Below are 72,089 nucleotides of genomic sequence, written 5' to 3' on the forward strand. Positions count from 1 at the left end.
CACTACTCTCAAACATGAGTTCTATGCATGCATAAAAAAGTGGAGGCATTGCAGTGACATGCCAGGTGTAACGCCTCGAGGTTTCTCCGTTTTTCTTTTTTTTTGCGTATTGTATGGTCCTCTTGTGACGGAGTGTATAAGCATGGTATGATGTATCTACCACTCCCAGTTTTATGGATCTGAGGATGGCAACACATATTGCCGCAACTAGTAGTCCTGTATTTGTGTTAATATAGCAATTTTTTTAAATTTTTTTACAATTTACGACTTCAGATCAAACTTATAGATCGTCTCCTACGTTGAATGATAGCGTCAGGTACTCTTAATAAATTTTGTTAATTCTGATTCTTCTTTGTTTCTTTCTCTATTTTGTTTTGTTAGGATGGTTTTATGAATTATTTGTGACGACCTATCGAAAAATTAAAGCCTTTTGTCTCAAACTTTAATTTCTACAATCCAATAATAGAAACGATTTCTCTTCAAGCCATTCATTCCAGCGCTTAATTAATAGACTAATGATTAAGCAGTGCGCTTCGTTCAAATATTTCACTGGGTGAAGTGTAGGGTCTTTCAAAAAGATTTATTACTTCCACACGAATAAAGACAGAATCTTGACGGGATTTTTTGTTCATGATTGTTAAGATGATATTCTTCCGAAATGATACCACAATCCTCAAAGGTTCATTTGGCAGCCACTACCCTCCATGTTTTTTGGAAAATACGAAGGAATGTTATCTATTGTTTTCTGCGTTGTTTAATCTCAAGTCTTCCCAACTCAGATTCTGACAAATAACGGATCCCCTATGCCTTACAAATTTACTCTCGTTTCTTCCTCCGTTAAGTCATTATACTCCTCAGTATACTTTACCCCCACCCCCCTGTTTCCTCTTTCCCGTTTGCGTTTCACAGTGGAACTGCGTATACGTTTCTAAAGTTGGCTTGTTTGCTTTTAATTTCCCGGAAGTGATTTTCTCTTTTCTGTATATGCTGACTCCTTAACTTCCGACAAAAATATCTCTTTCGCCATCTTAAGAATTTTCCAGCTACCATTTCGCTTTAGCTTGAGCCGTGTGCTCATCATTAGCTACCCCTTCTTAATACAGCTATTGTGCACGGCGCTGTGAATCTCTGTAGCGAAGTCTGTCTGGTGGCGGTTTTTCTGGAACCGAGTCGGCCAGTTCCTCTTGTCCCACCGACTAGTGCGGAAGTGCTGGTCACCCGAAATCACTTGGCATGCTGTGGACGAGTTCACTTTGCGATTAACCGTTGAAGGAGTGGCATGTACGTATTTAGGGCTGATCGGTTGTGTCGCTGGAAGTGGGAGAGTACACTTACAAACTCAGTGCGACGAGGAATTGGGATTTAGGGGTCAATTTCTGATTGCGAACTGCCTTGGGTTCTATGAATCACGCAAAGTGGGCCACCTTGCTTGGCGCTTGCCTCTGTGTTAGGAACCGAATAGCGGGCATCCTTGCGAAGGCGGTTAATGTGTGCATGAAGCGTTTTTGTGGAGAACTGTATCGTCACGACCTTAGAAATAGGGTTGGTTTGATAGAGTGATTTCCACTATTGCGTGAGTTTGTGGTTTCCGGTATGTACTTTTGTGATTGCATGCAAGTCAATGTGTTCGTGAGTGCGTCCTTCAGGAGCAACGCGTCATCACGTTTTGGAAAATAGTTTCTCTGATGGTGCTATTTCCAGTTACGTGAGAATGTGCTTCAGATATGTTCTTTATGCTCGCATGTAGGTCGACGTGCACTTGAGTGTGGGTTCTGGAGCTCAGCGATTTCACAGCTTGGGAAATACATTTGTTTAATCATGTTGTTTCCGCAAATACGTGACTTGTGTTTCGGATATGTACTTCTAGTGCCGCATGCGGTCCGTCTGTAAATTTAGTGGGTAGAGTCCAATTAAAATTCCTTGGTAATTTACGTCTGTCACTCGCCACGACAGTGTTGCCATATCCGCTGCCGGCTACCACTCTTTTATAGGTGACAGACCAACATGGCGAGGCACTCCACAAACGCTGATAATGTGAAACGCGGAGCAATGTTGAAGTGGCCGCCGCGTGGTATGACGGAAACAGGAGGAGTCCAATCGACAGCTGATTTTAAGTGACTAATCACTGAACAGTGGCGGACAAATGGTTTTATAGTCCTGAATTTAAACTTTCTCCTAACCTCACCGTACCTCGTGATGTGCCAAGTATCCGAGAAAACGACGATCATCAATCTGCAGCAGAACTACAATCATGACCGCTCTATCAAGGCGTTTAAGGCCAGCCTCTACGAGTAAACTCATGACAGAAAAAATTCATAAAATGTTTTCTTGAATAGCCATCTTCCGCAGCAAAATTTAAATTTTAGCAGTAAAAGCAAACTGTAATATCTCACTGTGACTTGTTACCTGTCACTGTCCTCACACTGGCTACACGGTATTCTGCACAACCAGTCGATAAGCAGTACTGTTTGGCACTTGGCTGCAGATTGTAGGTACGCAGGCAGATCCGAAATAGAAAAAGAGTAATATGGAGAAAAATAACAGCAAACAAAAAAGCGAATACAATGATGAAAATGAAGCGGCGAAGTCGCGTCTGGCCGGCCGGTGTGGCCGAGCGGCTCTAGGCGCTTCAGCCTGGAATCGCACGACCGCTACGGTCGCAGGTTTGAATCCTACCTCGGGCATGGATGTGTGTGATGTCGTTAGGTTAGTTAGGTTTAAGTAGTTCTAAGTTCTAGGGGACTAATGACCTCAGATGTTAAGTCCCATAGTGCTCAGAACCATTTGAACCAAGTCGCGTCTTATGCAGGAGGATCCAGAGGGGTTTGGTTTGTGCTGTGTGCGAAACGCGTGTATTTCGTTAGCATTGTTGTGTGTGTGTGTGTTTGTTTTGTCTTTGGTGTGGTTATCGTGTATGATCACATACCAAATAAAAGGGCTGCACCGAGGGTACTGGATCTAACTGCATCAAGAAAGAAAGCTTGAGAAGGAATTGGAATTGAATAAATTATTATGGGTGTTTTGCAACGGCAAACTGTTCGGGCATGATGTTCAGGGCTCTGACTGGAGGGACCAGCTACATCGGATGAAGTGCCACCTATCAAGTAATGTTAATCGGACTAGAGTTGCGTTTGTCGGTTAGCGTGCATTCCGTTGTTGGTTGTCGACATTTTACTATGGATATTGGCTTCAGACAGACTGCATTCTTTTGCTGCGCTCGCTGTGAATTTTCTGGACGCCATCGATCTATGAAGTATCCTGCACACTTTACAAAGGGAATGTCATGATAGTGTTGGCTGTTTGCTGTCTGAAAAACTAGCGACGTAGCGAGTGTTGCCACACCATCGTTAGCTACGAGGAAACAGCTGTTCATGGCTGTTGGGCCCCTCTCTTGTCCGGCGAGTAACATTGTGACGTCTAAGGAACGTTATGTTGTGGATTCTGTTTTGTATATATTGCGTTGTTGCCACTATTTGTTGTATTTAATTTCATTTTAGGTTAGAAATTTAAAGAAATTGATTTCACATCAGTGGTGGAAAGATTTATTATTATCGTGGTCTGGACGCTACTAATTGGTTTGTTGGAGCAGTATAATCCTTGGGAGAAAGCTTGCCAATCTGTTTGGATTGGTTCTTAAGGGCGGCAAATATTAGTCAATGCGGTCTACTCACCATGTTAGTCTTCCTGGATCGTAAGGAATAGGAGCTGTAGTGCAAAGGGTTTATCAGTCGCGAACAACGTTAGTAAGCCGACCACTGTATAATTCCGACTGACGTTATGCCCTAAGAATTATCTGACACGAGCTTAATTCTGAGTGGGAAGACAGGGGCTAACCATCACACGCAACGAAAATAACATTACTACTGCAGGCTAGTTCTGCCTGAGAATGGACGGGCTAGTCTCCAATACTCTAAGTAGAAACTTACAACTAATGCCTAGTGCCGTCTGCTCAGCGATACTTAAGAGGAAGACCTTATACACGGCCAACCGACTTGTCCTGTATTTGGCACGTCGCTTGCATACAATCCAAAATGATAGAGTTCAAAATGGTTCAAATGGCTCTGAGCACTATGGGACTTAATATCTGAGGTCATCAGTCCCCTAGAACTTAGAACTACTTAAACCTAACTAACCTAACGACATAACACACATCCATGCGCGAGGCAGGATTCGAACCTGCGACCGTAGCGGTCGCGCGCTTCCAGACTGAAGCGCCTAGCACCGCTTGGCCACACAGGCCGGCAATGATAGAGTGTAACATACTTTGGTCTAAATTGCCTCCCCCTTCCCCGTTTTCGACAAAGCGATACCTAAAATTCATGACCGTAAATAGACTCAGAATTGACAGAATCGATAGACGATTGAAAACTAAGCATTTTTTTTCATCATATACTGCGTACACAAACGCGTATTTTCCTGGAAATCGAGGAAGAAAACTTCTACAACAAAAGCTTATGCACCGGTGTGGTAAGTGGCGTTCAGAATAAGCGGCGCTGACGTAGCGACCAAGGCACCAGAGAACCCGTGTTCGACTCCCACATGGATTCTGCAACTTTTTCTTGGTATTTTTTTTGTTTCGAAATTGTTAGTAATAGGAGAGTTCATAAGGTAAGTACATCAACGATAAACAACATCAAGATAGGAAAATAAAGTTCTCAAACGACTTGCATTAGTAACGAATTAAAATGTAATCATGGTCGCTTTACAGTGGCACTTTGACTCTCTCTGTTACACGTCCTCAGTTTATTTCGAACAAGTAGACAGACTGTACTTGTATAAACATTGGAAGCAAATGCAAACGCAGCACCAGGAATATCTGAGGACTGCAATCTTTACATAGTTACATCGTTCCTTCCACATATTCAGCGGAAACAGTCTCCTTCTATATTTAAAAACAAGTCCTTCTCGAGAATTAATTTTGATGCATATGACTCATACGATACCTTTGCCTGAAAAATCAGTGCAGAAAATTGATAACGAATGGTCCTGTGAACTTTTATTGCATCCGTGGTCTTGTGCGTTTCCCAATTGGTTTGTGTAAGCAGACTGCAAACTTTTAAGGCTCATAGTTCTTAACTTGGCGATAAAATAAACATCACATGGCTGGACAGAGGTTTCCTGTTTGGCAGTATTACGTCTGTAGCGCAAGTCGGTTGACCCACTATCTACAAAAATGCCGCCAAACATGCCAGTATTAATTTGTCGTTTCCAGAAAACCAGTGTCAGACAAAACTTGTTATCAGCAACGTTTTGGCTTTCAATATTCTCAGGATATGTTTCTACATTTAATTTGTCAAGTTCCTGGATTTGGAGGAAGTTACATAAACTTTTTTAACGAGTCGACTGTACGATTAACCTCTTCTATACCGGAGGACGAAATCACTCATTAGTTTCTTATAAGCACGTGGAAACTTCGGCCAATCTTCCAGAAGCTGTGATGGAATATTGCTCCCATTCCGTTGTTGTACTTATACTGCAAACTGCAACAAGAATTTATTTTTCTCCCTTGTGCAATAACGTGCACAGAATGCTCGTCTTCGAAGCAGTTTTGCTCGGAATACTTTTCATAAACCGAAGAATAAAATTTTATTTACTAATCTAGGTCGTATGAGAAACTTGTCTACTTAGTTATTATACCTTATTGATTTAATTACTTTATTAACCTTCTATTAAGCTCCTACCACCAGTTTCGGTGCTTAAAAAATACAAATGAAATAATAAATTGCTGAATACATCTGAGAAGTGAACACGGCTTCTTCGCTCCTTAGTCACTGTGCCAACGCTGCTTCCGTTGAACAACGTGTACATAACGGATACATTAGCGACTATCGCAAAAGTTTCTGTTCTAGGACAGTCTGACTTTGTTGACCCCATATATGATGATGAAAAATGCCCCGTTTTCAATTATCTATCAATTCTGATAATTTCGACTCGATTACGTGTCATGAACTTTACGGGTGGGTTCCTCAAAAGGGCGGGGTGCTCAGCGAAAATATCTTAGTCGTTCATTTCAGGTTATACACAGGTTCCCTACCAAATTCGGACAAAACCGGTTGTCCATGTCTGAGGCCTTCCCCTTGTGCGTCTAAATTTAGTTAGGAACTAAACCAAATCTGCTATACATAAGGGTTAGTAGCGACACAGCGTGGCAAGGTTTTGTGGGTCTGGGCTGAAGTTACCAGAACTTTAATTGTTGGGGGCATAGTGAAACTGTTGCGTTCGAACTAATCAATGTTATTTTTAATGTTGACCAGTTGTCACTTGTTCTTGTCCAGTGTTGAAAAGTGTTGGTTACCCGTATTAGTTCTCTTGTGTTGCGTTTGCATCGTGTGCCCATCGACAACATTTTGAAGGATACACATTGAAGGGCACTGTCCATTAAAGTTTGAGCTGAGTTATTAGGGGCAGTTGTTTCAAAGTTCTAAGGAAGTTGGTTATTTTGGCTATGTTGTTAAGTCTTAAGGAGAGGTTTCACTTCATGGAGGATTTGATCTGTGGGACTATTTAATATTTATATTTTGCCATCTGCCGAAGTTGAGCCTTGCTGTAAGGAATGTGCCAATTGGGAGGGCCATGTTATTTATATATTTTTCTGCTACAGAGTAAACTATTTACCGTGTCTGCTTGCTTCCCACCTCTGCGGTGGCTCCGTCGCATACCCCCAGCGATCGGGAAGCGGGAAGCAGGCAGCAGGCGTTCCGAAGACACGTACGGGCGTACTTGCTATCAACATTAAAAATAAAAGGGATATTCAGCTCAACCGTCATTTTCTTTCTGTCATCAATCTTCTTACTATTTTGATACAGCCCGCCACGAATTCATCTTCTACGCCAACATCTTCATCTCAGAGTAGCACTTACAATCTGTGTTCTCAGTTACTTGCTGGATGTATTACAATCTCTGTTTTCCTCTACAGTTTTGCCCTCTCTTGCTGTAGTACCATGGAAGTCATACAGTGATGTTTTAACAGACATCGTCCTGTCCCTTCTCCTTGTCAGTGTTTTTCACATACTCCTTTGCCCTCCGATTCGGTGCAGAACCTCCTCATTCCTTACCCTATCAGCCAACCAAATGTGCAACATTCGTCTTAACACCACATCTCATATTCTCTTCTATTCCGGTTTCCCACACTCCATGTTTCACTACCATACAATGCTGTACCACAGACGCACATTCTCAGAAATTTCTTCCTCAAATTACCGTCTATATTTGATACTAGTGGACTTCTCTTGGCCAGGAATGCCGTTTTTGCCAGTGCTAATCTCCTTTTGATGTCCTCCTTGGCCCGTCCATCACTGGTTAATTTGCTGTCTAGGTAGCAGAAGTCCATAACTTCATCTACTTCATGCCCATCAATGCTGATGTTAAGTTTCTCGCTACTTCTCATTACTTTCGTCTTTCTTCGGTTTACTCTCAATCCATATTCTGTACTAATTAGACTGTTCATTACACTCAACAGCTCACATAATTCTTTATCACTTTCACTCAGGATAGCAATGTCACCAATGAAACGTATCATTGATATTCTTTCACCTTGAATCTACATTTCACTCCTGAACCTTTCTTCTATTTCCATAATTGCTTCTTCGATGGACAGATTGAACGGTAGGGGCGAAAGACTACTTTCCAGCCTGACGCCCTTTTCAATCCGATCACTTCGATCTTGGACGTCCACGCTTATTATTCCCTCTTCGCTATGCCGGCCGCGGTGGCCGTGCGGTTCTCGGCGCTGCAGTCCGGAACCGCAGGACTGCTACGGTCACAGGTTAGAATCCTGCCTCGGGCATGGATGTGTGTGATGTCATTAGGTTAGGTAGGTTTCAGTAGTTCTAAGTTCTAGGGGACTGATGACCTCAGATGTTAAGTCCCATAGTGCTCAGAGCTATTTGAACCATTTTTTTTCTCCGTATAGCTTATCCCCAGTTTTTCTCAGGATTTCGAACATCTTGCACCATTTTACATTTTCTGGCTTCCCTACCATATTGAAGCCTCTGACCTTCCACGCTCCGACACGTAGAACGTTATCCTTCCGTGGCTTATGCAATCTTTTTCTCATGGTCACCTCCCGTGGAGATCCGAGTGGGAGACTATTCCGGAATCTTTCGCCAATGGAGAGATCATCATGACACTCCTTCAGCTACAGGTCTCATGTCCTGTGGATACAAGTTATGTATCTTTAATGCAGTGGTTTCCATTGCCCTATGCATCCTCATGCCGTTGATCATTGTTGATTCTTCCGCCTTTAGGGGCATTTTCCTACCCCAAGGATAAAGGTGCCCTGAACCTCTATACGCTCCTAGGCCCTCTTTGACAAGGGCGTTGGCAGTATGAGAATGACTTCTTATGGCGGAAGTCTTCGGCGGCCTTTGCTGATTATTAATCAAAATTTAGGCGGTGTCGGGTTTTGAACCTAGGGCCGAGGACGTCTTGACTATTAATGAAAGACGCTACCCCCCCCCCCCCTTTTTTTTTTCAACCGCTGCAGGAGCAGGACGACGGGTAGGGTAAGGGTCGACATCCGAGGCCTGGCCATCCCGTCGCCATACCGAAACAACGTGTTCTAGGATCGAAGAATCAGGGAGAGGATTTAGAGCGTTTGTCTATGTTGTTTTATTTATTTATTTATATTTTATTTATTTCTTTTATTTTGTGTTTTCGAATTAAGTTCGTTTCATTATAAAAAAGATCGTACAACTGCCGTAACCAAGCGTCCGCGTCGTCTTCTCGTCTGTTGGAAGGGGTTTCCCCCCCTATTCCGTCCGTAGTGGATCAATATGCTCCAGGATTCGTCTTCAGTTTCAGCATCTCATACTCGTACTCGGAACGCCCCAGTGAGCCGGAAGGTCCGCAAATAATGAACCTAAATAATTAGCGAAGTGGGTCCTGTACTTCTAGTGGCGGCTGAAGCCTGCATGTATCGACGTCAGTAGGTACCAGAAGTCGAGTGTGCCTTTGTGAGCACCACGAAATATGTAGTAAAGGACCATGCCTTTTAGCCAGTTAACGGCGTTCGTCCTGGTCGATGGAAAGTATACGCTGTCGGGGCGCAATATATCATCAGGGGAGACAGACTCCGGCAATCGCCGCAAGAGTAACGCCAGCATGCGCTTCGTCAGTAACCAGCAGTCGTTGGTCGCGGCACAAGTCAGGCGGTGTGCATCCGAGTCAACGACTGAGCATGTCGGACACAAGGGGTCGTCCGTCAGATGAATGGAATGTAGCCTCTGACGAGTAACGAACTTCCCGTTTCCCGTTCACAGCCACGTACCACAATGAACGCACCGTCGTAGGTAGAAAAGGCGTGTGTACCGCTCGCCACACTGTGTTCCTGCCAACTTCGTGATATCTGTGTGCGACCGTGTTGACAGGCTGCTGCTGTTGATATAGTCTTTCGTGCTGGGCATCCGTGCCTTCGGAGGGTCTGAACTTAAGTAGCTGAGGTCGAAAAGAAATCTCTGATTTGGGTGAGTGCCGGTGAAATGTGTCCTACAGAAACCCGGGGATGCAGAGAGTGTGGTGCCGTGAGACTGGCGTGAGCAGAGGTCCACGTGCGACGCATAGTGTTGAGATAAAACGATCGCGCACGGTCAGAGACATTAATTAAACCGATACCGCCCGCTCGCTGCGGCAGTGTCAGGGTGGCATATCGGACTTCAAAAACAAGACCGGCGCTCACGAAATGCCCATATGCTGCCTGAAATGTCGGCCATAGTAACCGTCAAGGGAAGGACATGCACAACGTAGTTCAGTTTGGAGACAAGATAGGTGTTGACATAACGTGTTCGTAGGGCCTGCTAGTGTGGCCGAGCGGTTCTAAGCGCTTCAGTCAGGAACCGCGCGACCGCTATGGTCGCAGGTTCGAATCCTGCCTCGGGCATGGATGTGTGTGATATTCTTAGGTTAGTTAGGTTTAAGTAGTTCTAAGTTATATGGGACTGATGACCTCAGATGTTAAGTCCCATTGTGCTCAGAGCCATTTGAACCACTTTGTTCGTAGGAGCATGTCCATTCGACGCAATTTGTTGTACTGTATCAGAGCACGTGTCTGGTGTATTAGCCGCCGGTACGTATCCGCCGCACGGATGTGGTCACCTTCCAGTTGCTCTGCTCTGATGCGAAGTAGACGAGCTTTTACGGACATCTGGCGTTCGAGACTGCGGTTGCGTCGCCGCTCACGTAACGCTATATAGTAAAATTCCGATGTCGTGCTTTGTCAGTTCGATCTGTCACGCCCGTAGGCCATCAGGGTCTTTCGGAACGCAGGTTTGACGCATTCCAGCCACCACAGCAACGTGGAAGCTTACATGGGCAGGCGCCTGGAATGACGACCCCACGTATTAGTAACTGCTGGCCGACACGCTTCCTCGCGAAGCAGGATGGCGTTCAGCGTCCATGGGCCTCTGCTCCATCCTGCGAGTTTTCGGGGTAAGGTGATAGTGCAGATATACGCGAGATGATCCGTGAAGCCCGTCGGCCAGAGTTCTGCACAACGGGTCGCTGTGCGGACACCACGCGAGACGTATATCCGATCCAGACGACTGGCAGAGTGGCCGGTAAAATGCGTATATCCATGATGTAAGAGCCACCTGTCGTGGAGCGCTAGGTCACGCGCCAGTACTTGTAGAGCCAGGCATGGGACTAATGCGGTATCTGGTCCTCGGGCAGCAGAATGCTGTTAAAATCGCCGCCCACTATGTAATGGTCAATATTGCGAAAGTTGGGCAAAGTCCTCCGAATAGAAGACGTGCCTGTCACCGCAGTGTGAAGTACCGGAGGGAGCACAGACTTTAACGAGGCGGACAGGGCCAAACGTGAGAGCGATTCCACGCGCGTTCGGCGAGTATGTTAATTCCGCCGCTTCCATGCCATCTCGGAGAGAGATGGCCGCTCCTCCTGCGCCATCACCAGATGGCAGGCTGTAGGTGGTGTACCCATATCGGTCTAAACGCAGCTCGGGATGGACCTCCTGGAGAAGGGCAATGTATGTCTGCCACTCTGATCATGTCGTGTAACATGCGGCGGGTCTTGACAGTAGAGTGGACACCATTGACATTGACTGTTCCCACACGGTATGACTGAGATATATCAAGTGGTCAAGGCAATGCACGGGTCCAAGCCTACGGTGAGATCGTACATCACACATCCATCTGGCCGCATGACGTGCATTGCTGTGCTGTGTGATCCCCTGACTGGCAGGGCCGTCCAGGGTCAATGTCAGCCATGGGCTCCGAAAGAGTTAACGATGTGTGCTGTTCATCATCTGCCTCCATGTCGTCCGCCCAAGCACCAAGAGAGGAATGGGAGGCCAGTGGTGGCTGGCCACTTCCACAAAACCCAAATTTTGGAAGTCGACCCGATGCACCTCGTTTTCAGGGCCACTTGGTGTAGGAGAGTGTTCCTTATGTTCATGCTTCTTCTGGTGTATGACGCCGCTGTAAACCGTTGCAAATACAGATGTGGCAAAGGAGTCGATGTCTTCCATCAGGCTGACATCTCTGTCCCGCTCTTCAATTGACAATCGTCCCTTCTTGTGTCGCTTGCGTTAACTTTTGCTTGCGAGTCCGAGACTTGGTCATACACTGGAGGGCGGGGCTCGGCAAGGTCTCGGTCATCCGGAATCTCTGTGTCCGAGCCCGACAGTGACGGCGGCTGGGTGCCCCCAACGCTGCGATGAGCAGAGGCTGCAAGAAACTCTACACCGTTTGGCTGCTGTGGCGTCGTCGTCGTCGGTGCCAACTCTCCAACGGAGCTTGCAGCGGCTTGAGGTGGTGTCAGGTTGTGATCATCTGTCAAATCATGTCGTGCCACCTCCACATACGTTAGCGGGATAATGATCATCGTGGATCGTTGGTGAAGTTCATAGCGGGGTACCTGAACGAGGCGGCGCTGCAGACACTAACATGGTCCTCCTAGCCGCAGCCCGAGCAGATCCTCGGTTGGCCGTCATATATAACAATTACGCGGCAGCTGCCAAGGGAAACAAAAGATGGAATGAGTTCCTTAAGTTCTATAACAAATTTGCGTACCCCGTTATGGGCAGTGAGCCGTGCACGGCTCGTGTTCATGCCATTTATTGTTTGTCATCTTTCATTACGGTACTGCCGCCTCGTTTTCTTATTCCATTTACTGAGGTCACTAACTTCCTGCCTTACTTGCCGTGAGCGGCAGCAGCAGCGCGTATCGTTAAGTGCACTGTCGTACCATCTCTGCTGGAACGATCGATAGTATTTCCGGGTCGTCGTGTGTCTGGCAGTCAGCTCGTGACGGACCAGCAGTGCACTCGCGTCGCAGCAGCAGTTAAGTCGGGGGACGGAGAGCCGGTGAGGCGCCGATAGCCAATGCTCGCCGAACGCTGGCGACGCAAATGAAGGATCCAACGGAGGGAGATGGGAGTGGGACGACCGTTGGTGGGTCGTTCCGTTGTTCGTCTCATCGGCCGACGTATACTTAGTCATTGCACCGTCTCCGGATATGGGAAGTCGGTCAGTTGGTGTGGAGCAGCAAGGAATTCTCCGAGGGACGTAGTTTGGCTGGGTGTCGGAATGTGTGGGGCTGTTCCCATTGCTACGAGGTCCGTGGGTCAGCGACCCTGGGCACAAAAGTTTAGTTTTGATTTAATCTACCAGCAAGTCAAGACAATTCACATTGTGTCGTTTGGAGTTCTTTGTTGGCTGTTGGGATATTCCCGCGAGCAACAATGTGGTTTTCAAGTTGGAAAATTGTAGCCACCCTCCGGTGGAGTTTCATTGTATTTGGTTGCATGAGTTGAAGGTCACCAGCAGAATCTTCTGCCTCGTGGCCGTCAACGTTCCAGGTACTTGCCCTGGCCGTTGACGTAGATTTCTGACAGTTTAGTTTCCTCATCACGTTGTTGCTGATGAGCATGGTGTGTAGTTTGACAGCTCCATTTATGATTCGTTGTGGGGGCCAATGTCTTGTACGACTTCCCAGACCCGGAGATGGTGAAAGGACTAAGTATACATCGGCCGATGAGACGAACAACCGAACGACCCACCAACGGTCGTCCCACTCCCTCTTGGGCCCTGAAGTGGAACTTATCTTGTCGGTGCGTCCATTGACTGTCGGTCGGTAGTGTTGTCGTTGGATCGTGAATGGTTGGCCCGACTGCCTCTCACCTAAGAGAGCGTTAGTGTTTCAATTCTAGGCCGACCCTCGAACGTCTGAGAGCCCTCGGGTGTACTGCCTTTTTTTTATTTGTTCTTGTCGTTTGTACCTGTATGGCTTGTAGCCGATTTTTTAAAATTAAGGTTGTTTTGCCCTTAAGGCGTAAGATTCTTTTGGCCTTCAGCCTAATTTAAAGAACAGTTTCACGTAAGACTTTTGGCATTTTAAATGTTGTTGAATTTTAAGTGTTGGGCCTTCATCCGATTTTGAGTCTGAGTTGTTTTGCTCTTAAGACCTTCAGCCTAATTCAAAGAACTGTTTCACGTAAGGCCTTTGGTATTTTAAAAAAATTAATGTTATGGAGCTTTAAGTGTTAGGCCTTCAGCCAATTTGAATTTAACTTGTTTGCTCTTGAAGTGTCTGATTCTTTTGGCCTTCAGCCTAACTAAAGAACTGTTTTAAGATGAGACTTGGCCTTTTAAATTTCTGTTTTTGTTGAGTTTTGCGTAAGGCTATGTTTCTTTTTTTTTTTAATTAATGTTGTTTAGCCTTAAGTTTTGGGCTTTCAGCTGATTTTCAATTCAAATTTTTTGCTCTGAAAATCTCAGATTCCTTGGGCCTTCAGCGTAAATAAAGAACTGTTGTAAGATAAGGCTTGCCTTTTAAAGTTCTGATTATGCTTGCGTTTTAAGTAATTGGCCTTCAGCCGTTTTTAAATTAAAGTGTCTTTCAGCTGGTATTTAAATAATTAAATCCGAAAGTTTAAAGCTCTTTTTGCTCTTGTAACGTTTGATCAAATAATAAAGTTGTATGTTCGAGTGTAACTGACAGCCCCTTATCTTGGCCCCTTTCCACAATTTAAACGACTTGTCCTGTCCTAAAGGTTAAGCATGGTGTCTCAGGCAGGATACGTTTCGAATGTATTCTATTTCTCTTCTGTGTGGCTCGAAACTATGCCATATGGCTGCAGCGTTTCAACGACAAAGTTCGCGGGAACTTCGAATGGTAGCTCAAAGATGTGCACGGTACGCACCCCCAGTCCAGCATGATCAACAGCTACCACACTCACTTTACCGTCAGCGTGGCAGAAGCGGAAGCCGTTTTTAGATTGTTGGAGGAGTCTGTCGAGGTCGCTTCACCAATCACATTGAGGCACACTGTACTGGACACAATAGACAAATGGATGCCTGTCATTTCTTGCGGTTCTATGTGCACGACGTTTCGAAGAAAGCGTTCTATATCATGGACATTCGGTCTCGTATACGATGCGTTGAAAGTTAGTTTGACTGTGGCTTGTCGGTATGATAACGTCGTGGTGGGTCTGTACTGGTACTACGTCAATACAACGACTCACGACCGCGCGCTAGCGGGTAAACAACAACGACTGTGGAGCGCTGCTCGGCGCGCCTAGCACGTCCGCACTGTGTCACCGCTGAAAGCCGACTGCGTCCCTAGACCACGGGTGGTAGATTCAGTCACCGCCATTCAATAAAATCCAGCCTTCCATTCCCGAACCACGTTACATGAGTTAAGTTTCCCCGAACTCTCTACTTATTTCATTCGGAAGTTGCTCCAAACGTTGTTCCTTCCTGAAGATCCTCTTGAACAACCTCCCCTTCATCCATACTAAATTGTGATCTGAGACTATATCTGCTCGTGGCTAAACCTGAAAACAAATATCTGATTTAGTAATCTCTATCTGACCACTATGTAAGCTGACAGGTATTTCGACATGCCTATCTGACGTTTCCAAGTACACCACCTTGTCTTTTGATTACTTATTTTTACCTGTATGCTCCCTTTTTACCTGTATGCTACCTGTGGTGTACGTACGGTAAGACCTTCGGTACACACAACATGAGATTATTTGACTTGTCGCTCTAACGAAGTAGGCGAGTGTCAGCAATATGTCTCATGGTCTTATCGTGGAGTGTTCATCTTCTGCCGTTAGGTCAGAAGATAGAAATGCCACTTGCATGCTTAAAGTAGCAGATTGACGGTGAACAACTTTAAACAGAACTTGATTAATTTTCACACACATTTATTAAAATAGTAACAAGCATAAACCTTACGTAACTTGATTCTGGATGCTATTTGCAAATGACAATCTGAAGTTCCTTTGGTCTTGGTATGATACTTCACAAAGTGTCTATTCATTTATCTTCATAGCTATGTACAGGAATATGGTAATCTTATTAGGCTCAGACTGAAACTTGACTATAGACAGGTACCGACTGGTGCAGACAAATGCAGACTAATGCAAACTGACTAATCGGACTTCTGTACATTCGTTATAATACCTCGCGCGTTCAGGTATCACTACGCGAGTTTGATCCGTGAGGAGAAATGGTTCTACGTTAGCAGAAATCTCATTGGCTGGGTTACATATTAATACACGGATCGGCGGAAGCAGAATTTGGTCCGTCTCTAAGACAGCGCCATCTTGTAGTGCGGAGACGGACGAGCGCTTCAGCTGCGCTGTTGTGCTTAGCAGGGCGCGCTCTAGTGGGCAAGTTGTGTACGCACTGACTACGCGGAACTATGTACACAACATTATGTAATTCTGTTCCCACCCCCTCTAGAGATTTCTCATCCCCATGATTATTAGATTTTCATATCTCTTTGCGTAATGATATAACCTTTCAATGTCCTCATACACTCTCCCTCTTCATCGTCCGATTTTTACAGGATGTATATCTGACTGATGTTTGTAGGGAAGCAGCCTACTCACGCCGTGGTAAATTCACATCAGTCTTTCCATTGTGTGCCAGCCAGTCCGCTGTAACTAGCTCTGACGTCATAAATGTTGCGCAATACTTTTAAAAATCAACCAAATAACCTAAAACGTTTCTAGCATGTCAGGAGAAATACTAAATTAATATGTGTTGAATATCAGTTCGGTAACTTTAACCATTTTCGAAATTTTGACGTTTTTCTGTAAAAATCATTGGCGCAACAGAAAAGAGCTAGAGATTTAAAAATATATATTTAGATTCCTTTTCCATAATAATTTAATAGAAACAGTACTTTGGATCTCACAAATTAAGATTTTTGTAGAAATTCATAATTTTCTGGTTTTTGTCTTAAAAATTAAGGAAGCAAGATAGATTAAGTAAGCTAATAAACAAGGCTAGGATGTTTACATTTAAGTAGAATGGAGATCCGCTATAATCATAAAGATGTGAGAAGTTTCAACTCAATAACTATAAAACTATAGTGATAGCATATCTCCAAAGGGCAAGTTCAGAGGTCGTCTACTGCGTGCAGTGTAATTAAATTAATTCTCTCGCCCAAAATATTTACCTTAGCCACGTCAAATTTTTATTATGATTACTTACCTGTGTGCTGAATGTACATTTAAATTGATAGCTTCATCGGCCATCAGCAAAATAAGCTATGATTTATTCCTTAACTTAAAGTGGTGCATTACTAGCCCAGCGGCTAATCGGGAGAGCCGATTTGATCAGGCGTTCCCTTAGCCGTCCGCACCGCGGCTTTATATATAAGAACGATGCGCAAGGAAGCAAGGCCCCAGTTCTCTCCAGACGCTGAATAGCACACCATCTGTGTCGGGAGTCGCGTCGCGTCGCGTCGGTATCATTGCTATAAACAGCCTCGGATGCCGTATTAAGTTACTCGGGATACGCGTAACCATGAAATCATTTTCGAGGGAAGTATTAATTCTGGGTTGACTTTAATTATCTATCTTCAGTTTGCGTATGTCGTATTTTCACGTGCCGTCGTGGGACAAACATTCTACCATTATTTAGCGTGGCGTTTGATGTACCTAATCATCAAATTATGTCGAGCATTAACTTAAACATTTAATTTGGACAGTTATAGTTGCATCAGCGCATTAGACTCTGAACTGCTCTGTTAGTCAGATTGTGTGGATCCTTTTTTTTTTTTTTTCATCTGTGACTTTCAGAATACAGAGAATTTTTAGAAAATCGTTTTTTGATTATGAATCCCAGACAATCTCCTAATTTCTCAGAGGTATAAGCTGTAGCTATGAGTGTGTTTCTCAGATGAAGTGGGCACTAGGAATTCTAATTACAGGCTTCAAGTTTTGCTAATCACTTTCTGGTTGCCTATATTGTAGTTAGAGAGCCAGTGTTGAGAACGGCAAAAGACAGCATAAATAATAGGAACATTTATATAACAATTAATTCCACTCACCGCCCCACATATGGTTAAAACGGCAAGGAATGCATCTTTTCTACATTACAAACCAAACATTTTAAATAGCAACATAAATTTCCACCTGCCGCCGCCCATATGGTTAATCGGCCGGGAAATGCTTTGTTTCTACATCACAAAATATTTTTATTGAATAACAACAATAAAAATTCCACCTGCCACCCCACAATTGGTGCATCGGTCGGGAAGTGTTTCTACAGTCTACAGAATTTTATACCACCATAAATTCCACTGCCGCCCCACAATTGGTGCATTGGCCCAGAAAGAAAGAAAACTAAGTAAAAGTGAAAGTGATTTTTAAATATTCGGATTCGCGAGTGAAATGCGACTCGCAACTGAGTAATAGAACAGTGAAGGTGTTACGTGTGCATGTGGACGACGCAATTGGATTAACATCGCATCTGGATTGACGGAGCGGTCACTGAGTCTAGCGGGGCAGCCGGCATCGTGAGAAGCCAGTTTCGCCTCATCGCAGTCATCCGCCGGAGCAGCCGGAGCTGCGCCTGCAGTTGCGGGCCACGCAAACACACAACAGCCGTCGGAGTGCTGTCTGCAATTCAGAGCGCTGCGTCGCATCAGTAATCCTGGTACGCCACGCCGGCAACGCCATACGTCGTGCAGAAGGAACTAAGTTAAGTGAAAAGCTGTTAAAAATTTTACTAACCTGCACTAAAAGACTGTCGGCGATGGAACCGCCAAAAGAAACTGAGGTTAAACTTAAATCAGAACCTGTGTCTGTTGAGGGAACTGTAAATCCAGACAACGGTTCAAGTGTAAATATGCATGAAAGTAGTAATGTTAAAGTGAAATATGAAGTATTGTCTCCTGACAGTAGTGTGGGAAGGGGCAATGATTCAATAATAGAGGCCCCTGTAGTAAAACAGAAATCAGAAATTGTTAATTTATTGGATGATAGTTTCTCTGTTCAATTAAAAATGAAACAGTCATCAGAGGTGGTAGAGTTTAAAAAGGGTAAGTTAGATATGACTGATCGATCAGAAGTGTCATTTAGTTTTGATCATTCTGGTATTGGAGCTAGTTTTTCGTCACCTGAGTGAGATAAAAAGCCAGCTAGTGAGCAACCCAGAGATACTGAGGCTATGGATTTAAATGTAATATTACAAGCAATAGCTGCCGGTAATGCTAAAATGACAGCTGAATTAAAGTCTGAAATTGTGGCCAGCCAAACCAATTTTAATAAACGGTTTGAGGCAATGGACATTAAATTAGAATCCAATAATGCTGAATTAAAGTATGAGATTGTGGCAAGCCAAACTAATTTTAATAAATGATTGGAGGTAATGGACGATACCGTCAAGGCTGGTTGCAATAAGCTGAAAGAGGATCTGGACAGTTTAAATTATAAAATTGATTACAACCATGAGTAAATTAAGAAAAAGGTTGCTCAACAATTTTCTGAAATGTATAAAACAGTAAAATCCGAAGTTGCTGAGGTTCGCAAAGACTTCCAAATGAAAAATGCGAAGCTGGAGCACAAATTAACAGAAAAGATCGAGGCGGAATCTGAACTGTGCTCAGATAGGTTTAAAGATGTTAATATAAAAGTAAACATATGTCAAGCAGAAGTAGATGCAATCAAAACCGATGCTACTCATATTGTGCAAAGAGTAGATAATGTTGAAATGAGAGTAGAAAATATTAGAACTAACCTTGCTAACATTGAGAATAAAGTAGCTTCATTAACTTCTGGTAATGGTAGTATGCAACAAATTGTAGCTGCAAACGCCGCTTTTATCGGGTGTCGGCAGTTCTTGCGGTTCGATCCAGATAAAAATATCAACCCGTTGGATTTCTGGAACGATTTTGAAGATGTGATTCCACCAACTTGGTCTGAACCAGAGAAAATCTCATTTATTAGACGCCATTTAGCAGGTGACGCCATGTGTTGGTCAGCTGATGTTATGTTGAAGTGTAAAACATTAGCGGAATTTAAAACAGCTTTCATTAATGAGTATTGGTCTAGTAACAAGCAAAATGAAGTGTTGAGAGAATTTTGGAGTGTAAAACGCTTCAATGTAGGCAAGGAATCTATTAAAGAATTTGCTAGGTCATGGATCTCACGTTTGTCACATTTGGCGGAAAAGCTGAAACCTGAAATGATAATGCTAGGTCTTGAAGCCAAACTGCCATGGTATTGGCAAACTAGAATTATATCTGCCCATAGAGACAATCTTGATCGTTTCATTGAATATTTGGAACGTGTAGAGCGTGTGGCTGCCAATGAGGAGCAAGCACGTAATAACAGAAATGCTAATAACACTAGTAGTAATTTTAAGAACGAGCAGAATGGCAATGTAAACATCAGAACAGTAGGTGTTCGTCATCCTAAGAGAGGTAGGAATAGGAGAAATAATTATCAGAACCAACAATGGCATCCAAATGATAGTAATTTTGTTCCAAACAAAATTATGCAGGTAAACAACAGTGCGGAAAGCAATGCTGTGCCAGTTAACTATTATGGAAATAAAGGAAACAATAGTAGGCAGAGGCAGGAAAACTAGTTCCCGTCTATGAGGACACTGGCGCTCACCAGGCGGTTACTTTTCCTAAGCCAGTAATTACAATAATTGGTAAGACAGATCAGAATACTCAGACTAAACATGTGGATGAAGGGTCGGTAGCATCTAAGAATACAGCAGAAATATTACACTCCTGGAAATTGAAATAAGAACACCGTGAATTCATTGTCCCAGGAAGGGGAAACTTTATTGACACATTCCTGGGGTCAGATACATCACATGATCACACTGACAGAACCACAGGCACATAGACACAGGCAACAGAGCATGCACAATGTCAGCACTAGTACAGTGTATATCCACCTTTCGCAGCAATGCAGGCTGCTATTCTCCTATGGAGACGATCGTAGAGATGCTGGATGTAGTCCTGTGGAACGGCTTGCCATGCCATTTCCACCTGGCGCCTCAGTTGGACCAGCGTTCGTGCTGGACGTGCAGACCGCGTGAGACGACGCTTCGTCCAGTCCCAAACATGCTCAATGCGGGACAGATCCGGAGATCTTGCTGGCCAGGGTAGTTGACTTACACCTTCTAGAGCACGTTGGGTGGCACGGGATACATGCGGACGTGCATTGTCCTGTTGGAACAGCAAGTTCCCTTGCCGGTCTAGGAATGGTAGAACGATGGGTTCGATGACGGTTTGGATGTACCGTGCACTATTCAGTGTCCCCTCGACGATCACCAGTGTTGTACGGCCAGTGTAGGAGATTGCTCCCCACACCATGATGCCGGGTGTTGGCCCTGTGTGCCTCGGTCGTATGCAGTCCTGATTGTGGCGCTCACCTGCACGGCGCCAAACACGCATACGACCATCATTGGCACCAAGGCAGAAGCGACTCTCATCGCTGAAGACGACACGTCTCCATTCGTCCCTCCATTCACGCCTGTCGCGACACCACTGGAGGCGGGCTGCACGATGTTGGGGCGTGAGCGGAAGACGGCCTAACGGTGTGCGGGACCGTAGCCCAGCTTCATGGAGACGGTTGCGAATGGTCCTCGCCGATACCCCAGGAGCAACAGTGTCCCTAATTTGCTGGGAAGTGGCGGTGCGGTCCCCTACGGCACTGCGTAGGATCCTACGGTCTTGGCGTGCATCCGTGCGTCGCTGCGGTCCGGTCCCAGGTCGACGGGCACGTGCACCTTCCGCCGACCACTGGCGACAACATCGATGTACTGCGTAGACCTCACGCCCCACGTGTTGAGCAGTTCGGCGGTACGTCCACCCGGCCTCCCGCATGCCCACTATACGCCCTCGCTGAAAGTCCGTCAACTGCACATACGGTTCACGTCCACGCTGTCGCGGCATGCTACCAGTGTTAAAGACTGCGATGGAGCTCCGTATGCCACGGCAAACTGGCTGACACTGACGGCGGCGGTGCACAAATGCTGCGCAGCTAGCGCCATTCGACGGCCAACACCGCGGTTCCTGGTGTGTCTGCTGTGCCGTGCGTGTGATCATTGCTTGTACAGCCCTCTCGCAGTGTCCGGAGCAAGTATGGTGGGTCTGACACACCGGTGTCAATGTGTTCTTTTTTCCATTTCCAGGAGTGTAGATCACTCACAGTATTTGATAGATACCGTGTTAGAGACGCTTCCTAAGTGGGAAGAGAAAGAGAAGGCGCACCAGTGTAACGATAGGGAGGAGCTACAAAATACTGAATTGTCAGGTGAAGAAGCAGAAGAAATTCATGCTTATATTTACGATGAGGATGATGTGCTCTTATCTAAAGTGCCTGTGCAGGAGGTTGATACTGTACTAATAGATTTAGGACAGGAGGTAAGTGAGAATGTAGAGGGTAGCCTGTTGGGGGTCGATAAACCCAGTAGCTGTGACCAGTTGTCGCTGGAGAAGGAACCCGACGATAATGGTGAAAGTGGTTTAGCTGTAACTAGTGTTATGCCCGGTCTGGAGGCGCAGAATCGCTCAGACTACAGTAATTTGGGTCATGTTCAGCAAACTAAATGTAATGAAGTCGTGCGGTGTTTCGATTTGAAATTAATAGACCGACTGGAAAAGGCAGCTGAAAATGTAATTCAGGAAACCCCTACACACTGTGACCTAAATGTAATGAAGACAGATGTCGATCACTTTAGTTGGAGACAAATCCAAAAGGAACTATTGGATGAGTTTGAGGAACCACCTGTATTAACTAAAATAAGCCACCCTATAATAATAATGAATATGTTGGGTATCAATGTACGTTGTCTCTTAGACAGTGGAGGTGAGGTGAGTGCGATATCTCAGTCCTTCTTTGATGCATTACCCAGTAAAGACAAGCTTACCGTAATGAGGGTATCAGGACTAAGAATAATTGGTGCTACTGGCAAGGTGTCAAAAATGGTAAAGAGAGAAGCTTTGCTGCCCTTTAACATTAATGGTAATTTAATTGATCATCCATTCTAAATTGTAAATAACCTCAGTATTGAAGTTTTAATTGGCATAGATTTCTTGTCGAAATATCAGAGTGTTGTTGACTTTGAAAGAAGCCAGTTAAAAATGGTCTTGCCGATAACTGGAGTAATTACAGTACCTTTTAGTGATAAACATGTAGTAACTAATGATGAAACTTGGGAGCTGCCTATACGAGTTCTGAAAAATAGGAGATATTGGGACGAAAGTGTTAATCTTAGTAACAGTAAGCCAAACACAGAAAAAGAAGAAGCAATTATTTTGGACAAAGTAGAACCTAAATTGCAGGAAATCGATAAAATTTCAGCTAATCAGAAGGAAGAACTGAGACAGGTTTTAAAACGGCATCATAAAGTATTTTCAGATCGACGTGGCGTGGTCAAAGTTTATGAATTCTGTATGGAAGAGGTTGTTCTGTAACCTCTACACAGTGTGGCAGCTGTGCAGTCCCAGCTGTGTGAGATCTTCTTTCCTCTTCAGATCTCACTCATTCTTCATCTTTCCTATCTACAAAAATTTCGACCTCTTTTTTCCAACACATGAAATTTTCCGGTATAACTATCAAGCCAGCAATAAACTAATGAATTCTGTAGGGAGGAGGTTGTTCTGTAACCTCTACACAGTGTGGCAGCTGTGCAGTCCCAGCTGTGTGAGATCTTCTTTTCCATTTCAGGTCTCACTCATTCTTCATCTTTCCTATCAACCAAAGTTTCGACTCCTTCTTTCAATACAAAAATTTTCCGTCATGGCTATCAAGCCGAGGTCTGTAACCATTCAATCCACCGATTAGTGAAAAAAAAACCTAATGTGACAAACCTAACAGTGACATAAACAACAGAGAAGTATGATGTAATTAAAATACAATGTATTTGAGTAACAAGTATGTATATAACCCTGGTAATATTATAAGTACAAAGTTGTTATTTTATTGGAAATGGTCCCACAATAATATTTTAAAAAGATGTAGAAATTCATGTTCAAGCAGGATCTGAAGTGGCAGTGAAACCTATTGTATGCTGTAGAGCTAACTAATTAATAGTAAAAGAGATTGCTTAGTGTTATGAAAAATATGCAGACAAGTTGTAAGAATAAACTCACCTTGTGTAGCAAGGAATGGCAGTGTAATAGAATTGAACAGTGTTTGTGGTTGAGACGTGAAGGACACGTCTTTGAAATATTTATAAGGTTGGAGCTGGCCGTTATTTGGTGTAGTGTGTGACAGGACACACCTACACGTATTGAGGTTATGAGTTGGAGGCGTGAATGCGACCATAGGTACCCTTATGTTAGATGAGACAGAGCAGCTAATGGTGTCCTGTAGGTTTAAGGAATTTAGCATTACGCTCGTCCATAATTTTTTAATGCATTTTAGTGGTACGTCGAGAGAGACTACCTTTGGTTTCAGCCTCCGATCGAGTGGAAATGGATTGCCACGTGAGCAAACTGATCAGCTGCAATACACTATAGATATGAAATAAATTTGCTATCCTATGCTTTAAATGTTAATAGAGTGAGTGTTAAATAAGTACATACACTAGCAACATAATTGAGTAACCTAATGGCAGATGTGAAACATTATTTTTAGCCCAGCATAAATACACTTCGATGAAGTAAGTACACAATTGCAGATGTCGAATTGACACAGCAGCAGAGGACCAATAAGTGGATTTTGTAGTCAACTAAACGTAGTGTGTTTTGAACACTCACAACTGTACTATTACCACAAGTTACTCATATGTACAAAGAAGCTGAGAATAAACTACTAATCAGATATACTCATACTATCTCTAAGAATAAGGTAATCCAAGATGAGTCAGCTAAGTAAATAAAATACAAATGTATCAGGAATGTACCGAGTATTGGTTCAGTGTTTCGGCCCAGAAATGATAAATTGAAATTAAATTGGATTTATGATAGTATGCCTTGAGCAAAAATTTTCTCTACTACGTGACTAACGGCGTTTTGAGCCATTTGTTTACCGATTTTATGACAATTAAGTAACCACGAGAGTAATATTGAAAAAGTTCTGTTAACTTTGTTCCAGCAAAATATTGAAGGATAAAATGTATATATCCCAATTTCACTGTGACCCACCCTTAGATATTAATTGAACAGAGTCTGAGGCACTCTTTTTGTTTGTTCTACAGGACAAACCAGATAATGGCAGCCTGGTAGCTGCGTGAAAGCGTGGAGTGCTTGGACACAACTCACAGTGACCCCTCCCCTTTCCCCATGTAATTTAGAGTGAACGTGAAGGACGCACACCATAGCAACTTCCCCTCCTCGACCCTTGTGAATGGAAGTGTAGAACGCAAGCCAAAGCGGCTACAACCACATGTGTAAAAATTATTTGTAAAATTTTCTTTCAGGTTTAGAAAAGACTGCTAAGATATAATCATCTGTTTATGTATATTGAATAACTGTGTTATTTTCTTTGAATTTGTGTATGTAAAATGTATTTAATGGATTTGAGATTTTCATAATTTTACATATTTTTATGTGTTTGTTTGTCTAAGGCAATATGTATGCCAAAGCGTTTCATTGATTTTGCTTAAAATTTGAGGGATAATGTTGCTTAAGAGGCAGTGAACGTGCCAGTAATTTAAATAAGTAAAGTAGGTAATCAGTTTTCTTTTAAAATTTCTATATGTTTACATTTCAATTTTAATTTTTCATAGGGAGTTAAGCTGTACTCTGGCTTCCCTCTTTGTAATTAAATTTTTTTCTTGGTCATTAACATTCAAAAACAAAACAAAAATTTAAGTAGAGGGTGATGTAGGGAAGCAGCCTACTCACGCCGTGGTAAATTCACATCAGTCTTTCCATTGTATGCCAGCCAGTCCGCTGTAACTAGCTCTGACGTCATAAATGTTGCGCAATACTTTTAAAAATCAACCATATAACCTAAAACGTTTCTAGCATGTCAGGAGAAATACTAAAGTAATATGTGTTGAATATCAGTTCGGTAACTTTAACCATTTTCGAAATTTTGACGTTTTTCTGTAAAAATCATTGGCGCAACAGAAAAGAGCTAGAGATTTAAAAATATATATTTAGATTCCTTATCCATAATAATTTAATAGAAACAGTACTTTGGATCTCACAAATTAAGATTTTTGTAGAAATTCATAATTTTCTGATTTTTGTCTTAAAAATTAAGGAAGCAAGATAGATTAAGTAAGCTAATAAATAAGGCTAGGATGTTTAAATTTAAGTAGAATGGAGACCCGCTATAATCATAACGATGTGAGAAGTTTCAACTCAATAACTATAAAACTATAGTGATAGCATATCTCCAAAGGGCAAGTTCAGAGGTCGTCTACTGCGTGCAGTGTAATTAAATTAATTCTCTCGCCCAAAATATTTACCTTAGCCACGTCAAATTTTTATTATGATTACTTACCTGTGTGCTGAATGTACATTTAAATTGATAGCTTCATCGGCCATCAGCAAAATAAGCTATGATTTATTCCTTAACTTAAAGTGGTGCATTACTAGCCCAGCGGCTAATCGGGAGAGCCGATTTGATCAGGCGTTCCCTTAGCCGTCCGCACCGCGGCTTTATATATAAGAACGATGCGCGAGGAAGCAAGGCCCCAGTTCTCTCCAGACGCTGAATAGCACACCATCTGTGTCGGGAGTCGCGTCGCGTCGCGTCGCGTCGGTATCATTGCTATAAACAGCCTCGGATGCCGTATTAAGTTACTCGGGATACGCGTAACCATGAAATCATTTTCGAGGGAAGTATTAATTCTGGGTTGACTTTAATTATCTATCTTCAGTTTGCGTATGTCGTATTTTCACGTGCCGTCGTGGGACAAACATTCTACCATTATTTAGCGTGGCGTTTGATGTACCTAATCATCAAATTATGTCGAGCATTAACTTAAACACTTAATTTGGACAGTTATAGTTTCATCAGCGCATTAGACTCTGAACTGCTCTGTTAGTCAGATTGTGTGGATCCTTTTTTTTTTTTTTTTTCATCTGTGACTTTCAGAATACAGAGAATTTTTAGAAAATCGTTTTTTGATTATGAATCCCAGACAATCTCCTAATTTCTCAGAGGTATAAGCTGTAGCTATGAGTGTGTTTCTCAGATGAAGTGGGCACTAGGAATTCTAATTACAGGCTTCAAGTTTTGCTAATCACTTTCTGGTTGCCTATATTGTAGTTAGAGAGCCAGTGTTGAGAACGGCAAAAGACAGCATAAATAATAGGAACATTTATATAACAATTAATTCCACTCACCGCCCCACATATGGTTAAAACGGCAAGGAATGCATCTTTTCTACATTACAAACCGAACATTTTAAATAGCAACATAAATTTCCACCCGCCGCCGCACATATGGTTAATCGGCCGGGAAATGCTTTGTTTCTACATTCAAACATTTTATATAACAACATTATTCCTACCAGCCGCCCCACATGTTGACGGTTCCTGGTCGATTCTGTTGAGAACCATCCTAACACTGAGCTATTTCATTGGCAACGAATTCTACTTCTATTATACCAATTCTTGCACTTAGTAATGTTACCCTTTAATCTTCTTCACAGAAATCCTTATCTTCCTTCTACTTCACTTCATTGACTCCTACCATATCGAGACTGAACATTAACTTCCACATTTTCAGCTTTTCTAGCTTCCATCCTACATTCCATTCTCCGACTTGTAGAACGCTAACTTTACGTTGTTTATCAACCGCATGGTCTCCTCCTCATTAGCAGTTCTATCCCGAAGATCCGAATGGATGACTAATCCACAATCTCTGACAAGGGAGAGATCATTGTGGTACTATTTTCAGTTTCTTTCTTCGTTACCTATGCATAACCACTGAATGTTTTAAGACCGAAGTTTGTATTGCCTTTCAAATTTTTAAGCCTTTGATCAATGCACATTACTTCTGTTTTGGGGGCAAGAGTACGTCTTGAACCTTTATCCTCTCTTCCACTCTCTTTGAAAAGACCTTTCATAGGATGTGGGTGACTCCTTTTACTGAAATATTTCGAACGCCATTGGTGGTGATTTTTTTATGCATATTGCAACGAATGTGTGATATCAAACGTAGGAAGAAAGACCTAATGGTTAGCAGACCATAGAATAAGGTGATTTGGCAATAAATTCTTAAGAACAATAGTGAATATCAGCCATTTTGCAAAAAACGGAATCATTGTATACTCCTGAAGTGCTTTCAGTAAACACTAGATAAAGGAACAAATACTCTAATCAGCATATTGTACGTTACCTGCTACTGTAACGAAATAACACCCGCGTAGCAGCTGTCGAAATGCTGACCCTCGCTAGCGTAATCAAGCTTTGCCAGTGACTTTAGAGCTTGAAGGCCTCCGTCAGCGGAAATTTGTAGACCTACCGTGTGTAATTTGGGGCGCCCCACATCTGTGTTATCAGCGAGGAGACCTTCCGGCAGCTCCGTAATGAAACTGAATGATCAGACGACATAGCCGACTTCGAGGGCTCCTGCGGAAGCTCAGCGGCACACAGTCACCTGTATCCAGCAAACACACGTGTTCCACTGACGTGACATTAAGCTCTGATCTTCCTCCCAGACCCGTTCCACCTAGAAGGCTACTTCCCCACGCTGTGCTGCCTCCAAAGAGCTCGCCTCTGACATCTGTTCCCAAGCGAGATTTGCAAACTCGACCAGTTAAAGTCTGTCTGCAAGCTGAAGAGCGAGCACGAGCGCTGTCATTCTCTTTAGCTCACTAGGTCACAATGAGTACACACCATTCTACTGCGCTCCTTTTAACTCAGTGGTGACTCCGCCACACACCGTCAGGTGGCTTGCGGAGTATGGATGTAGATGTAGATGTAGAAAGTGTGCAGACGCGCCAAAAATATTTTTATGTAGACTAAATGCGTTGACATTACCTGAAATACAGAACTAATAACTGAAATAACTGTGACACAACAGAGTGTGCTAGGGCTGTATTACGCTGTGAGTGATCATTCTTTGTAAACTTTAACTGAATAACTTACTAGATAAGTAATATTGTAATGAATCTTAAAATGTTAGAGCGGCAATGTGTAAAAATCCAATACCGAACGGCAGAATGAGAGGAAATATTCAGCAACAGACCAACATAACGTCAATCACAGCAAGATATTAAAACCATTACAATAAATTGATTAAAATTCAAAATCAGTTAACAGGTCCCAATACTAAACAAATGACATCATAATTGAAACAAGTTCAATTTAAAAAACACTCAAAAGATTCAAAATAAACTGACTGCACCGGAGCCTGAGCACTACATACAATCTCTCTGCAACTGTGAGAATACATACATGAAAGGTTTCTCGAAATAAGTACACAATTCGCGAAATAACGCAGTGATAAAAAATAAGAAAAATGACCTGGTAATGTCGGAACAATATGACATTACAACAAAATGAGGAAACTTTTCAAATACTTCACAAAATAATCTTAGACCTAGTACTCAGAGGTTATGGCCAAAAACATTAAAAAGAATATGCAACCTTCGTAACACAAGCGTTGCATAAGGAACCAGAGTGGTAACTACAAAAAAACGTTAGATAAAAGGTTCCGAAATATGTCACTCGTTTGCTTTAATTAGATCTGCTTACATCACCTGGAAACACAGTAACCTAACTCGGTTCACGGAATACTACTGCACAGTGACCGACATGATTATAACCAACCTGTTCCGTTCACAGCGTTAACGCGGATGCTGATGAAACATAAAAGTGTGCTCTACTCTAGCAGAGTTTCTAGGCTTCTCTGTTATCAAACATTCGATCACCTTTTTGTAAATGTGATCTACTGTTAACGCAGAAGTTACAAAATTATTGTCCTCGCTGAACCAACCTGCTGCACCTCAGTTGTAGAAGGGTTATGTAGGCACGCGAGGCTCTCTCTTCTGTTTCCCTAGCTGAGAGCGGGTTGGAAGCCTCGAAATTCCTTGTGTTGCCAGCGAAAAGCATGGTCTGCTTGTAGGTTTCTTTACTTTCTTCCCCTCTTATTTTGATTATAGGCATTATTTAGTAAAGATCACGAGATCATGTGTTGTTAGAAATGCTATTCGACAACTTGCCCTATTTACATGTGGTGCAATGTTATAGGTTTCTGTTGTAATCGCAACTAATCAGCCGAGACCGTGGGCCCTGTAAATAAAGTAAATAATATTATATCACAGTAAACATATAATTGTCTGACACGATGCAAAAATTTACTGCCTGTCCAATGGAAAAATTTAGTACCTGTAATGCTCGAGCTGTGAGCCACATGCCCTTAAGTCGAGGGCATAGGTCCGGAACCACACCAACGTGAATACTTGAGGTTGGATGATCAGGTGTGACAGAACGGCAGGCTCCACCGCTGTATGTTCTGTGAGGTACCTCATCTGGTGACGTCACATGTTCAACATCTGTCATAAATTTTTGAGGTCTTTCCCGAAATTTACGGCCTCATATGTCTTATATTAAATTACTTCTCAGCGTCATTTACGTCTCTTCGGGGCTTTTAGACGTTAATAAGAATCATCCTGCAAATTGACGGTTAATGTATATTGCGATGTGACAACAGTGATTAATTCATGATTGTATCTGATGTCAGTGCCTAATACGATGCTGGAAATACTTTTAAGAACCTGATGATGGTCGGTAGACCCACGCTGGTTGTTCAAATAAAGATTTTATCGGCAGTTTAAAGTGGTAATGATGATACACTCCTGGAAATTGAAATAAGAACACCGTGAATTCATTGTCCCAGGAAGGGGAAACTTTATTGACACATTCCTGGGGTCAGATACATCACATGATCACACTGACAGAACCACAGGCACATAGACACAGGCAACAGAGCATGCACAATGTCGGCACTAGTACAGTGTATATCCACCTTTCGCAGCAATGCAGGCTGCTATTCTCCCATGGAGACGATCGTAGAGATGCTGGATGTAGTCCTGTGGAACGGCTTGCCATGCCATTTCCACCTGGCGCCTCAGTTGGACCAGCGTTCGTGCTGGACGTGCAGACCGCGTGAGACGACGCTTCATCCAGTCTCAAACATGCTCAATGGGGGACAGATCCGGAGATCTTGCTGGCCAGGGTAGTTGACTTACACCTTCTAGAGCACGTTGGGTGGCACGGGATACATGCGGACGTGCATTGTCCTGTTGGAACAGCAAGTTCCCTTGCCGGTCTAGGAATGGTAGAACGATGGGTTCGATGACGGTTTGGATGTACCGTGCACTATTCAGTGTCCCCTCGACGATCACCAGTGGTGTACGGCCAGTGTAGGAGATCGCTCCCCACACCATGATGCCGGGTGTTGGCCCTGTGTGCCTCGGTCGTATGCAGTCCTGATTGTGGCGCTCACCTGCACGGCGCCAAACACGCATACGACCACCATTGGCACCAAGGCAGAAGCGACTCTCATCGCTGAAGACGACACGTCTCCATTCGTCCCTCCATTCACGCCTGTTGCGACACCACTGGAGGCGGGCTGCACGATGTTGGGGCGTGAGCGGAAGACGGCCTAACGGTGTGCGGGACCGTAGCCCAGCTTCATGGAGACGGTTGCGAATGGTCCTCGCCGATACCCCAGGAGCAACAGTGTCCCTAATTGGCTGGGAAGTGGCGGTGCGGTCCCCTACAGCACTGCGTAGGATCCTACGGTCTTGGCGTGCATCCGTGCGTCGCTGCGGTCCGGTCCCAGGTCGACGGGCACGTGCACCTTCCGCCGACCACTGGCGACAACATCGATGTACTGCGTAGACCTCACGCCCCACGTGTTGAGCAATTCGGCGGTACGTCCACCCGGCCTCCCGCATGCCCACTATACGCCCTCGCTCAAAGTCCGTCAACTGCACAACGGGTCACGTTCACGCTGTCGCGGCATGCTACCAGTGTTAAAGACTGCGATGGAGCTCCGTATGCCACGGCAAACTGGCTGACACTGACGGCGGCGGTGCACAAATGCTGCGCAGCTAGCGCCATTCGACGGCCAACACCGCGGTACCTGGTGTGTCCGCTGTGCCGTGCGTGTGATCATTGCTTGTACAGCCCTCTCGCAGTGTCCGGAGCAAGTATGGTGGGTCTGACACACCGGTGTCAATGTGTTCTTTTTTCCATTTCCAGGAGTGTATTTTCTAACAGTGAATTTACTTGGCTAGTCCACTCTGAAAATAAAACCGCTTCAACTGCTTCATTTATAAGCACGACCGGATTTGCAGACTTTTAGCAGCACTGCAATAAAATCAACTCATGTTCTGATCAAGAAGGAGAATGGGATGACTCAGCGTACGTAGAAATGTTTCGCTATGTGGTGGTCATCAGTGAGAAAATAACATAAAACAACGTAGAACGCTCGCGTATGCCAGACGTACCAGAACCTAGCTAGCTAACGGGTCCCATGCAAAATTAAACAACACCTCCCCTCATTTAGCACCGCAAGCGCGTACGTGTTATAACGTGTACGTGTTATAACAGGCGGCATGTTATGTCCTCATACGACGCTGTCATGGAAATAAAATCCCATACAAAAAACACCTCAGTCACAAGGTGTGCTGCGTGCCGATGAGACGTGTTTTTGTTGAGGTGGAACCAGTTGAGGTGGAACAGTCGTTAGCGAGCTACGTCTGTGGAAGCAGCTGCCCCTCCTTTGCAGAAGGCTTACCTAGACGCACGAAGTTCTTTCTTGGTAGACTTCCATTTATCTGTCTGGGAGCGAGTTGGAACCCTCGAAATTCCTTCTCCACCCAGCACAAAGGGTAAGGCCCCTTGCAGGTAAAAACACCCATTGAAAGACAAGGGCTACTGTAGTCATTCCTCCTGATTCAGGAATTAATTCCGAAAGTTTTGTTTCTCGTAACACAACGCATGTTGGTAAACTAAATGTGTTTAAAATAGTATAAAGGAAAGAGGGCAGCTTCGAGAAATGTCCTCATTTCTATATTCAAAATGGCATTGCTGGTAGTTTAAAATCACTCAAGCGATTGCGTAATGGGCCACCGTTGCTAAAAAGTCTAGTTAACAATAACACCTCAGTGCCCTGAGGTGTATACCATCGAAACGAGATGAATTACAGCAAAAGTGTTGTGACGTGCAGGGGTTTGGTGGACATTCCCAAGAACGAACAGAAATAAAAGTGGTCTCAAGAAGGTATAGTCGACGTGCGAAACATCGTGAGGAGGGTGGGTTGGGATCTTGTAAAATCCGAGTCCTGACATCCAATGAATCGAAACTTGCGGAGCTCGTCAAGGCAGGTTTCCTTAGTCTATGCGTTCTGCCTGATGAGAGTTGGACTTCACTTACACCGCACGAAGTGCTCTTTACTCGTATTCCCATAAGACACAGCCCTATGATGCATGGCTCTTTCTCATGGCGAGAGTACCTTCCAATGTGTGGTCCTTGTGGCTACTTATCACTGTGCGCCACATTTCATTTGACATTGTTTTATTTTCAGGACAGTGGAATATTTGTTCACATATTTGCCCTCTATTTCAAGTGACTTTCCAAAGAGTGTTGTCAGAGTTTCGACGTTTTGCGAATGTACCTGTAGCAGTCCAGAAATTGCTTCATTACTCGCTTCGAAACAGATAAATGTATTAATTGACAGCACACAGTGACTATATAACGGCTCCTATACAGCTTTATTTTTATTATTACAGTGGTTGCACACAAGGCATTAATACCCTGAAGTCGTCGAGTTTCTGGCAGTTTGGAAGTTAGGAGTGTAGCAATCAAATGGTTTACGAACAGTCAGTACGGTGCACACATCGAACTTCTTTAATTTTAAATGGGATTGAGTGTGTAGGTCAAGCAAGTGCCGCAATGAAGAAGAGTGGTAAAGGATAAGTATCTTTTGTAACAATTGCCTACCCTCAGTGTGGATAGTTAGCTTTCGTATCTGATGCACCAGCAATTCCTTCATTATTCATTCCAACACACGCACACAGACAGACACACACACACACACACACACACGCACACAGACACACACACACAAACTAAATATCATTCACTTTTAATTATTTTAAAAATAAAAGTGTTACAAAAATGGTTCTGAGCACTATGCGACTTAACTTCTGAGGTCATCAGTCGCCGAGAACTTACAACTAATTAAACCTAACTAACCTAAGGACATCACACATTTCCATGCCCGAGGCAGGAATCGAACCTGAGACCGTAGCGGTCACGCGATTCAAGACTGAAGCGCCTAGAACCACACGGCCACACCGGCCGGCTAAAAGTGTTACAATAAAGGTCTTTCATTCTATAGTTAGATGCTAAAGTTGATTATAATGTAGGGGGGAACAGGGAAGGCGAGGGGGGGGGGGAGGTGGACATACGGCGTGGGGTGGGCGGTGTACTGGATAATTTCTGATTGCACTCAGGGGTAATAGGGATAAGAAAGTATTGGGAACCACTGCCCTAGCGTGTAGTTAACTCTGATCATCGGAATATGCTTCCTTCTAGGAGTGCGTGTTTCGCACGAGAACGCCTGTGGAATTTAGAAGCTAGGAGACGAGTCACTGGCGGAAGTGTGGCTATGGAGAGGGGTCGTGAGTTGTTTTTAGGTAGCTCCGTCGATGGAGCACTTGCCTGCGAAACGTAAAGATCTCGAGTTCGAATTTCGGTCCGACACACATTTTTAATCTGCCAGGAAGATACATTTTAGTGTACATTCCACTACAGCGCGAAAAAGTAATGCTCCATTTAGGAACGCTGGTGAATCAATACCGTAAATTCAAAAGGACATTGTCCTGACTCTTCTACAAAAGATTCCACAGCAGAAAATGTTTCAGAACTCTGACATCAAGCGAAAAGAAATGGACACTACTAACAGAGTGTAAGCCCTTAACATGAGCATAAATAAAATGATGTATTTGTTACAGTTTGTGCCTGAAGATGACTTCGGTCTAATTGAAGTCGCTTTTTATCTGAACAGTCATTGAATATTAGTTATACTGTACAACGTCTGTAAGATTATTGCACACTCTGAGTAATTCCGTTTCTGTGTGGGTTTTCTATGTCACTCATATCTCAATAAGAGACATTTTAACTAATTCGATACTTTAACGTGTATGCGTTATGTAAATTGTATATAAAATGGGATTTATTTTTTATGATACAGTTCGTTTGTTACATTCTAGTATATTATCCGACAAAAGAAATTTTTAAATTATTAAAGACGTGCAATTGAAAGTAATATCTGCGCGAAAATCCACCTCAATCTCAGCATGTAATCGAAAATGCACGAGGATAAATTTTCTTTGAGTGAAATTAATAAAAATTTAAACTGAGACAGAGCAGGGAGGTGGAAATGATACCATAATTTACGGAAATTGATACTTAACGTGCTCATTAAAAAGAGAAACAAAGTGAAGAAGGATGTCTACTTTAAAGGTTTACACAAACTTTTGTGTATTCGTCATGTTGTTCTCAGACCCTATCACTACTTCTTCATACCACGTCAACTGCACTGAGAATACCAGCTATGTTGTGAAACTATTATTGTGACTATATTCGAGGATGTAAAGAAACTGGAAACTGGAAAATTTCCCAGTAGCAGGGTTTTTACTTAAGCCAGAGAATAGTTCTTCAACTTTTAACGGTTAGCGTTCAGTTAATATTTGCGTTAGCGGAACAGGAACACACTCAGAATGAGGAAAATAATGGAGGAGAGGGACAGAGGGGGTAAAATTGTCACGACTATTCTGGGTGTCTTTTATTTGCTAAGAGTTATCCGGAGAGAAAAGGAAAAGAGGTATATTTCATTCTTTTGCTTTGATGAGAGCACTTTCTCTTCGTTTCCACCATTCACTAGTCCTGTTTTTTGAACAGAAGAGATTTTCTACTCACTATATGTTTTTACTAATATCATTCAAGCCTCTCTACGAGGAACTGCACGTAAGCGCGCAGCAATAACCTGTACCTTAATGCTTTTTCAAAACAGTTCATTACGCATGTTACTTTGTGTCCCTTTAGCTTCTTCCCATACCTTACTACTGTCATCTATGGCGATGCACATTTGGTTCCTTTTCATAACTTATTTCCTTTATCGGACTGATGTACCGGACTTTTGCCACAGCTGGTAGAGTGTATGATTCTATAATTCACGATTTGCGTGAAAGTGTTAAATATAATTTACTCAGGTCTGTCGATGGTGGTAGCAACACTTTTATGTAAATTATTTAAATATTTTCACTGCTGATTACGCTACATACACGTCTATAAATGAAGTGGACACTCTCCATAAAATAATCTGTTATGCCTGTAATGATACATATATTTTAAATAATCATTATTCAATACGAAAACTGCATTTATCGAAAAAAATCAGACCACAGCCACATGGTCCTATGATTAATGCACCTAGTTTCAGTACGATAAAGTGTTTGCGTTCTGAAAACTATAGACCAAATTCTTACGTCATTTTCCCCGTTGTGGCAATTCGCAATAAGTGCTGAATGTTTTGTTGCTGTATTGGGCCACTACAGTCGGTAGCTGTTTTCGCTGTTTAGTATTGGCCATCGCAATAGCATCATCAAATTGCGGTTAAAAAGGACGTACCGTAGACTTCGAATTAATACAGTGCAGTTGTGGGACGTAACTGCGAAGAATCTTTGGAAAACAGGAGTATTACTACACCGGTGTCCAAAATTAAAGCAAAAGACTGCTATTTCCCCGTTCTGTGTCTAATTCATGATATATTCACACAAACTGTATGTTGATGTTCTGCAAAGAGGATGGCATTTCTATCAACGGACAACCACGCCAGCAATGACGCCAGGGCACCTACGAAGCGGGATAGTGTTTGCAGGCAGTCACAGACGGTGCAATATGGCACAGAGAAGACGCCTACAGACTCTGCTGGGGAGGGCTATAGGAAGTATCGAAGCAAGAGAGTCGCAAACTGAAGTGGCCAGATAGCTTCATGTGAATCGTTCTCTTGTTTCTCGGATGAGGCGAAAGTTTATAGAGACCGAAACCGTATCGCAGAAACCAGGACATGGTCGCCGACTTGTGGCATCAGAAACGGTGGACCGTTATTTGGCTGTAAGAACACGACGTTACCGCCTTAGTACCGCACTGCAACTCGCATCGGGCATCGGGCATCGCAGCAGCCTCTGGATGTGGTTCATATGGGCAAACAGTGTACAGAAGGCTTCAGCAGAGTGCTCTTTACTGTTAGAGATCTGTTATATGTTTACCTCTAGCGTGTCTTCACAGAATGGAACGTCTAGAGTGGAATTGTCAACATGCCACCGGAACGGTCGAGCAGTGGACCAATGTTCTTTTCACATATGAGTTCCGATTTGGTCTCTAAAGTGATTTGCATCTGGAAGGCACATGGAACACGATTTAGGGTCCCAAAGAATGTATAAAGAGACCGATATCGAGGAGCATGTCACTGGTGTTGGCAGGGATTATGTTGACTATCTGAACACCTCTTCATGAAATTGTTTGGGTGAATCAGCAAGATTTAACTTCTGTCAGGTATTGTGAGGAGATCTTGTTATGCTCTGTTCTTGAGAGATGCTGTGGGCGCAGACTTCCTATTGGCGGACGATAATGCTCGACCTCATAGAGCACGGGAAATTGATGATTTTTTGGAGACGGAAAGTATTGCACGCATTGCGTGGCCAGCTTGCTTCCTCGTTTTGAATTCCATACAGCGTGTCTGGGTTGCATCACCTCGGCATCCGCCAACCACTCTCCAGGACTTGCGAGCAGCTCTGCATGAAGGATGGGCGCTATTGCCTCAATATGAGATTGATGACATCATTCACAGCATGTCCCGCCGTTGTCAGGCCTGTATTGGTACCACAGGTGGTCACACTCCGTATTGAGTGCATTAACCGCGTGTCAGAATGTTTGTGCAAATCCATTAAGTTGGAAAAAACGAAGCACATATTACTCTACCGTTATACGTGCTGCAGTTGATTACGTTCTGTATTATTTACACTGTTTCTACTTGACTATGACCTGTTTATGATGGAAGCAATCTTCCAAAATTTTCGTTTGTGGCTTTAATTTTGGACACAAATGTACTTTAATTGATCGCCGAAATAAAATAGTACAAAAAAGTTCAGGAGAAGACGGGAATATAGGAATAGAAATTACTTAGGAACGAAATAAATAGTAAATGCTGGGAAGCCAAGATGTAATATATGCAGGGGAAACGCAAAGAGTAGGAAAAGAAATTCTCGTCGCAAGGACAGATTCGCCATGTTAGTGCGATGTATCCAATTGGTGACTGATTTATTGTTCATTTTGCTTATCACAGTTGTACAAATCGACATACTACAATCTCCGTACCAAATTTTAATGCTTGTTAATGTCTAATGTCTTTTTCACTCATACACGATTCAATACACGATTTTTAAGAATAGCTCAATTGTGTACCGTCACACCTCCCGCTAACACTAAAGGCAGGAGCACTCCCCTCGAATTATGGTTCAAATGGCTCTGAGCACTATGCGACTTAGCATCTTACGTCATCAGTCCCCTAGAACTTAGAACTACTTAAACCTAACTAACCTAAGGACATCACACACATCCATGCCCGAGGCAGGATTCGAACCTGCGACCGTAGCAGCCCCGCGGTTCCGGACTGCAGCGCCTAGAACCGCACGGCCACCACGGCCGGCTCCCTCGAATGATGGTATTTGTATGGCTTGCACTCAGGTGGAAAATGTCATGGGACACCTCCAATTATCGTGTCAGACCTCCTTTTGTTTGTCGCAGTTCAGCAGCTCTACGTGGCATGGACTGCAGAGATATTGAGCCACGCTGTCTCTACAGCCGTCCATACTGCGAATGGGTTGCTGGTCCATGAGTTTGTACACGAACTGACCTCTCGATTACACCCCTCAAAAGGTCGGGCAGTCTGGATGGGCAGATCATTCGTTCTAGAATCTTTTTCAAACCAATCGTGAACAACTGTGGCATGGCGCATTATCATTCATTAAAATTCTTAATTGGCCATGAATGGCTGCACATGGTTACCAAGTAGCCGGCCATGTCAGTGTTCGGGTCAGATGGACCAGAGGGACAAGACCATTCCATGCAAACACAGCCCAAACCTTAAATGGAGACCACCAGCTTGCACAGTGCCTTGCTGGAAACTTGGGTCCATGGTTTCGTGGTGTCTGCGCCACACTCGAAACCTGCCATCAGCTCTTACCAGCTAAAATCGGAACTAAGGTCCAACCGATACGGTCGCGATCCCACGAGATGCACTGTAGGAGCTGTCAAGCTGTTACCGTCGGTCACCTGCTGCCAAAGCCCATTAATGCCAAATTTGGCCGCACTGTCCTAACGGATACTGTTGTGTCAGACACCACGCTAGGTGTTGCGATAATCGATAGCGGCCCAGCACTTGCAACCTCTCTGGAGTCGCCTGGCGCTCGAAGCGCCGCCGTATGGCACGGAGAGACTGACAGATCGCACCGGCATAGTCAGCTACAGGTCGTGAGCGAAGTCAGGTTAGAATAGCCTTCAGCTCGCTACGTTCGCAGGTTGTAGTTCGCGCATGTATTACGCACATAATACAAGAATTGTGTTATCTCGCTTGTTGTATATTCCAGTTAATGTTTGTTAATGAATCATTTGTATTCAAGAAAGATAGTTGTTGTTAGTTATGTTCCTAGACTTCAGTAGCAGGACGAAGTTAAGTAAAAGTTATTTACTAAAGTATTCCAGTACTAATTATTGTAGAATGTTCCAAATTCCTACAACCTCCGCACTCGCGCAAGCCTCTATCATCCCATTGCAAATCCCAGGGATACCGATCGAAAACATCCTGCATTTGAGTGAGGGCATGACACGCTGCCATCGACCCTCACATCAGATAAATTCGTCGTACGTCTTACGTCGATTTCTGCAATTATTACATGCAATGCTTCTTGCCTGTTAGCATTAATCTCTCTACACAAACCGCTCTGCTCTTGTTCGTTAAGTAAAGACCTTCGGCCACTTCGTTATTCTTAGTGAGAGGTAACGCCTGAAATTTGGTTTTCTCTGCACACTCTTGACACTGTGTATCTCGCAGTTCATCATTCCATAACTATTTACCAAATGGAAAGGTCCCATGCGTCCAGCTCCAGCAACCATTCCGCGTTCAAAGTCTGTTAACTACCGCCATGCGGCCATAATCACGTCGGAAACCTTTTCACACGGATCACCAGAGTACGAATGACAGCCCCTACAGTGCACTGACCTTTTATACGTTTTGTACGCGATCTGTACATGTGATTATCGCTATCCCATGTGTTCTGTCGCCTCAATGCGTGTACCTCGTTCGCAGCTTATAGCTATTCAATTCCCCGTCAGTGTACCTTTAAATTAAAAGAAATATCTTATTTTAGGGTAGGTATTTGTAAATGTAAAAGAAAACTGAGGAGGTGTCAGCTTTAAGAAAGGTAAACCCACCGGAGAGACAATTCTGACGTTGTGGTTGGCAATGGAAGCAAGACTAAAGAAAAATCAAGGCACGTTCATAGGATTCGTTGACCTACAAAATGCTTTCGATAGTGTGAAATGGTGCAAGACGTTCGAAATTCTGAAAAAATAGGGGTAAACTACAGGGAGACATACAAAATGTAATACGGGTAACATACAAAATGTACAGGAACCAAGAGGGAATAATAAGAGTGAACGATCAAGGACGAAATGCTGGGATTAAAAAACGGTGATAGACAGGGATGTAGTCTTTCGCACCTACTGTTCCACCCGTACATCGAAGAAGCAATAAGGAAATAAAGAAACGTTCAGGAATGGAATTAAAATTCAAGGTGAAGGGGTATCAATGAAACGATTCGCTGATGACATTGCTATTTTCAGTGGAAGTGAAGAAGAATTACATGATCTGCTGACTGGAATGAACAGTCTAATGGGTACAGAATATGGACTGAGAGTAAATCGAAGAAAGGCGAAAATAACGAGAAGTAACAGAAATGAGAACAGCGACAAACTTAACATCAGGAATGATGGTCACAAAGTAGATGAAGTCAAGGAATTCTGCTATCTTGGCAGCAACATAACCACTGACGGACGGACCAAGGAGGACTTCAAAAGCAGACTAACACTGGCAAAACGTGTATTCCTGGCCAAGAGAAGTCTACTAGTATCAAACATACGTCATAATTTGAGAGAGATTTTTCTGAGAATGTACTTTTGGAGCACAGCATTGCATGATAGGGAAGTATGGACTGTGGGAAAACCGGAACAGAAGAGAGTCGGAGCATTTCAGATGTGATGCTACAGATGAATGTTGAAAATTAGATGGACTGATAAAGTAAGGAATGAGGAGATTCTGTGCAGAATCGGAGAGGAAAGGAATATGTGGAAAACACTGACGACAGTAAGGGACTAGATGGTCGGACATCTGTTAAGACATGAGGGAATGACTTCCGTGGTATTAGAGGGAGCTGTAGAGGGCATAAATGTAGAGGAAGACAGAGATTGGTATACATCCAGAAGATAATTGAGGGCGTAGGTTGCAAGTGCTACTCTGAGATGAAGAGGTTGTCACAGAAGAGAAATTCGTCGCGGGCCGCGTAAAAACAGCCAAAAGACTGATGACTCAAAGAAAAATGTATATTTTGGAGTAAACTTATTTCAATGGATGATAAAAAGTAAAACTAGGAGGCATGTTCCTATACGAAGAATCACCATCCGCACTCCATCTGAATCGACAGACAATCCCTCAGAGAAAGTTGGAGAAGATTCTGATATGGGAATATATATTATTGATATGCATACATTCAGAATTATGCCAACATCTGCATGAAATAGTATAGTACGTTCTGCTTGTTTGAAGTAGCTTGGCAGTCATTTTAGGTATAGGGCGGGGCACGGAAAAGCGGCCCCCCGCACTACATATCTCACTATCGCCAGGCAAATGTCACCTGTTATTTAGAAGTTTTTGCGACTACGTTTCGGATTGTCAGTACGAAAGCCGTTGCGACTTGTTAAGACATGAGAAGTAAATATCTCAGCGAGGTGTATCCCTTCAAGGATGAATTGCGATTATGGATGCGTACGTGTCCACCGGTTCTTTTAAGAAAACATGGGACATATTTGCGTAGAAGTTCCCTGGCGTTTTCAAATCACCAAAGATCAATATAGAGGATTTGATGACAAAGTGACCTTTCACAAGGTTAGTTGAAAATCAACAAATAATGGAGCCCTTTCCGTTTGTACACCTGCTGTGATTACGAATATCCAAGCACGAGGGGTCCAAATGTCCCAAGTCCAAAGAAGTGGCGACGAGTGATAGTTTCGAGTAGTCTTCCAAAGTGTTTTCACCATATAAGGCTGAAGACCAACGAAATGACATGTGCCCGAGAATTGAATAAGGGAGATAAGCAAAATGTGTGAATTACTGTAAGTGGCCATGTCAAACAACTGAAAGTGGAATGTTCGATCCACTGCTGTATTTCCTGAGTGATGAAGCCTGACTGCATCTGGCAGGACATATGAACTCTCGGAATGCCAAATACTGGTCAAAAAACAGTCCCTATATGATTAATGAGGAATCTCTTCAAAGTGGGAAAAATTTTACTGCGGTGTGCCGTGTCAGTACGTCGGACGTGGGACCTATATCTTTTTAAACAACAGTATATGCGATTCTCTGTGGAAAATTATGCGCATGAGAGTATGTATGCTTTAGTTCAACAAGAAGGGGCGACTTGTCACACTTCACGCAAGCCAGTCTCACGAATTCATGAAAGATTCACAGAAGAGAGGACTGTCAGTAAAGGAGTGTGGCCACCGCGTTTGCCGGCCGTGAACACTTGTTGCTTTTAATTGTGCGATAGCCTGAGTGGTAAATGGTACGAAAATAACCTAATAACTACATCAAACTTGAAGGACAATACTTGCAATATAATTCTGAGAAATGATGCGGCCAAGTTGCGCAAAGTGTATATTTACATGTCAAGGCGCGGAGGAGGTCATTTCCAGCACCACATCTAATGTAATGTAAAAGATAAGATCACTTCAGTAAATATAAATCTTTCCATTAGCACAATTGAAAGAAAAACATCCCTCGGTTACTATATTTAAACGAATTAACCGGGTTTCAACACTGCTAGGAGTGTCTTCCTCAGAATTTAAATCAAAGAATGGTTGCAACCGGCACCACGCAAGTAAAGAGCAGCCCTTGGTAGCTCGCCATCACAGTTTTCTTTATTTTAAATATCTTTATGACTAATGTTCTTTTGGCATATTTATTATTTTGTAAATGACATATAAGTATGATAATTCCGTACTTATACTCTACCGTACGTTATTAGTCATTATTCTGTATCAAGTTATAGACTATTCTTTGATTTAAATTCTGAGGAAGACATTCCAAGCAGTGTTGAAACCCGGTTAATTCGTTTAAATATAGTGACCGAGGGCTGTTTTTCTTTCAGTTGTAACTATTCGCGGTCTCTGAACGTGCAGCCAAGTACAAAATATTGCTCTGCATTAGCTTGTTTGCTATTTGTTTATTTTATAATTACTATATGTTTATACGTTTTGTCTCTGCCCGTGGCGGGCAAGAGTTCGTGCGTAACTGGCGGGCAATCTGTACTCGGGGCTGGTTTTCCGTGCGCCATCCTGACTGCAGCTCGTTGAGAGGGTAACAACAACGGCAGGCTCTGGATACAGACGACTGTGATCTACGGGTAGGTAAGAAACGGGATAGCAGCGCCGAGGATCGATGCATAAACCATGAGCAGAAAATGACAGTAATGTTATTAGGCGAGTATACGGATCTAGCGTCCCGACATCGCATGACTGCCCCGCATGAGCTGACGAGCGGCGGTATCACGGCATTCCTCGCCACGTGAGTAACGAACCTCCGCCAGCGGCAGCGGGGGAACCGCCGCGCCACGCCGTGGCGTGTTCTCCGGAATTCAACGGCCCCCAGGAAAGCGCAGGCGCGGCTCCGCCGCAGCGACGGAAATTTACGAACTGAATATCAAATGACAGGGCGTATTCAGAGAGAAAGAATCATGAAATTTTGAAAGACCGCTCAGACAAAGAGAAAGAAGAAGGTAAAGAAGGAGCGGGAGGGGGGCGCCCTATTCAGCGCGCGCCGCCGAGGGCACGGAGAGGCAGGCAGCGTCCGGCGGCGGCATCGCGAGCGGGGGCGGCGGCGGCGGCGGCGGACGCGGCTGTCTGCCTCCGTTTCGTCAATATTGGAACAGCAGCGCCCTGGCCCCACCCGCCTACCGCGCCCTGGCGCCACCGTCGTCCATCTAAACTGCCGCCCCGGACCGGACCGGGCTGTTAACGGTCTGCGCGCGCCGCCACTTAACCGTCCGACCTAGTGGTTCAGAATCGAGCCCGATGTGTACTTCTCAAAGGCGCGGCAGATACTCGTCACTGCCGCTTTTCACGTGTTACCGAAAGCTCTGTCGACATGGAAGCTACAAATTCTCTGCGAACATATACGTAAAGAAACTCCTAGTGATTTTAAAGCCGCTTTATTTCATGCAGCTGCTCAGCAGACGCCTCTTGGTAACAAGTCGACAAAGGGTTGCAATTTCTCAGATCCATCGCTGAAGACTCCGAGAATAGGCACTGATATAATATCAATGTCGTTCAAAACTGGTTTTATTAACATACGATTAGATTAGAGTAGTTTTTCGTTCCGTAGATCCGTGCTGAGGAGATCCTCGTGGACGTGGAACATGTCAATTTTTTTCGAAGCTGAAATAACAATACTAATAGTATGAATATATACAATACATCATATGTTTCTATTAAAAAATTCGTCAATGGAGTAGAAGGAGTTGTCCACTACTAGGTCTTTCACGCTCCTTTTAAACTGATCTTTATTTGTAACTAAATTACGAGCGGTTGAAATGCCTTGTGCACCATCATTAGACATAGAATACGTGGCAACCAACGGCGATAGTGACGGAAAAGTTACTAACAGTATTGCGATCGCTACTTGTCATTACGATATCACCATACGGCTTGTAATGTTACGAAAGCCGTTTCCTTACGCGTTTACCCTCCTGGCTCTCAACAAGGCGTTATATGGAAAACTAAATACTGATTTCTAATTTTTTACGATGCTTTGCCTCCAGCAATAGAATATGTATATTAGACAATAAATAAGACGCCATGCTTAGGTATGATAGATCAAATATTGTTCTGTTCCACTGTAGTTATATAAATTCCAGCAAACTGAATGCATGCTATCGCTTGGATTCATCCGCCTTCAATATCTACGGCGTTGTGTGGATCAAAACTCCACCCACACAGGCCATGAAGGCCCGAAGGTACCGACTGGCTACGCTGGACTCGCATTCTGGAGGACGACGGTTCAATCCCACGTCCGGCCATCCTGGTTTAGGTTTTCCGTGATTTCCCTAAATCGCTCCGGGCAAATGCCGGGATGGTTCCTTTGAAAGGGCACGGCCGACTTCCTTTTCCGTCCTTCCATAATCCGATGACCTAGCTGTTTGGTCTCTTCCTCCAGACAACCCAACTCCCAACCGACCGGCCGCCGTGTCATCCTCAGCCCACGGGCGTCACTGGATGCGGATATGGAGGGTCATGTGGTCAGAACACCGCTCTCCCGGCCGTAGGACAGTTTCCGAGACCTGAGCCGCTACTTCTCAATCAAGTAGCTCCTCAGTTTGCCTCAGAAGGGCAGAGTGGACTCCGCTTGTCAAAGCGCTCGGCAGAGCGGATGGTCACCGATCCAAGTGCTAGCCCAGCCCGACAGCGCCTAACTTCGGTGATCTGACGGGAACCGGTGTTACCACTGCGGCAAAGCCGTTGGCACTTGTGTGGATGATATTGTTCGAAATGTCTGATCGTTGGTCTCCATAAGGTTTACACTCTAACTTCAATTATGTTAGGTTGACACTAGCACCAGTTGTTTTAAAGATCCCGGAGAAACATTATCTATACCTTTTTCACTGGCTAATGGTAAGTCTTCGAGACTCTCTGGAACTCCGATTCTGAGTATGGACTCCTATTGTCTCCCAAATCGACACACATTTCTCGTTCTATCCCCTTATCAGAAAGTTCCTCCCTTCCTAATGGTCACCACTGCACTCCTTGCACATATCCGATGTCCTCCTCATTTAGCAACTGAATCTATGTTACAATGTTAATGAGGCTTTCCTTGCAGTTAATTTCACCGCACGTTATTGTGTCCGCTACACATGCTTCCCACAACTCTTCCTTTGCGGATATTCAACATTTATCTTTAAGCTATTTCGATCACGCCTCCCCGTATGCCTGTTGATTCCACCAAAAGTGACTTTCTTTTCTTATGCAAGGCACTGTGTGTTGCCATGCCCTAGAATTCAGGAAAACATTCGATTCTATGGAAAATTGTGGTCCGGTTTGTATACAGGTAGTCTCTGACAAAAGCATATTTATTAATAGTACGTAAACTGTTATGCTTACTAATTGTAGATCTTGCGAGCTACCAGGTTTCACGGTAAATCGTAAATCTTCAAGGATTATAACTATCGCAGTATGCATACTGGCGATTTTTGTGGTAAGTTTCTATGGGACCAAACTGCTGAGGTCATCGGTCCCAAGGCTTACACTCTCCTTAATCTAATTAAACTAACACACACACACACACACACACACACACACACACACACACACGCACACACGCACATGCCCAAGGTAGTACTCGAACGGCTGACAGGGGGAACCGCGCGAACCGTTGCAAGACAACTGAGACATCGCGGCTACAACGCGCTGCGCTGGCGAGTTAATAATACTTGGTTCATGAAACAAGTAGATAAACAGCATCACCAGGTTTTTCAGCGTGTTATTCGGAAATCTTAAAACTTCATGGTTCCCTATTGTTTTTTTGGTACTCCAAACAACCACAAGAATCTACAGTACCTAAGATGTATGATGATGTGCCGTTATTGGAAGACATCCTCCAGTACCCACATGACATCAACGTGACGGATGACACTCCCACTATGCACAGACCTTTTTGACAGAACATTTATAAATTGTTGGCTAGGCATTCGGGAAACGCAAAATGGCCTGCACGCGCACTAGACTTAACACCTTTAGACTTAAAACAAGAGATCTCAGGAAACACCGATGGTTCTTGAAGATGCGAATGCCGTTAAATGCAGTCCTGTGACGGGCTTAAGTCCATAAGAATTTCAACATGCTGCATTCTCTGACTGGAATCGCTTTGTAGCATGTATGCTCAAGGCTCGTTTTAGAGCACTTTTCATTACATAATAATAAACGCCTAAATCTGATCGGAAATGTATTTCATTAAATATGATGCAGCAAGTCACATGGTTATGAGCCCTATTAGACTGACGACGGGGCAGGGGTTTGCCCTCTTACTTTCTGTCAAGTTCGACGTTTGTTGTTGCTTCCAAGCCCTCTTCAAAAGATTTTCCAGTGCCTGAGGTAAAAGCATGTGTTCTGTTTACGGACTACATACACAAAACAAGCCAATATCTTAACTTGGCTGTTAAAAATGTGAAAACTTGATTGCGACGCAAAAAAAATTCCCCAACTTATCCAATATACCTAACGAAAACCTCGCCTCGCATTGAGTTGCCTTACCCGTTAATACAGTTTAAAGATATAGCTCGGAAAATGGTATGCTCGTTCTCGATTATCACCTTAACTGTGAATCTTCTTCTAATATTATTTAATGTTTGAAGAGTGGTGAAAATTTTAAACCGGAACTATTGTTCATATTTTGTGATCTTTAACTTTCAGTTTAACTGGTGTTTGTGCTGAAATTTTTACTGTAGCTTCTATCATTTTAAAATTGTACGACATTGTGGGTAAAACCCCGAATGTATTAAAAATCTGCCTGGTAAGCTAGTCCAAGGCTTTACCAATTAGCAAATGTACTCTGAAGTTACGAGGAATTCGATACATGTTCTTCCAGCATAAAACACACAAGAATGAGCTGCTCCTCGTGGCCATGAAGTTAAAAACGTTACCTGCGCAATGGATTGACTGCTCTGCTGAACGACAGCATTTGAAACATACTCGTCTGCCTTTCCCCCTGAAATAGATCATGGAGCTGTGCAGTGTGATTGGTGTTCTTCCTGTAGTAAACGGAAGTGTTCGGTCTTAAGGTAATGTGAATCTAAAATTTACTTTGTTATTACTTTTATAATGCGTCTTGGCAGACAAATACGTGGGTAAAGCGTTCATTTTACATTTCATGTTTCGAGTGAAATCGTTTTTAGAGAAACTTGTCAGTCACTATCACGTGCGTTCGAGTGTGGAATATAGAAATAACGCTAACACATTAGATATATTCGTAGAAAGATTTCTACATAAAATATGTTTACATTCTCAGAAGGACAGGTTCGAGACGATAACTTACTGAAAACATATGTGCGAGAAATGACTGGCTGTCTGTTAACACAGTGGCCACGAGCTGTGGTCTTAATCTGTTTGAACATACCAAACTTCATCACTTAGTGCTGCGATTGAGAGTCTGGCTCTACCTAACAATTATAATTATATTTTACAGGACGAAATAACGGTCCTCGGTACAATGGTGTGTTCTAAGCTGTATTCCTGGTGGGACCGAGATGGTACTAAAACACACATAACGTAATTTGATTACTACTACATGGACAAGATGAAATACTTAACTTTATAACAATTCATGCCAACTGAAATGTCCTGAGACTTGTTACTGTCACAGAACATCAACGTATTATTTGATATAGAACAAGATAATAGTTTCTTCTCACCGAGTACAATGGACGATAAACATTTACGCAGAGTTCTGACAAACGCAAGTGCCGCCCTGCTGTTTCGGTACAGAGACGATGCTTTTGTCTTTGTGTGGTGATTGTTGACTAGGCTCAGCGATATTCCACTTTGCTGTAAGTAGGAGAGCTGATGCGGTGGTATATGGAACCTCTGCTGGACGTGTCTGCGCCACCGTCTCTCTTTCGTCGTTGCGTCTGGCACCCTATATGTTCACTTCTAGTTCCGTTGTGACGTACCAACTTTGCTACGGTACCTCGATCTTCGTGTTACACCATAATAACCTCTCGAATGAAACTGAGATACAGGCCGAAATAGATTTATCCAGCATTATGCTCAGACAATTTAAAACGGCTGTGAGACAGAAACCACACATGACAGGTATAAAACTATAAAAACAGGTTGCATCCAATTTTGCTGTTTTATACCTATATTGCTTGTGGCTATCATGAAGCAGCTACATACACTATGTGATGGTTCAAATGGCTCTGAGCACTATGGGACTCAACTGCTGAGGTAATTAGTCCCCTAGAACTTAGAACTACTTAAACCTAACTAACCTAAGGACATCACAAACATCCATGCCCGAGGCAGGATTCGAACCTGCGACCGTAGCGGTCCTGCGGTTCCAGACTGCAGCGCCTTTAACCGCACGGCCACTTCGGCCGGCACTATGTGATCTAAAGTATCCGGTCACCTGCTGAAGTTCGTGGAGCCCTCCATTAGTAATTCTGGAATTCAATATGGTGTTGGCCCACACTTAGCCTTGATGACTGCTTCCGCTCTCGCAGGCATACGTTCAGTCAGGTGCTGGAAGGTTTCTTGGAGTATGCCAGCCCATTCTTCACGGAGTGCTGTACTGAGGAGAGGATCGATGTCGGTCGGTGGGGCCTGGCACGAAGTCGGCTTTCCAAAACATCCCAAAGCTGTTTTATAGGATTCAGGTCAGTATTCTATGCAGGTCAGTCCATTACAGGGATGTTATTCTAGTGCAACCACAGGCCGTGCATTATGAACAGGTGCTCGATCGTGGTGAAAGATGCCATCGCCGTCCCCGAATTGCTCTTCAACAGTGGGAAGCAAGAAGGTGCTTAAAACATCAATGAAGGCCTGTGCTGTGATAGTGCCACGCAAAACAACGAGGGGTGTAAGCCCCTCCGTGAAAAATACGTCCACACCATAACACCACCGCCTCCGAATTTTACTGTTGGCACTACACACGCTGGCAGATGTTCACCGGGCATTCGCCATACCCACATCGTGACAACGGATCACCACATTGTGTACCGTGATTCGTCACTCCTCAAAACGTTTTTACATTGCTCAGATATCCAATGTTTACGCTCCTTCGATCAAACGAGGCATCGTTTGGCATTTACCGGCATGATGTGTGGCTTATGAGCAGCCGCTCGACCATGAAATCAAAGTTTTCTCACCTGTCATAGTATTCGCGTGGATCCTGATACAGTCTGGATTTCCTGTGTGATGGTTTCTGTCAGTCAACAGACGATGTCGGCCTATACGCTTTTGTGCTGTACGTGTCTCTTGACGTTTACAGCTGACCGGAGTGGCCGTGCGGTTCTGGACGCTACAGTCTGGAACCGAGCGACCGCTACGGTCGCAGGTTCGAATCCTGCCTCGGGCATGGATGTGTGTGACGTCCTTAGGTTAGTTAGGTTTAATTAGTTCTAATTTCTAGGCGACTTATGACCCTCAGAAGTTAAGTCGCATAGTGCTCAGAGTCATTTGAACCATTTTTTGACGTTTACACTTCACAATCAAATCGGAAACAGTGGACCTAGGGATGTTTAGGAGTATGGAAATCTAGCGTACAGACGTATGACACAAGTGACACTCAATCACCTGCCTAGGTTCGAAGTCCATAAGTTCCTCGGAGCTCCCCATTCTGCTCTCTCACGGCGTCTAATGACTACTGAGGTCGCTGATATGGGGAACCTGGCAGTAGGTGGCAGCAGGATGCATCTAATATGAAACACATTTGTTTCTGGGGGTGTCCAGATACTTTTGATTACATAGTGTAGCAAATTATTTTCTGATCAGGACTCTAATGTCAAAAGAGTAACTCGTGACATTGTTATACCCTGACCACAATACAAAGTACTACAGTTCGCGGTACACGCTAAACCGTCTGTACATTTACTACACTGCGCAAGAGAGTTAAAATAGCACGTTACAGGTTGTGTCCGCACACGATCATTTTAAAAATTCTCAGTAAAGGACGGCAGGTGCCATCGAGATACATGCCGAACTGGAGTGAGATTGAGGGACTCTCTCCTCTCTCTCTCTCTCTCTCTCTCTCTCTCTCTCTCTCTCTCTCTCTCGCTTTAGTCGCACATCTTTCAAAAACAGATCCCAACGTGATCACGCTAAAGGAGAACGCGAAAAAGGAGGGATGAAAATGTATAAGTACCATTTCCTGCCACGGACGACGTTCAAATTTCGCCTGTATAGTTATGAACGGTCCTTAGTGGCTCCAACCTGTAGACGAGAGAAAAAATTTCGGTCGCGCTACGCTCCAAAGTGTGCAGATCACGCTTAATTACGATGCAGCCTGACGAAATCAGAAGGTCTCAGCAGCGTCGAAATTTATCAAGAACGTCTTGCTGTTTCTCATCGCACTGCGACCTGTCGTTTCTGACCGCGAAATGTCTAACAGCCGACACCCCAGGGAGAGGTGTGGTTTCATTGACGCCCTTTATTCCTCCCCCTGAGGTCTTTCCGTGTCGATTCTGGGCGGCGGTGTGGGTGGAGTGTTTTCCTCGGCCGCTGATAAGGAAATCGCGTGATGTCGACGCTGGTCCTCGGTTTGGACCTCCATCTCAAAGGTGATGTGAATTGTGGATATGATGTGACGACCTGCTCATTGCGTGGCACATTCATCGTGGCGTTCACTAGTACGTGGGGTAGGACTGCGATGAAGCTTGGAGCTGCGGCCTATTTTTTCGCATTTGTCGACACTGTGTTGTTGGAAACGTCATCGAGCCCGAGGGTGGCGTCCGAGGATGCCACGCTTTTGCACCGATGAAGGTTACAGGCACCTTTGAGCCAAATTTCGAACATATGCTTCCCAATGGATGGAAATTACGGTGTATGGAAATAGTGATCCTTTAATTCTGTTGCATGGTGTACATTCAGCATACGGAGATCAGTAGACCCTGTTGCAGTAGTCAGTCCTCAAAGCTGCTTTTTGGAAGCGAGTGTGTGCCACCGCCAAATTCTACCTGTCCTTTCAATTGGCCAGAAAACCTCCGACGTTAGTTATTACCAACCTTACGAAGCCTACCACAGAGATCGACCACACCTGTGCGTTGAGACTGAGTTATGAGATGATGGCTAGTACACTTACACCCAATGTATGTGCTTATCAGTTGTATATATTCGAATCTCTGCCTTCCTCTCCAGCTCCCTCTGTACCATGGGAATTATTTCCTTCAATCTTTCCGCCTTCCTCCAGTCACTGTTTTCCACGTATTCCCTCGTTTCTTACTAGTCCACCAAAAACTTAACTGCACATCTCAAACGTTCCGATTCTCTTCTACTTGTTTGTCACTGTCGCAGTATGTAGGGAGCTCATAATATAATTAATCTGAATTTCTCCATTATCGAGTTGTTTTGTGTGTAAGAATTCGAGTGGTAAATGAATGATTCTTCAGTCGATTCTTGGTAGAAAACCTTCATAATTATAAATGAAAAGAACAGCATTGTTATGTTATACAGCGCTGGTTCATCCTGTTAACTAGTATTTGGCTTATCATACTATAAAACTGATCTCTGATGATGACCCTACAAGCTGTAAATCGAGCAAGGTGGCGCAGTGGTTAGCACACTGGACTCGCATTCGGGAGGACGTGATTTCACTAAATCAGTCCAGGCAATTTCCGGGATGGTTCCTTGGAAGGCCGTGGCCGACTTCCTTCCCTTTCCTCTCCTAATCCGGTGAGACCGATGACCTTGCTGTCTGGTCTCTTTCCCCCAAACAACTCAACCCCATCCTCATTATCCGCTGTACAATCCGGAAACCGGGTAACTAAATAAATAATCAAGAATTCAGTGCATTTCATTTATAACGATAATTTGTTCCACACAGAGTATTGACTGAGGCCGTTTTATTGTGACTAAGGTTATAACCTACGTGGGCGAGAGTTATAAGGTTAAACCCGAAAGCTCCAAACACAAGGTTATGAGGTCAGAGCCAAATACGGATGCACAACAGAACTCTTTAAAGACAGAACCGACAGCGAACGCGATGTGCTTGACAGCTAAGGACTGTGTTAGTGGTGACAGGCTGAACAAGAAACGGCCCGCGCAGGGATTGCAGCGTTCTGCAGGGAATGGCACCAGCTCTTGAGTCAATTAGTTTTGCAGACGACAAAAGTTCGGACTCCGTGATTGGTGCAAACAATAGTATGAGAAATACCGTGGCTGCAGGAAGGAAGTACGTAAACTGGCGGGCTGGCATGTCGTCTGGGAAAACACGGATGTGCCGGCCGATGTGGCTGAGCGGTTCTAGGAGCTTCAGTCCGGAACCGCGCTACTACTACGTCCGCAGGTTCGAATCCTGCCTCGGGCATGGATGTGTGTGATGTCCTTAGGTTAGTTACGTTTAAGTGGTTCTAAGTCTAGGCGACTGATGACCTCAGATGTTAAGTCCCATAGTGCTTAGAGACATTTTGAAGACCCTGATGTGCTTGACCATTGGAGGGGTGCTTGGAGGACCTAGCCCCCATGACAGTAACTAAAACTCCATATTTACTTTATAAACCAATATTCTGTAGAACAGAACCTAAGACAGCTATACAATAACCATCTACAGAAAATGATAAACAGAACCAGAGATTTTTGACTTATTAATTCACGAAATGTTGCAAATAAAATTAACTTCAAGAAATTAATATCTTTCTATGTCTTGAGCGATTTTGATAAGCTACTTGTCAGCGGACAGCTAGCCATCCGCTCTGCATTTTAAGCACCACTTACGCACTTGGCGCCTTAACCCCAGATCGAATCTGCCTCGTGGATTAATGACGAGGGTAAGGATGCCGGCGAAGTTGTAGGTGGTCCTAGGCGGTTTCCCACATTCCACTAAGCGAATATTGGATTGTTACCCAAGTCCCACCTCAGTTACACGATTCGGATACATGTCGAAAACTTTCGCTTACTGTCACATGAATACAAACGCAGACAGTTGGGGTACAAACGTTCCGTCTCACATACTAACGGGGCGGAGACAGGAAGGCTATCGGGCAATCCCGCAAATTAACCGCGTCAAATCCATGATTAACCTGGCCAAACCTGCGCCGATGTGGATTAAAGGCAGAAGAAGAAATAAGAAGAAATCTTCTAAAACAACAGAGCTGAGAGCCCCTTGAAAACATACTAGTGGTACTCTTGTAACTAAAATGGGCGGAAGAAAATCCTAACATCAAGAAGGAGTTGTGCGACATAAATTAAAGTTGGTTGGCGTGATGATATCCATTCAAATATCTCAAAAGTCGCATAACGTTGGCGCTAGAAGCGCCACTATGAAGATGCAAATAAGTTTTGCTTTAAATACATGCTGTATCGGTCATAAGCGTAACTTACCTTGTTAAGATTTTCCCATTTTTCCTGCCGCTGTAAATAATTCACCTACACTGTTCTGGGACACAGATCACTTAGTGCACTACGAGAATAGTGAATAAGATCCTTGGAGCTCTGTTTTATGTTTATTGGTAGTTCGCTTGCTTACCTATCAGTTGTGCAGCGCTAGGGCGTTCTTATTTGAGGCACAGTAGCAAGCAATTGAGTTGTAGGAGAATTTGAGCTGATATATGTGAATGTGAGAGAAATTATCTGGAATACACTGTTATGGAGATGAAAACGTATTTGGAAACATATGTTATTGATTCTGTTGATGCAGAAGATTCTGTTGCCGGAATTTTTCGAGATATCAAAGTCATATGCAAGAATGAAATTATAGTTTGTCGGAACTATTAATTAAAGAAAAACTTTGTCTCTCAGATAACTAATAATAATTCATGATTGGCGTTAATCTGCTCTCTTGGTTTTCATTCTGTAGAAAATAATTCAAATAGTGTAAAGGTCTGCAATTTTTGTGTTGAGAGAATTTCGTAGTTGTTGGGGTCTTCTTACGTTATACAGCGACTTTTGTCAATAGTCAGAGTTTAATTTTTCTAGACTGAATTTCTTTAAAGTAAAACTTTCTTCCATCGTTCTTCGTAACACTTTGAATATTACGTCGTGTGTGCAATGCACTAAACGTGAAGCCACAGACTGTTTCTAACAAGCAAAAAGCCAATTCTGTAATCACTGGTTTATTTTTCTTTAGAATCTGCTGATTTATATTTGCTTTATAGAAACGCCAGCATACCAGGCACAAAACAACGTGATGAGCATCAGGTAAGTTACTTTTATTTCAGGGCAGATCTCACTTTGCATTCTTATGAGTAAACAGTCCGCAGTCCGAATTATCGGATGTTGTGCTAAGCTAGCAGATTAATTTGCGGGGAAAAGTGTAGGTAATCTCAAACAGTTATGTTTTTCTGAGTAGAGCAGTATTTAATTTTTGTGAACATTTCAGGTCAGAAATTGCACTTCATGTCACGCAGCTTCCTTCACGTACTTCAGTATCGAGGTTCAGTTAAATATTTTTCACTGAGTACGCCATCAGTTACTTTTGCATTTAGTTAGATTACTTTTCATTATTTAAAATACGGTATTTCACTAAGTTTAGTTTTTATCACACCCATGTTCACAATCGCAAGATCTAGCCAACTAACAGTCAGTAGAGGTCAGTTGCAGGATACGATGTTTAAAGCACATGTTACACAAGGAGAAAGTTTTTAAAAGAAGAATTTTCGTTCTTAGATAAATTTTTGCACCTCTGATATTGGTCGTGATGAACTGAAGTTAGTCATGAATACCTTCAAGGCGACAAAGACGGCGTTGTTAAAAACTCACTGAGTTTGGAAGAGACAGTGTAATAAATGAGGACGTAGATTGTAAGTGCTGCTCTGACAAGGGCAGCCCCCTCAGATTTAGTTATAAGTTGGCACAGTGGATAGGCCTTGAAAAACTGAACACAGATCAATCGAGAAAACAGGAAGAAGTTGTGTGGAACTATGAAAAAAATAAGGAAAATTTACAAAGTGAGTAGTCCATGCGCAATATGTACAACATGAAGGAGAGCCTGAGCTCAAGAGCACCGTGGTCGCGTGGTTAGCGTGAGCAGTTGTGAAACGAGAGGTCCTTGGTTCAACTCTTCCCTCGATTGAAAAGTTTAATTTTTTACTTTCTGACAATTATTATCTGTCCGTCCGTCCGTCCGATGGGATGTATTTGCGCCGTAGTGAATTGCAGTGCGTCAGGAAAAATGGAGAAAAGACTAGTGAAAGACTTTAATGAAAGTGTGATTGCTCCTTACGCGGACAAAGATTTTGCCTTACTCCTTGACATCTATACAGGACAGAAGGGTCAGGCATTGTACAATTTCAGTGTGGGAGTAGACGTGATTACCATTCCTCCAGGTTGTACACCTCTTATGCAACCGTTAGATGTGTTTGGTTTTCGGCAAGTGAAATACTTTGTGAAAAGATTCTATGATTTTGCGAAGCTGCACAGGTACACAGAGTAGTATTGTTTACGTGATCGTGTGTCAATTATCAAAGTTCAGGCACTCACACATAATCAATTTCACTCTCCAAAATTCCAGGACGTGTTCAGATTTGCTTGGACATGTGCAAGATTTGACGGTCTACACACGGAAAATTTGAAAACGATAAAAACATATGTTTTGACAGAGCACAGGGAAAACTGTGCAACTGTGAAACTGTTGCATTGATTTGTTGCAGTTTATGTGACAAACTCTTATGTTTTCATCACTTTTTTGGGAGTGATTATCACATCCACAAGAAAATCTAAATCGGGCAAGGCAGAAGAATCTTTTTATCCATTCACCAAGTGTACAAGTTAGGTGGATCGACAACATATTCCTGTCATGTGACGCACATGCCGTCACCAGTGTCGTATAGAATATATCAGACGTGTTTTCCTGTGGAGGAATGGGTTGACCTATGATCTTGCGACCAAATGTTTTCGGTTCCCCTTGGAGAGGCACGTCCTTTCGTATACTAATCGCACGGTTTTGCGGTGCGGTCGTAAAACACAGACAGTAAACTTACTACAGTGAACAGAGACGTCAATGAACGAACGGACAGATCATTACTTTGCGAAAATAAAGAATGTAAACTTTTCACTGAAAGGATGACTTGAACCAAGGACCTCTCGATCCGCAGCTGCTCACGCTAACCACAGGACCACGGCGCTCCTGAGCTTCACTCTCCTTGATGTTGCCTATCTTGCGCATGTACTACTCAGTTTGTATATTTTTCTTATTTTTTTCATAGTTCCACAAAACTTCTTCCTGTTTTCTCGATTGATCTGAGTTCAGTTTTTCAAGGTTGGTTGGTTGGTTGTTTGGGGGAAGAGACCAAACAGCGAGGTTATCGGTCTCATAGGGTTAGGGAAGGATGGGGAAGGAAGTCGGCCGTGCCCTTTCTAAGGAACCATCCCAGCATTTGCCTGGAGCGATTTTAGGGAAATCACGGAAAACCTAAATCAGAATGGCCGGACGCGGGATTGAACCGTCGTCCTTCCGAATGCGAGTCCAGTGTGCTAACCACTGCGCCACCTCGCTCGGTGTTTTTCAAGGCCTGTCCTCTGTGCCAACTTATAACTAATTCGGAGGGGGGTGCGATGGGGAGCTTGCCTTGTGAGTTAAAGAGATAGGCACAAGAGAGGAATTCTTGGCGGGTCGCATCATACCAGTCAGACAACTGATGACTCAAAAGAAAAGTAGTATAGTACGGCTAAGAGAAGCTGGACGCTCTTTGAGCGATATTGCAGCCTTGGCTCTAATGTAGCCACAGTGCATGACTCCATGTAGCGGTGGTCACGAGAACGTACGGTTGGGACGCAAGAAGACCGGGTTCCAGATGGCCAGGTGGCACAACCAAGAGGGGAGACCTTCGTGTGAGACATAACGCCTCACACATCATAACTGCAACTGCAGCACCAATTTGAGCAGCAGTTGGCACCACAGTGATACATCCAGCTGTTACAAATCATTTATTTCAAGAACAGCTCCGAGTCAGATGCGCTGTAGCGTTCACCTCACTGACCCCAAACCATCGCCATCTGTGACTTCAGTGGTGTCAGGTGAGAGCTGATTGACGGGCAATGTGGAGCTCTGTTGTGTTTCCTCATTAAAGCTTGTTCAGCCTCGATGCCAGTGAAGGCTGTGTGTTGCTTAGGACGCCGGTTGAGGGCCTGCAGCCAACTTGTCTGCGTGATAGACACACTCGACCTACTCCTCGAGTTATGGTCTGGGTGCGATTTCATGTGACAGCAGGAAAACTCTCGTAGTTATCTCAAGCACCCTGACTGCAATTTTGTGTCAATAGGGTGATTCGACCTCTTGTGCGACCATTTACGAACAGCCTTCAAGAGGTTGTTTTCCATCAGGATAACGTTTTCCCCCATTCCGCTCTTGTAACCCAAGATATTCAAGAGACAGTCGACATGTTGCCTTGGAACACTCGATCACCAGATCTGTCTCCAATCGAATACATGTGGGACATCATCGGACGACAACCAGCCTTAACCGTCCCTATACTGACCGACCAAGGGCAACATACAGGGCACTCGAATCTACAAACTGACATCCGGCGCTTGTACAACGCAATGTGTGCTTACATCCAGTATCCTAACGGGTTCATGGTTGTTAACGTATCAGAATTTCGTATTTGCAATGGTTTATCTCGCGGTTCCTTTAACCTGTGACCTGGCAATGTTAATCATTTAAATATGCTACCTACAGAGAATTGCTCCAGATTAATAAATTTTTGTGGTGTTGCGACTTTTTTTGCATCAGTATGTTATATTGAGCTGTTGCATAAATTAGTAGAATATTTTCCATAAATTTAATAAGCGCCAAAGGAAGTGGCGTAGTAACGCGTATTCAAATACAGAGATTTGGAAACAGGCAGCATAAGGTACTGCGGTCGGAAACACCTATATAAGACAAATCTCTGGCGCAGTTGTTAGATCGGTTACTGCTGCTACAATGGCAGGTTATCAACATTTGAGTGAGTTTGAACGTGGTTTTATAGTTGGCGCACGAGTGATGGGGCACAGTACTTACGACGTAGTGGGGAATTGAGGATTTTCCGGTACGACCATTTCAGGAGTGTATCGTGAACATCAGGAATCCGGTAAAACATCAAGTCACTGACATCACCGCGACCCGAAAAAGATCCAACAAGAACGGGACCAATGACGACTGAAGAGAACAGCGTGAGAGAAGTGCAACCCTTACGCAAATTGCTGCAGACTTCACTGCTGAGTCATCAGCAAGTGTCAGCGTGCGACCCATTCGACGAAACATCATAGATATGGGTTTTCGGAGCCGAAGGCCCACTCTTGTACCCTTGATGAGTGCACGACGGAAAGCTTTACGCCTCGCATTTGTCCGTGAACATTGTCAATGGGCTGTTGATAACTGGAAACATGTTACCTGGTCGGACGAATCTCGTTTCAAATTGTATCGAGCGGATGGACATGTGCAGGTATGGAGACAACCTCATGAATCCATGGACCCAGCATGTCAGCAGGGGACTGTTCAAATTGGTGGAGGCTCTGTAATGTGTGGGGCATTTGCAGCTGGAGTGATATGAGACCCCTGATACGTCTAAGTGGGACTCTGAAAGGTTAAACATGAAAGCATCCTTTCGGACCACCTGCATCCATCCGTTCCATTGTGCATTCCGACGAACTTGGGCAATTGCAGCAGGCCCGTGTAACACCCCACACTTCCATAATAGCTACAGAGCGGCTCCAGGAACACCGTTCCGAGTCTAAACACTTCCGCTGGCCACCAAACTCCCCAGACTGAACATTATTGAGCATATCTGGGATGTCTTGCAACGTGCTGTACAGAAGACATCTCCACCCCCCACGTATTCTTTCGGATTTAGGGACATCCCTGTGGCATTCATGGTTTAGTTCCCTCCAGCACTACTCCAGGCATTAGTCGAGTCCATGTCACGTTGTGTTGCGGTACTTCTGCTGATCGCGGAGGTCCTACACGATATGAGGCATATGTACCAGTTTATTTGGCTCCTTAGTGAATATACGTGACAGACACTTTAGTTTCAATAATATATTCTCCGTCAATAGTTCCAACATTCTTCCAAGGCTGGGCGAACTTTTCGATTACGCGCCTACAGAGCTCACTTGGTCCTGAGTCGAAGAACTCGTCGAGACATGTTTGGAGCACATTTCCATTCCAAAAGGAAGCTGATCAATAGAGAGTGGAAAACATGAAACCTTGGGGCCCAATATTAGGTCAATAAGCTGGGTGTTCAAATGTGTGTGAAATCTTATGGTACTTAAATGCTAAGGTCATAAGTCCCTAAGCTTACACACTACTTAACCTAAATTATCCTAGGACAAACACACACACCCATGCCAGAGGTAGGACTCGAACCTCCGCCGGGACCAGCCGCGCAGTACATAACAGCAGCGCCTCAGACAGCTCGGCTAATAATGCGCGGCTTAAGCTGAATGCGGAATGACTTTCCACTCTTACTCCTGTGGGGCGTTTTTTGTCAGTTTAGCATAACGCGGGCGGGCGTTATCGTAGCGTATCACTTCACGCAGTCTTCGTGGTCACCGTTCTAGGATTGCGTCGGCAAAACTTGTCAGTTGCTGACAATAAATGTCAGCAGTGATGTTTATACCTCGGAGAAGCAATTCGCAGTACACCACACCTCCACTGTTCCACCAGATTCGTAATATTATATTCAGTGGATGCTCGCAGGTCTTTTTACTGAGGGTGGCCACATTGTTAGCACTCAACCGTTCCATTATTTTCCTTATGTTAATTTGTTGTTGTTGTTGTTGTTGTGGTGGTCTTCAGTCCTGAGACTGGTTTGATGCAGCTCTCCATGCTACTCAATCCTGTGCAAGGTTCTTCATCTCCCAGTACCTACTGCAACCTACATCCTTCTGAATCTGCTCGGTGTATTCATCTCTTGGTCTCCCTCTACGATTTTTACCCTCCACGCTGCCCTCCAATAAAAATTGGTGATCCCTTGATGCCTCAGAATATGTCCACAAATCGATCCCTTCTTCTAGTCAAGTTGAGCCACAAATTCCTCTTCTCCCCAATCCTATTCAATACCTCCTCATTAGTTATGTGATCTACCCATCTAATCTTCAGCATTCTTCTGTAGCACCATATTTTGAAAGCTTCTATTCTCTTCTTGTCTAAACTATTCATCGTCCATGTTTCACTTCCATACATGGCTACGCTCCATACAGATATTTTCAGAAACGACTTCCTGACACTTAAATTTGTACTCGATGTTAACAAATTTTTTTTCTTTAGAAACGCCTTCCTTGCCATTGCCATTCTACATTTTATATCTTCTCTACTTCGACCATCATCAGTTATTTTGCTCCCCAAATAGCAAAACTCCTTTACTACCTTAAGAGTCTCATTTCCTAATCTAATTCCCTCAGAATCGCCCGACTTAATTCGACTACATTCCATTATCCTCGTTTTGCTTTTGTTGATGTTCATCTTATATCCTCCTTTCAAGACACTGTCCATTCCGTTCAACTGCTCTTCCAAGTCCTTTGCTGTCTCTGACTGAATTACAATGTCATCGGCGAACCTCAAAATTTTTATTTCATCTCCATGGATTTTAATACCTACTCCGAATTTTTCTTTTGTTTCCTTTACTGCTTGCTCAATATACAGATTGAATAACATTGGGGAGAGGCTACAACCCTGTCTCACTCCCTACCCAACACTGCTTCCCTTTCATGCCCTAGACTCTTATAACTGACATCTGGTTTTTGTACAAATTGTAAATAGCCATTCGCTCCCTGTGTTTTACCCTTGCCATCTTTAGAATTTGAAAGAGAGTCTTCCAGTCAACAATGTCAAAAGCTTTTACTAAGTCTACAAATGCTATAAACGTAGGTTTGCCTTTCCTTAATATTTCTTCTAAGATAAGTCGTAGGGTCAGAATTGCCTCACGTGTTCCAAAATTTCTACGAAATCCAAACTGATTTTCCCCTAGGTCGGCTTCTACTAGTTTTTCCATTCGTCTGTAAAGAATTCGCGTTAGTATTTTGCAGCTGTGACTTATTAAACTGATAGTTCAGTAATTTTCACATCTGTCAACACCTGCTTTCTTTGGGATTGGAAATATTATATTCTTCTTGAAGTCTGAGGGTATTTCGCCTGTCTCATACATCTTGCTCACCAGATGGTAGAGTTTTCTCAGGACTGTCTCTCCCAAGGCCGTCAGTAGTTCTAATGGAAAGTTGTCTACTCCCGGGTCCTTGTTTCCACTTAGGTCTTTCAGTGCTCTGTCAAACTCTTCACGCAGTATCGTATCTCCCATTTCATCTTCATCTACAATCTCTTCCATTTCCATAATATTGTCCTCAAGTACATCGCCCTTGTATAGACCCTCTATATACTCCTTCCACCTTTCTGCTTTCCCTTCTTTGGTTAGAACTGGGTTCCCATCTGAGCTCTTGATATTCATACAAGTGGTTCTCTTTTCTCCAGAGGTCTCTGTTTTGGTTGGCAGGAGAGCCAACACCGTGTTACTAGAAGGAGGCCGAAAGGCACGCGTTTCAGCTCACGCAGGCTGGCGTGAGGTCTGGAGCAGGACAAGGAAATTAGAATTTAGAAAAACGGTCGTAGCTGGTGGAATACTTAACTGTAATCCATTAATGAATAACATCGGACTTGACGGTACATGAATAAATATCAATAGTAACTGATAATGGCGCCTTGCTAAGTCGTCGCAAATGACTTAGCTGAAGGCTATGCTAAACTATTGCCTCGGCAAATGAGAGCGCATTTTGTCGGTGAACCTTCGCTAGTAAAGTCTGTTGTACAACCGGGGCGAGTGCTAGGAAGTCTCTCTAGATGTGCCGTGTGGTGGCGCTCGGTCTGCAATCACTGATAGTGGCGACACGCGGGTCCGACGTATACTAACGGACCGCGGCCGATTTAAAGGCTACCACCTAGCAAGTGTGGCGTCTGGCAGTGACACCACATTACTCCCCCGCAAATCGGCGTACGGTTGTGTTATAAGGCTTCCGCCCGCCGTGGGGAGGACCCCATGTTGACGTATGCGACGAGCCTAACAACAGGCGAGGCTGTGCCACCCGCACCCTGCCATTCGGACCGCAGGGAGCTAGGAAACGCCTGGAAAGCTGCTCCAGGGTGCACGCCAACATGCGGTGTATGCGCCCATAGAGACACAGGAGGGGCCGAAGGGTCGACCTCCATCCGGCCGGGGCACCCAACGGGCGAAGACGACATATTGTCCGGAGCGGGCAAGAGTTCCATCTCGGAGGACATCCGGACACAGCGATCGGCAGCGCGTGACCCAGGGAGGCGCCCGGCGGTTGCAGCGACGCGTCCACTGGGGGCGTCGCCAGCGGGAGAACAGGCGGCGGCGGCGGTGGCGGCGGCTCGTCGCCATGGGGCAAAATGGAAGGCAGCGTCGGTAACACCTGTCGCTGAGGCGAGCCAATAGATGGGTCCCCAGGGCGCTAACCGGACGGCACCGTCGCTGAAAGCAGACGGCGAGTGGCAGATCCCGTGCGACGACAGAGGCGCAGCTGGTTCAGATGCCGGCGCACCTCACCAGAGGCCCCCAAACCAGATACATAGCGCGTCCGAGGCAGCGAAGAATGCGCCCCACGAGCCAACGCCGTGAACCTCGGTAGTGACGATAGTAGACAACGTCGGCTGGAGCAAAAGTAGGTGTCTGCCGCTGCACAGGAACCTGATGCGGCGGATGTAGCAAAGACATCAAGGTTCGATGATGACAACCGTGGAGCAACGCAGCCGGCGAGCGACCACCTCGGGGCTGAGAGCAATACGAGGACAAAAAGAGCAATAATGCTTCCTCCCGAGAATTGCGACTCTTTGAACTTCAACATCTGTGACTTGAAAGTCCTGACCAATCGTTCAGCGGCACCGTTTGACTGTGGCGAAAACGGCGCGGACGTCAGATGTTGAATACCATTGGCCTTGCAGAATGACTAAAATTCTGCGGACATGAATTGTGCGCTATTGTCGGAAACAATAGTCTGTGCAAGACCTTCAATGCAAAAGGTAGCAGATAACGCTTTGATGGTGGCAGATGATGTGGAAGACATCCGGACAACAAAAGGAAAATTACTGAATGAATCTACCACAACCAACCGTCGAGCATTCCAGAATGGACCAGCAAAGTCTATGTGTAAGCGTTGCCAAGGGGAAGTGGTGCTGATTGTTGTTCGGCACACACCATGCAATAGGAGCACATATTCGTAATCGCAGCATCGATTCCGAACCAAGTACAGTGCTGACGAGCAAGTTGTTTCGTTCTCACTATACCCCAGTGTCCTTGGTGGAGAAGCTGTAAGACAGAGGACTGTAACGAACGTGGGACCACGCCCCTGGGCTGATCATTATTAGAACACAACAGCAAAACACCATGTCGAACAAAAAGGTCTCTCCTTGTGAGCAAAAAATCGGCGAACCAACGGATCCCCGATCCGTGACTTTGGCAAGGGCCATTGCGTAGCAACAAAACGCAGAACAGTAGCAAGGACAGGGTCGGCAGCTGTGGCTGTAGCTACACGACGAAAATCAATCGGAAACCATTTGACCACGTCATCGGTTTCCGCATCAATGAACAGGCAAGTAAGTTCGGAGTAATCGAATTATATCCTCAGCAACAGGCAAACGGGACAACGCATAGGCGTTTCCGTGCTTAGCAGTGGACCGATACAAGATATCGTAGCGGTACTGCGAGAGGAAAATAGACCAGCGAATGAATTTCTGCGCTGTACGTGGAGGTACAGGGTTGTTCGGATGAAAAAGTGATGTCAAAGATTTGTGGTCTGTGATGATGGTAAAGTGACGACCATACAAGAGATCATGAAACTTGGTAACACCAAATACGAGAGCCAATGCTTCTTTCTCGATCTGTGAATAATTTCTTTGCGCAGATGAGAGCAATTAGGACGCAGAGGCAATAGAGCGATCGTGCGATCCATCTTTGTGAGCAAGCACAGCACCGATCCCGAAATCCGAAGCATCCACCATCAACAAAAGGGGCTTCTGGGGATCGAATGGCGTAAGGCAAGTATTGGAAAGCAATGCCGATTTCAACTGGCGAAAGGTGCGTTCGTATTCCGTCGTCCAGACGAGCGGAACACTTTTACGGCGTAAGCGATGAAGCGGAGCTGAAATGGAAGAGGCATGCGGCACATATTTATGATAATGGTTGATTTTTCCCAGCACACTCTGTAGCTGCTTCAAATTCTGCGGCGAAGGCAAGTCTTGTATGGCACGGAGGTGCTCGGGACTAGGATGTATGCCTTGGGCATTGAGTACATGTCCCATGTAGGGCAATTCACAAGCAAAAAAGACACATTTGTCCTTCCGCAAGCGAAGAGCATTTTTTCGCAAGACCTGAAATAATGTTCTGAGATTGGCTAAATGTTCATCTTCCGTCTTTGCGGAGATCACAATATCGTCCAGATAGTTTGCTGCAGTAGGGACCGACGCACAAACAGTTTGGAGATATTGCTGAAACAATGCAGGGGCGGATGCACACCCGAATGGCAGTCGTTTGAATCGATACAAACCAAGATGCGTGTTAACCACCAAAACGCGCTGGGATACTTCGTCCACCGGTATTTGCAAGTACGCATCTGCTAGGTCCAACTTCGAAAAATATTTACCAGGGTACAGTTTGTCAAAAAGATCTTCCGGGCGGGGTAAAGGAAAAGTTGCAATCACTAGTTGTGGATTCACTGTTGCCTTGAAGTCCACACAAAGTCTCAATTTTCCGGAAGGTTTTTGGCAAAATTACTAAGGGTGATGCCCAGAGAGAAGCCTGCACACGTTCAATTACACCTTGTGATTCCAAATCGTGTAATGTTTTTGCGACCTCATCACACAATGCGTGGGGAACATTGCGCGCTCTGAAAAATTTCGGTTGCGCGTTGACTTTCAGTTCCAAATATGCTTTATAGTTCGTTGCGCAACCAAGGCCCGGTGCAAAAATGTCTGCAAATTCTTCACATAGACGAGAAACACTGTCTGAAGGCACAGTGTGGTTCACTGACAGGACCTGATTTACTATAGACAAGTTAAACAACTAAAATAAATCGAAACCAAACAAGTTCACTGCAGAAGAAGAACGAAGGACGTAAAATGACACAAGTTTTGTTTGTCCTTTGTATGTTGCAAGAAGGCTGCCCTGTCCTAACACAGGGATATCTTGACCTGTATAACTAGTTAACTTAACATTTGTGGCACGCAACGGAGGTGTGCCCAGCTGTTTGTACGTGTCTTGATTGATCAGTGAAACTGCAGCTCCGGTATTGAGCTGGAAAGGTATCACATTGCCGTTAATGTCCAAGTCTACAAAAAGTTTATTGTCCTGCTGACGACAAGAGCGACTGTCTCGTGCAACGTGAACTGATACTGGTACATAATCACTTGCGACTTGACGGGATTTCTGGCGATGTCGACGCACACTATTTGTGGGATGAACACAGTCACTGTTAGAGAGAGTGGCACTGAGCGGCGTGGAATGAACTACATGAATTTCCATGGGCTAAGTTTCACGAGCCTGAGTATCCTTGGTTCGAATTCGAGGCGAAGCAAAGGGCCTGGAATGGTTGTGAGTGTCCATCTGAGCTTTTTCTGGCAAGCACTCTGAACATGTCCTTTTTTATTACAGAAAAAGCAAATAGCCTGGCGTGAAGGGCAATTCTCACGCGAATGTCTAGCAGCGCACCGCGGGCGTAATTTGAGCACTGCATTTGCTTGCCTGTGCGGCACACGTGGTTGAGAGCCTGGCGGCTGCGGCGCGGCCGGGCGTGAGGGCTGTTTACTGCTATGTGCAGCTCGCCCGGTGGGCCGGTTAACCTGACACACGGGTGGTGAAGTTTCAAATGATTCCTGAGAAAAGTCAAGTGTGTCCTGCCAATCCGATATGTCCATCACTTGTTGAACGGAGGGATTGACTAGTTTCAAAATCTGTTCCCTTATACGAACATCAGAAACGTTCTGTGCAATTGCATCACGTACCGTAGTATCTGAATAAGGGAGTCCACATTGACACTCAAAAGCACAATCCCTAGTAAGGCCTTGCAAAGTTGCAACCCACTCCTGATTAGTCTGACCTGCCATACGTTTTGTACGAAAGAAGGTATACCTTTTGGCTACTACATTGAATGATTCTTTGAAATATGCATCTAATGCAGACAATATTTCGTCGTAGGACAGAGTTGCTATGTCGCGTCGGGGAAATAATTTGACTATCACACGGTACAACTACTGAGGACAACAAAAAAGGCTGCCGCTCGTTACCTTGAATTCTGTAGGCGATTTGAGTATGTTTCTTGGATACCTTTACGAAATGTTTCAACGCAGACATTAACAAGCATTATAACATCAAACCACACTTTTCTAGAGATGTCGAATTCCGTTAAAACTACTGTTTCATTTAGTGTTCCATTTAAGAAACATTTCATTTTCTTCCGTATATCTGATTATAGAAATGTTAACATTAATATCCAAGTAACAAAATTACCCGGTCTTCTTATGAAACATATCATAGGAATGTTGCAGGGCAGGCTTTACTCAGACATAAATGTTAAGAAAAAAAGTCGAAGAGTTGCGCCGTTCACGAGTTATTTGGCATTTAACATCGAAGCTAGGCAATCAGGACGCCTCGCGCACAAATTCAAGTTTCAGCTAACCAAACAAAACACTCGATGGGCAACAACGCTCCTGGCAGGCAGCTTGATTATGAGAGTGAGACTCCCTGATTGGCTAATTTCAATGCTAAATAACTCGGAAATGGCACAATGTGTAAAATTTTTTTGTTAACATTTATGTCTGAATACAATCTGCCCTGCAACGTTGCAAAAACCGTAGATGCGTTTCAGACATCTTCTGACCACCCTACACATATGTAGACGAACGAGAGTATCCAGATACAACTATGTAATGAAGACCAGTAGATGCCTTGAGAGGTGAACGCCGCCAGTGTCAAAGGACTAAGGGAGTAATGTGTTAGCAATAGAGAAGCAGTAAAGCAGAATGGATGGGTGAGGTGATCTCGTTGACTTCGAACGTGGACTAGCCATCGGATGATATCGTTTGAGTAACAAAACCATCAGTGACAGTTCAATTCTTCCAAAGCTGTGTAATTGCAAAGTTATAACATTAATGAATCAGCACGCTGCTATAATTGACGTTGTTTTATTACTGCAGATTATGCAGTCTCAATGGACATGTTTCAGCTCTATGGCACCGGCCGGGGTGGCCGAGCGATTCTAGGGGCTACAGTCTGGAACCGCGCGACCGCTGCGGTCGCAGGTTCGAATCCTGCTTCCGGCATGGATGTGGGCGATATCCTTAGGTTAGTTAGGTTTAAGTAGTTCTAAGTTCCAGGGGACCGATGACCTCAGACGTTAAGTCCCATAGAGCTCAGAGCCATTTTTTTCAGTTCTATGGCGATCTTCAGGCTGTCTGTAGGATACCACGTTTTATTAACAGTTGCAAAGTTATAAATAACAACAGTTTAGTATTACATTGGTTGGTACTTACTTCCATATAGCATCGTGGCGGAGTCGCTGATGTATAATCCTATTGCTGTACAAGGAACTTCAATTGAAACTTAATTTTATCTGTTTATTCTTTAATTTGCTTATGACTGGTGTTGGTGACAATTGTCAGCTTACATCTTTCATCGATGGTATATACTGTTGTATTTTTGACAGCTACGATGAACAGCAAATTCAGCGATGCTGCGTGGTTATAATATATTTATTTTTCTATATGTCGTAATACTATAATCTTCGTTATGTTTCCGTAGTGTGTCTATCTTGGTTTTTATAATGTTTCGATTATCTGGAAACGAGTTGTATGTTTTCGATGAATTTATCGATATAATTTCTATATTTCAGTTCCATTTGTTCATTTAAGTGTATATAGATGCGATACACAGAAAGATAAATAAATTGTACCCGTAGAGCACCACTGAATTTTCTGTCAGTCGTAGCTGTCTAAAGTACAATAGACTGCAGTTGAAGTTCCTGATGAGGCAATAAGATTGCAAGACAGCGCCACGATTCTACATGAACGTACGTACCAGCACAGAATAAAACAAAATGGTTGCAACTTACAATTTTAGTAGTGTTAACAAGGAGTGTTCACCTGCAGATAGCCTGAAGATGGCCATAGAGCTGAAATAGGCCTACTGCTAATGAATAATCTAAAGCAACAAAACTACATCAATTACATCGGAATTCTGGTCCAATATTATTATTACAGTGTCATTACAAAACATCTACCTCGCTGCAGGCCAGAGAGGACCTTCTAAACTTGCATAAGTCGACTGTTACTGATGTGACTGCGAAGTAAAAAGTGAAGGAACAAGCACAGCTAGGCCGAGACCAGGGAGACTCATGTACTGACTGCCAGATTCCGGCGAGTATTGCAGAGGTTGGTTGTAAAAAAACCGCATGAAATCACCAGAAGCAATCACTCCTGAGCTCTATAAAGCTTCAAGCAGTACAGCCAGCAGCTCCTCAAAAGCCACACATTTCCGTAGTCGATGTTTAGCGACGCTTGAGATGTTTCTAAGGGATATGCCACAGCGAATGAGTGATTTGGAGTGATGAGCTATAGCGTGTGGCAATCCAATGGACTGGTTTGTATTTAGCGAACGTTAGTGCCTGCATGTGTAATGCCAACCGTGAAGCATTGAGAACGTGATGTTAGGTATGTAAGTGCTTTTCGTGATTTAGTCTGGTATTACGGGCCTGCCTAAACGCAGAGTACAGCCGCTAGGCAGCGCTCCTAATATTTGCGAGCGCTGCTGTAGCCACCGGAGAGCTAGACGGACCACGCCCCCCACGTCAGCCGGTCAGCGCCTGAGGCTGCCCTATAAGGCTAGCAGTGGAGGGGCCCAGATCATTGTAGGCAGAACCACCACTTCTTTCCGTCTTCTCCACTTCTATATCACCATTTGTGGCAGTCCTATCACCTTCACTCCCACCCTCAAGTATCTTGGCGTCACCCTTGACCGTCGTCTCTCCTGGACCCCCCATCTCCGGACTATCCAAGCCAAGGCACGCTTCTGACTCCGCCTCCTCAAGCTCCTTTCTGGCCGCACATGGGGTCTCGACACCTCCACCATTCTCCACACCTATAAATCCCTCCTCCACCCTATCCTCTGCTACCCTCATCCCGCCTGGCTCTCCGCCCCTCCTACCTTTTACAAATCCCTTCAAATCCTAGAATGCCATGCGCTCCACCTCGCCTATCGCATCCGCCTCCCATCCCCCACACGGAACCTGTATGACCTCATCCCGTTCCTGCACCTAGTCCTTTTCCTCGAACGGATACAGATCCTCTACAGCTCCGCAAACGTGATCCCCCTCACCCGCCTATCTCTCCCATCCTCTCCCACCCCCATCCGCTGCTGCGCCTGCATTCCCACATCCCACCTGCTCTCCATCTCTCCACTCCCCACACCCTAGCTCAAGGTGACTTCCACCAACTCCCCCTCCCTGATGATGCACTTCTCCCCTCCATCTACCCCTCCTACAAACTTTGATCCTACCCATCCACCCCCTGTGTTTTTTTTTTCCCAAGGGCACCCTCTCCACCTTCTCCCTTCCTCACTCCCTCCTCTCCTATCCCCACTACCTCCCCCTCCCACCTCCTCTGCCACTGGCATCTACAGCCTCCCCTCTCCCTCCCCCTACTTTTCCCCTTTCTGGCAGGTTCCCAGGACTCGTACACGTATAGTGAACTATCACGCGCCGGAGATCATCGCCTAGTGTGTGTGTGTGCCGTCGTGGTGCTCCATCGTTTGCGTGCGTCGTCTCTGTCATCTCTGTGCATGTCCACATTTCTGAAAGTTTTTATTTTGGACACTGCGCCTGTGAACGGCTCCGTGTGTTTTAATTTTGTCTGTCTACGTTTATATATGCACCATGTCTGTTTTTCGATTGTCTCCTTTTGTATCATTTTGCCGGCCGAAGTGGCCGTGCGGTTTAAGGCGCTGCAGTCTGGAACCGCGAGACCGCTACGGTCGCAGGTTCGAATCCTGCCTCGGGCATGGATGTGTGTGATGTCCTTAGGTTAGTTAGGTTTAACTAGTTCCAAGTTCTAGGGGACTAATGACCTCAGAAGTTGAGTCCCATAGTGCTCAGAGCCATTTGAACCATTTGAACCTTTTGTATCATTAGTAATATTTGTGGCCGAAGAGTGGCGTAGTATGACGCTGCTGGCCTACCTGTATCAGGTGTGAAAATTACAATAAAGAAAAAAAGGGGGGGAGGCGGACCTCAGTGCCGTGTTCCGACTGCCGTCGAGTGTTATTTATTCTGTTCAGTGTTGCTTGGTTCTTGATATTGCTGCGTCTAGGCTCTCGATTTGGTTCACGCTCCAGACTTGTCTTTCTGACGTGTTGTTTTCCTTGTTCGCCCATCTATGTTGTTGTCATTCTGCGATTTTCTGCGACTCGGGGACGCCCTACGCCGGTTGGCCAGTGCGCCCTACGCCGGTTGGCCAGTGTCTCATAGTTCTGCATCTACATTTATACTCCACAAGCCACCCAACAGTGTGTGGCGGAGGGCACTTTACGTGCCACTGTCATTACCTACCCTTTCTGTTCCAGCCGCGTATGGTTCGTGGGAAGAACGACTGTCGGAAAGCCTCCGTGCGCGCTCGAAGCCTCCGTGCGCGCTCGAATCTCTCTAATTTTACATTCGTCATCTCCTCGGGAGGTATAAGTAGGGGGAAGCAATATATTCGATACCTCATCCAGAAACGCACCATCTCGAAAACTGGACAGCAAGCTACACCACGATGCAAAGCGCCTCTCTTGCACAGTCTACCAATTGAGTTTGCTAAACATCTCCGTAACGCTATCACGCTTACCAAATAACCCTGTGACAAAACGCGCCGCTCTTCTTTGGATCTTCTCTATCTCCTCTGTCAACCCAACCTAGTACGGATCCCACACTGATGAGCGATACTGAAGTATAGATCGAACGAGTGTTTTGTAAGCCACCTCCTTTGTTGATGGACTACATTTTCTAAGAACTCTCCCAATGAATCTCAACCTAGTACCCGCCTTACCAGCAATTGATTTTATATGATCATTCCGCTTCAAATTGTTCCGCACGCATACTTCCAGATATTTTACGGAAGAAACTGCTACCAGTGTTTGTACCGCTATCATATCATCGTACAATAAAGAGCTGTCTGATTACGGTGTGATCCCTTTGTTGCACTTACGAAGATGTTAAATGCTGAAGAATATGAACACATTTTGTTGCACTGTGTATAGTAGAGGATCACATCTTCGTCTGCATCTACATGGATACTGTGCACATCACGTTTAAGTGCCTGGCAGAGGGTTCATCTAAACACCTTCACAGTTCTTTATTATTCCAATCTCGTATAGCGAGAACACCTAAATCTTTCCGTACCATCTCTGATTTCCCTTATTTTGTCAAGGTGATCGTTTCTCCCGATGTAGGTAGGCATCAAATAAATATTTTTGCATTTGGAGGAGAAACCTGGGGTTTGGAATTTAGTGAGAAGGTTCGTCCCCAACGAAAAATGCCTTGTTTTAATGATGTACATCCCAAATCCTGTATAATTTCAGTAACACTCTCTGACCTATTTCGCGATAATTTCTGTGTGTTCCTTCCAATTTAAGTTGTTCGTAATTGTAATTCCTTGGTATTGAGATGAATTTACGGGCTTTAGATCTGACTGAGATATAGTGTAACCGAAGTTTAACGGACTGAATTTAGCATTCATTTGGATAACCTACCACTTTTCGTTATTTAGGGTCAATTCCCAATTTTCGCAGCGTACAAATATCTTTCCTAAATCATTTTCCAATTTGTTTTGATTTTCT

Source organism: Schistocerca nitens, chromosome 6 (assembly GCF_023898315.1).
Source record: "Schistocerca nitens isolate TAMUIC-IGC-003100 chromosome 6, iqSchNite1.1, whole genome shotgun sequence".
In the NCBI taxonomy this organism is placed as follows: domain Eukaryota; kingdom Metazoa; phylum Arthropoda; class Insecta; order Orthoptera; family Acrididae; genus Schistocerca; species Schistocerca nitens.